The sequence below is a fragment of the Panicum hallii genome, chromosome 9, assembly GCF_002211085.1.
Source record: "Panicum hallii strain FIL2 chromosome 9, PHallii_v3.1, whole genome shotgun sequence".
NCBI classification, from domain to species: domain Eukaryota; kingdom Viridiplantae; phylum Streptophyta; class Magnoliopsida; order Poales; family Poaceae; genus Panicum; species Panicum hallii.
In genome coordinates this window covers 54,245,820-54,317,276 of record NC_038050.1, presented here as the reverse complement: position 1 = coordinate 54,317,276, position 71,457 = coordinate 54,245,820, and the positions used below count along the sequence as shown (strand labels likewise).

General features: G+C 45.8%; 4 protein-coding genes and 1 pseudogene across 26 annotated transcripts in view; 1 reads left to right on the top strand and 4 right to left on the bottom strand.

The window, feature by feature from the left end:
* Positions 1–5,778, bottom strand: part of LOC112876695 (dnaJ homolog subfamily C GRV2) — a 15,660-nt gene extending 9,882 nt beyond the window's left edge. The window contains exons 1-7 of the mRNA XM_025940863.1: positions 5,032–5,778; positions 4,236–4,466; positions 4,044–4,131; positions 3,426–3,634; positions 3,084–3,185; positions 2,952–3,014; positions 1–1,646 (exon numbers count right to left, since the gene is read on the bottom strand). The exon at positions 1–1,646 is cut by the window's left edge and continues 559 nt beyond it. Coding sequence (XP_025796648.1) covers positions 1–1,646; positions 2,952–3,014; positions 3,084–3,185; positions 3,426–3,634; positions 4,044–4,131; positions 4,236–4,466; positions 5,032–5,469 — 2,777 coding nt within the window. The 5' untranslated portion in view covers positions 5,470–5,778. The remainder of the gene's footprint in view (positions 1,647–2,951; positions 3,015–3,083; positions 3,186–3,425; positions 3,635–4,043; positions 4,132–4,235; positions 4,467–5,031) is intronic.
* A 13,061-nt stretch (positions 5,779–18,839) lies between these two features.
* LOC112873964 (protein MKS1-like) lies at positions 18,840–19,571 on the bottom strand. Its single transcript, XM_025937081.1, has one exon. The coding sequence runs from the start codon at positions 19,569–19,571 to the stop codon at positions 18,840–18,842; it is 732 nt and encodes a 243-aa protein (XP_025792866.1).
* Positions 19,572–20,919: 1,348 nt separating this feature from the next.
* On the bottom strand, positions 20,920–50,781 carry LOC112873521. Of its 23 annotated transcripts, XR_003224762.1 has the most exons (19): positions 50,425–50,778; positions 50,276–50,341; positions 49,617–49,688; positions 49,025–49,120; positions 48,777–48,814; positions 48,274–48,425; positions 39,110–39,389; positions 38,524–38,719; positions 38,333–38,398; positions 38,108–38,250; positions 37,526–37,721; positions 37,336–37,401; positions 37,111–37,253; positions 22,887–22,917; positions 22,750–22,792; positions 22,458–22,569; positions 22,269–22,358; positions 21,271–21,484; positions 20,920–21,192 (listed from the first exon to the last, which is right to left on the bottom strand). XR_003224762.1 is itself a non-coding variant. In XM_025936491.1 (18 exons), the coding sequence occupies exons 9-18, from the start codon at positions 39,374–39,376 to the stop codon at positions 36,225–36,227; spliced, it is 1,383 nt and encodes a 460-aa protein (XP_025792276.1). In that variant the 5' UTR covers positions 39,377–39,389; positions 48,274–48,428; positions 48,504–48,558; positions 48,777–48,814; positions 48,901–48,942; positions 49,025–49,120; positions 49,617–49,688; positions 50,276–50,341; positions 50,425–50,781; the 3' UTR covers positions 35,372–36,224. The 23 variants fall into 23 exon arrangements, 20 of the variants coding, with proteins under 20 accessions (XP_025792284.1, XP_025792283.1, XP_025792285.1 ...); XR_003224760.1 differs by having other exon boundaries at positions 22,750–22,917; XR_003224761.1 differs by having other exon boundaries at positions 20,920–21,186; positions 22,750–22,917.
* LOC112873523 lies at positions 29,530–35,849 on the top strand. The gene is made up of 2 exons (XM_025936503.1): positions 29,530–29,829; positions 35,569–35,849. The coding sequence occupies exons 1-2, from the start codon at positions 29,584–29,586 to the stop codon at positions 35,812–35,814; spliced, it is 492 nt and encodes a 163-aa protein (XP_025792288.1). The 5' UTR covers positions 29,530–29,583; the 3' UTR covers positions 35,815–35,849.
* Positions 50,782–57,643: 6,862 nt separating the features above from the next.
* LOC112873145 lies at positions 57,644–59,571 on the bottom strand (annotated as a pseudogene).
* Positions 59,572–71,457: the final 11,886 nt, after the last annotated feature.

Here is a 71,457-nt window from a genome sequence, read left to right as displayed (position 1 = left end):
AATTCCTGTCTGGTGCGCTCATTCCATATCAAATCTGCTCTGTTGTGATCTAGACTGAAGGCCCTCCAAAACCCATACCAATTACACAGGAGCCTGCCAGATCCTACAGGAGTGTTTTCCACCACAACTTGTGCAGGGACTGAAAAATCTGAATGCGATGAGCTGACAAGATTGCCATTGGCATTAGAGTCCACTGAATAAACATGTGAATCCAACTGTGGTGCCCCGAATTGATGATTATTTTCAGAAAGGGACTCAGGTACAGAACCATGTGGAACTGAAACTGCATGAGAAGGGTCAATATTTATACCTGCCGATGGGGAGTGGGCAGAAGAGTATTGACCAACATGCCTCTGATGGACATCTGCTCCTCCATAAGTACCCACACTGGTGTGCCTGAAGAGTTCCCCATCATCAACACCATTGGAGGGTATTCCCTGTTCTTGTGCTGCCATACTTTTACTTCCACGAGCCCTCCTCTGCTGGAGTATTCGTCTCTGCCTTCTGCTTAAAGGTGCTTCATCATACTGGCTCTGTGAATCTTCATCTGACCTTGTATGAAGATAAGCAACAAGTCCAGGAGGAAGTATTCTTGACAGCAAATCAAGTGCAGGTTGATAAGAATCAGCCCAAAGAGCAACAAGTTGCCGACTAACATCACGCCGTTCACCAGCAGGAAAGAAAAAGGCATTTAGCAAATGCCTCAGAAGAGCACCATCCTTCAAGGCAGCATCACGCATGGACTCTGCTGCTATCGCATCTTCCTCAGCAATTGTACGCATAATAACAGAAATAGTCTCTCGCACACTTTCAGCTGGATGTGCAAATAATGCAAACAAACGACGGCGCAAACCAGCAACTTGACGTAGTAGCTCAACAAATGTAGCATGTTGGGTTGTTTCACCATGGGGTTCACAAAGCATAGCTTCAAGGACTTCCACAACGGACAGAGATAATAATGGTGAAACTGATATTGGCTTCAACCTGTTAACAAGGACCGGAACATAAATTGGCTGCGAGAACAGTACAGACTTTGCATGCATGTGGGTGGCATGGGATTCTCCCCTTGTATCCACTAGCATGGATGCATCACCAGGACCACCACCAATTAGCATAGCCACAAGTCCAGAAGCTTCAGCTGCCACTCCCTCTGAACCATTCCTAAGCAAACCCATTATTCTCACAACAGCAGCAGGAAATGCCATCACATGTGATGCCACACTTCTTGATGCAAGTAGCCTGCGTAAGCAAGCAACAAAACCCATTATAGTTGCTGCTGCTTTTGGGGATGGAGGCGGAAGAGGCAAAGCATCAGTAGGAGAGCCATGTTGTGGGTTCGGAAGAAGACTGATTAAGGCCATTAAGACCACTTCAGGTACTTCAATATTGATGGGCACTCCAGTGTATGGTACACATGCATTAAACTCCCTTATTCTACGCCACAATCTGATTTTTGCTCCAGGAACAGTGTCAGATGATGCTACAGCCTCTTTAGCGACTGCAGCTAAATGTTTGATGTGCATGGTAGCAGCCTCCATGTCAAAAGTACCATGATGGGGAATCTGATGATGGGCTACCCCACAAGGTGGATCTATCCGATGCCCAGGCATCGTTAACCTTGGTAGCACTGGAATTGCACACTGTCTCTGAAAACAATGATGAGGAAGGAAAAATGAGCCACGAAGACAGGTGAGCATGACAGAAAACACATGCACCATGACTCTAAGAGTATAGATTAGGGCTCTGCACTCATCTGCATCACACCTATTCCATGCTTATGTCCAAGAAACTCAAGGGCACAAGGAAGATCAATGCAAATCCTAAAATGGGTCTGCATATAACAGTCTAATGCACCGTTTTGCGGCGCAGCAGGTCAAGATTAGATTTCACGGCTGATGTGCAATTTGAAATTACTATACAGAAGATGTGATTGTGTGAAAAATCGCAATGTTCTACAGAAGTACACACTAAAATGGGAACACATATGGTCCTTCTCCAGGTATGTTGGTCATTGTATTCATCGAGCTTAGTGAGCATATTGGTGTTCGCAAATAAAGAGTTGTTTTAGGTGTCACACATACATTTGAAACTGTACCATTCATCAACTTCTTATTCATGTGTAACTGAAAGAATCAAAAATACAGATTGTTCCTAGTGTCTGGCGAGTCTGGACCTTTTTTATATCTAGGTGTGTTTGTGTGTGTCTGGGAATAGGCTCCTACCTCTCCTTTGTTCTGGGAGCAGACCTTGCCTCTCCTTTGTATTTTTTTCTCTCTTCTTAATGAAATGACATGCAGCTCTCCTGTGTTGTTCAAGAAAAATATACAGATTGAATGCTGACACAGCAGTAAAATGCACCTTAGGTCCTAACCACGTGCAACGGTCTCACTCGAGCTCCCAAACTTAAGAATTGCATACTTTGATCCCTGAACTTAATAAGTGGGTCAACAAAATATCACAATCCTATTTTAATTGGCAATTGAAGATGGCACATACCACCTAAAGCTGAATCCTAGTCAAAGTTCACAGGCATGCTACATAAAACTGCTATGGAAAATGGCTTTGGATTTTAAGTAAGCTTTCATGGATCAGCACAACTTGTATAAGAGTTTTGTGGTTTTAATGGCAGTCAAGTATCACATGATCATTAGTCGCCAATCATGTGCGGTTTGGACCTTTGTTGACACACAATACAAGTCTTGGCGCCTACATGCGAATTCTTAAGTTTGGTTAGCTAGGTGACATGTACGCACAAGTTTAGGGCCCTATGAGGCTATGCCACACTTTACTCCTGAACAGGATGCATGCCCTTTTTTTGGTTAAAAAAAATGCATGGCTTAGTTGTGTGAAGAAAAGTACAACTGCCTGTTAATGACCTTGAATTTGGGCGTCAAATATACCAAGGCAGTAGACCTCAAGTGGGGCATAATTGAGAAAAAAACAAAAGATACCTGGGTTTGTAAAACATCAAGAACTGTTGCAAGTAGATTATCACGGGAAGTGCTGGCATAAACCTGAGAGAAAACATATAAGAATCAGATGGTATTCCTTGTAATGGGATAGAGACCTGCATGCATACTTACATGAATTGGGCAACCATCATTGAATTCAAATGCAAACATCTGTGGCTCTTCTGCAAATCGAACAAGGGCATTTACTGCTGAGAGAGGTCGGACAATGACTGCCTGGAAAGATAGTTCAGTGAAAACTAAGAACCTGACATGCTGAAGAGCTGGGGGAAATATGGCAAGCAATCTAGGAAAAAACAAATTCAAGGGAGAAAACATTATGATGCGTAAATCCTTAGCACTCAAAATTACCAGCCATTGTTTGGTTTGTCAGTGGCTACAAGGGTGTAGGATGTCCATATTATGTGATATAGAAAAGTTTAACAATTCATACAAAAGCGAGGAGAAAATGTCTACCTCGTAGTTCTCTGGACGCCTTTCAACAAGTGAAGTGTTTGTAAGAACAAGCAGACGAGAAACAGAATCACCCTGTTCTCCAAGCCCACCCCTTGGTCCAACACCCAAACCTAAGCTCTCAATACTAGCAGTGCCATGTGCAGCAGAACGTAATCTTGTTACTGACCATTCTCCATGACGAGTTTCAGCAGCTCCAACTGCTTCCATAGCTGGGAAAAAAGTCCACAGGAAAATAAAAATCAGAAGATCAGAGTCACAGGCTCACAGGTAATAGACAAACTATAACTATGAGTTTTCAATCCTTTCATTATATGAGAGAATGCAGGATCAGCAACGTAGATAAATGTGTAGCTAAACCATGAGATACATGTGGATTTTGTTGATCAACCTGATGCTTGAAGGTGGAGTTTTAGCTCATTCAGTTCATTTAGTTCTAGAGAAATTAAGATGTTGTGTAGCTACAAAAAACATATGGAAGGAAAATTGGAAAAGACACTACTGATGCTAAGAAAACATCAGATAGATATAGAAAAGTACCATCATCTCAATATCTAAATAGATTCCCCAATAAAATACAGTACATGTAAAGTCCAGTATCACCGGAGATACAGTGCCTACCTCTTTTTGCTATGAAGTCGGCTGCTTTCATTGACTGTGAATTGTCCACAGATAGTGATAATCCAATCCTTGATCTGGCTGTTTTTGTCTGAATAAGATAGCTAACATCAGGAAGTTGAAAAGCACTACAAAATCCTTATCACTAGACAATATGGGTGGAACAAAAAAAAAGATGAGGACAGAAAGGTGTACCAATTGAGATATAATTGCAGTGTTTGTAGTGCCTGAAGCAGCCATAAAAGCTTTTGACTTCCTACCATAAAGGGGGCATAGCACAAACCCTCCACCCTCAGTAGTCTTCCTTCCATAGCTATCCCCCAAGAGAATGATAGCAGGAGAATTCATATCTCTGAAGTCCAGGCACCAGCGCATATCACCAGAAGCCTCAAGGAGCTCAACACCCACCGAAGTGACCTTAAGTTTCTACAGAATGTTCACATACATCAACTAAAGTATCAGGTATCAAAATTGTAATGATTAAACAATAAATCCCTTCAATACAACATTTTGTGAGTACATCATAGAAGATGTGCTCTGCAATCAGCTACTTATCTAGAACATTGAAGTGCAAACTACAATCATCTAGTTCTTAGCACATCGTGGCACAATTGGATAGTAGCATTTGATTTTTCCAATTTTTCCTACAGTCAGAGAGATCACAAAAAAAACTGAGCAAGGATTATGATTGTGCAAATATGTGCATTATCTTCAGGAATTCTGCTTGAATTGATAGCTTCCTAAACTAGGTGTGGTGTTATGTTAGAATCTGAATGATGGACAAATTCAACAGCAATATAGGGATAAGTTACTAGTAGATGAGATTGGGCATGGGAGCATCAACTGACCAGCACAGAGTTGTACAATAAAATTATTTGCAGAAATTCAGATTTGCATTGTTAGTTCGTTGTTCACGGTAGCACAACGTAGTAGACAGTAGCGGGATGCGAAGTAGATAGTAAGGGGGGATTCAGTAAGGGGGCGGGCTTACGAAGGGGGCCCACTCATGGGTTCGTCGGCGGAGGTGTAGGACGGGGAAGTCGACGGCGGGGTGGACCGGGCGGAGGCGATGGAGCTCGGTGAGGATCCCCGGGCGGAGCGGGGACGAGAAGCGCATGGGCTTGAACTTGCCGCGGCCATCGGTGCGGACGGCGAGCGCGAACTCGTCGGTGGTGGTGTGGGCCTCGGCCTGGTCGAACTCGGTGCCGGCGTCGTAGGAGTTGGTGAGGTTGAGCGTGGTGGGGTCGAGGGTGACGACGCCGGAGGTGGCGATGCACAGGATCCGGCGGTACCTTCCCCTCCACGAGTGCTTGACGACGAGGTACCGGGCGAGGTACTCGGGCTCCTCGGCGACCACAGCGGGGGCGGCGGCGGAGGCCGCGGCCGAGGTGGCCGCCTCTGCGGCGGCGTGGCGGCTGGCGAAGTCCATGGTGGCTAGGCTCGGGCCGGCATTAGGTTTCCTCCACCAGGGTAGGGAAGGGGAGGAGTGGCGCGAGTGAGTCGCCCCCAGCGCGGCTGCCGATCTCGAAGGGACACGAGATCCCCCTACTGCTGCCGCCTCGCCGGTCGCTGGAGGAGGGCTGCTCGCCGGCGCCGCGGCCGGGACAATCGTTGCCGAGATTCTGTGTTGCGCGAGGATTCGTGGTGCCTCGATTGATTGATCGATCGATAGGTTGGTTGGCTCCTTTTCCAAGATGTTTTATTGAAATTTTCTTTGCGTTTTCCAAGCTGTTTCTCGCTTCCGATCTCGATTTTATTATCTTCTGTCTATGTGGCCTTAATAATGAAGGCACCATTCGTGGGGAGAGGGATCCTTCAGAATCAGCACTCAGCAGAAAGGACTTGGCTTCTGTGTTTGGCTTCAGCACGAGTGAGGTTGCGTTATTTTCTTTTTTTTAAAAAAAAAGGATAAAAATGGACAAGATAGAACGAATAGTAAATTAGTAATGTGGTATCGACTGTTTTCCCGTCTCACTAAAGCCGCCGTATATAATATTCCAAGGCTGCACCAAAGTGACTTCTCGATGTACTTAAGCTTGAACAAGATATTGTCTTTAACTATATTTTAGAAAAATATTAACCCCTCAAAAATTTAAAATATCGATTTTGTAAGTGTAAATTTGTATAAACTACTTCAGTCTTATGAATTTATTTGATATTTGATTTCATAAATAGTATGAATGATAATTGAGAGTACATAAACATTAGATGGATTATACGTGAGTAAGAGGTATGGTTTTTTTTTTATTTGTGAGTACAGTTGACGGTCAGATTTCGCACCTAAGGACAGTCAACAATATCCCCAAGCTACCCCTTTGCTCGTCCTGAGCAAAGTCTGGGCTTAAGTTGTTGATCAAGAGTTGCTGCAATGTTAGGTTTCCAACATATACTATAGGCGCAACAAAGTGTTGTTCTTACCATGATTTTGAATAATTTGGCCTTGATCTTACGTTTTACCTTACTCCTGTGGGATATATTGCTTCACCACATCTTTAACAGTTGAGAGTCAGAACAGTCTCGTAGAGTGCCAATTTCTTGCCCCTTTGTTCAACTATCAATCCGGAGATTTTTATAAATTTTTTCAAAAGAAATATCAAAGTTCCTTAAATGATCTCTTAGATCGCTCAATGTGTTTGATTCCTCACCAAGGTCTTTTTGCCTTTCTTTCTCAACCTATTTCTGATGGCTTATTTTTGTGGAGCTGCAGGTACAAAGAGAAAGTAGGCACACTTGTTCCTCATATTTGCTCAGTCAAAGATCGGATCCGAAGGGTAACAAGTCATAAACCATGATTAAGATATGCATGTGTGGATATTTTGGTGATGGTGTATGAACTCCTTTTCATGGACTATCTCTCTCCCTTTCTTTTTCTTAGAACATGGGCTATCTTTATTTTTCTTTTCTTCTTTTCTTCTCTTCTTCTTTTTTTTCTTGGACCTTCATGTGTCCAATTCTTTTTTTTCATCATGCTTTCTTGAGCATGTACCTTATTTCTTTTTTATAGCTCGTATCCTTTTTCTTATAATGATGTAACATCCTGAATTTTCCAGAATGTTCTAAGATGCAAAAATCGTGAATTTCAAAAACTTTTTGTGTAAGTGTTAGAACCTAAGGATAATATAAGGATATCTCTCTTGTATCCCAATTTCCAAGCAAATGAAACCTAATATAAGTGAAGGACTAATGTGTTAATGTGAGTTATTTTGGAGTTATTCGAGTTCCTCCGAATCGGCTTGTTTGAATTGGATTAAGAATATTCTTGTTAGTATGAATTTAATTGGAGTTGTTGGGATTTAATTGAAGCTATCTAGTTTTATTGAAATCATTTGAGATTTATTTTCTTAGTTTGAAATTGTGTGGAATTTAAATTTGAAGTGTGCCCTTCAAATTTAAATTCAAAAGCTAACTTACCCTGCGTGGACCCACCTAAGTCTCTAACACGCTTGGCCCTACCCGAAACCTGATCCGCTAACCCAAACCCTGATCCAGCCCAGCCCAACACCACCCCCAGCCCAGCAAGCCCAGCTCGAGCCGGCTTGCCTTACCACCTCGTGCGCCAGCCCAGCTCGCGCGGCCCAACACCACGAACGCCCCCTCTCAACCCGCTGCTCTCACCTAGCCACTGACAAGTGGGTTCTTTTCAGCTTTTCCTTCATCCTCCAGCCGCTCCCTCGCTGCCTCCACCCGCGCTAGCGCCGCTGTCCTCACTCCACGACAAGGGGGCGTAACCGCCCACGCCTCCCCTTTTCCACCTGGCCAGCTTTCCCTTCTACCTCCCGCACCGAAACCACTTCTCGCTCGCTCGCCCTGCCTCGCACCGCTCCGCCCCCGCATCACGACAGAGGAGCCCAACAGCCACGCCGCGCCCGCCTGCGTCACCCACGCGTTGCCTTGACCCCTCGCGCGTGCGCTCTGCGACTGAACCCTAGCCCGGGACCCCCTCGGATCCGCGCCACGCGTCCGCGGCACGGACGCCGAGGATCCTCGCCGTCCTCGTGCTCCCAACCGCGCAAAATCCTAGCGAGCCATCTATAAGAGCCCCAGCCGCCGGATCCGAAACCCTAGCTACCCTTGGGGTTTTCCCCTTGTCCGCCGCCGCTACCCGAGGGGGAGAAGAGGAAGAGGAGGAGAAGGAGGCAGGCCCAAGGAGGAGGAGCTGCCCGCGTAGGAGCCTGTGAGTGCCGCCGTGAGCCCGACGCCACCACCGACTGACGACATGAAAGCCGAGGGGGAGCTGTCCGAGCTGAGGACGCCACCGCCGAAACTACCTCACGCCGCCGCCGTTGGAGCTCACCGCCACGCCAGCGCCCCGATCGACGACACCAACATTGTTGCGCTTCCTGCACAGCCTCACCTCGTCACGGCCGCGCCACGTCACAGCGCCGCCCTCGTCTATGTCGACCACGCCGATAGGTGTCGTTGCCCCTTCCCGTCTTCCCTCCTGCTGTCAATGAGCTCACTGCCGTCGATGAGCCTTCTAATAGATGTTCCTAGGATCCCCTGTCCTGTCCCCTTCTCGTGTAGGAGCCCAACGCGCCGCCATGTTTCCTACAGCCGCCGTCGCCCTCTCGCTGCTGCATCGAGTCGCGGGCCCGGCGCGCCGGTGCCCCGCGCACGGCATAGCCACGCCGCGGTCTTGGGCTACTAGGACCCGCGCGCGTGCTTGCGCACCAAGCCGCCGGCCGCAAGGCCAAGCCTTGTTTTCACCTCGCCGCCCCTGACCGCCCAATCGTCCACCACCTTGGCATGCTGCACCGTCGCATCGCGGCCCTGGACCGCTAGGTGCTCGCGAGTGCGAGCTCGTTCCTAGCCAATGGCTAAAGGTCGTGCCTTTGCCCTTTTCCGAGCCAAGCCGCACCGTCCCGCCATGCCGGTCATGCTGCCGCCTCACCGTTGTCATGCATCGCCGCAGATTGGACAACCAGGTCCTGCGCGCGCAACCCTGGCTGAAAGGCCGCCGCTTTAGCCCTCCCTCGCGATGCCCTACCACGATCACCGTGCCTGCCACCGCGGCGTCGTGGCATGGCACGCACGGTTGCCTTTGCAGTATTTTGCCAAGCACCCCGTGCACGCGCTTAGACGCCATCTGTCACCTCTAGCAAAGGCACACACACACACACACACACCTCGAGCCGCGCTGGATCGGGCCTGCCACACCCGATCCGTTCAGGAGACTGACGCGCGGGCCCCTTCTGTCAGCGATGTTCTTTGGCCAACGAGCGGGACCCAGCAGCTAGCGTAAGAGAGAGGGAGAGGAGAGTGATACCGGGCTACGCCATGCTCCGGCCTGTGGAGCCGCTGCCCTACAGGCCCTTCGTGTCAAAGAGTGGAGAAGGGTAAGGAAGAGGAAGCGGATCGGGCCGTCCCTCGGCCAGATAGCCGAGCCGGCCTATTGAACCGAGCCAGCCCGCTAAGTCCCTGAGCCGGCTTGCCAAACCGAGTCGGCCTGCAAAGTTGCAGGCCAAGCCAGCCCTTCTGGTGAGCCGAGCCGAGTTGGGCCACTGAGCCGGCCCAGCGACTTTCAGCCCATGACCCCGAGCCGTTTGCCCTTTTCTTTTTTTTACGCCCAACCTGACACATGCTTCCCACTTGTCAGTGACATGGTGTGACTGACCAGCGGGACCCACTAACCACCGGACCCCATTGACCGTTGATTGGTCAGCGTTGACCAGTCAACGCTGCGTCAGTAGGGCCCACTGCTGACGTTAGCAGACCCAACCCACCTACTGATGTCATGACATCAGCATGCCACGTGGAGCACCCTGGTTCTGACACGTGGCGTTGACCGTGTGTTTTCTTTTTTCCAAAACCTTTTATTAGTTTTAAAAAATGATTTAATCTTAGAAAATTCATAATTAATTAACCGGACCTCCAAAAATTAGAAACCAGTTTCATAATTCTTCTAAAATCATGATCTACCCGTTAGAGTAGGTTTTGTTGTGATTAGGATCTTATTTGAGTACTTTTGTGAACTTTTGCACTTTGGCCATTATATTGATACGTAATTACGATTAGACCCCTGCGAGGAGGAGCTGATCGACATCCCGGACGACCAGAAGACCCAGGAGCACTACCCGGACAACCAGGACTATAAATCTCTCCAACCAAACAAAAAAGTAGGTTGGACCCATCCCTCTAACGAAATACTATGTGGTTGAATCCGGGTTGAACCCAACCCAAAAACTAGGGATGGTCCCAACCCATCTCCAAACCAAACACATGCAATGTTGTAAATAGCGGGCTATGAAGTTTAGCGGCAATCTTCTATAAAAGCTATAGAAAGCTATATCGGCTATAGCGAAACTAAATCATTTAGCGGAATAATAAAATAATCAATAATCACATATAAAATTATAAGTATTATTGGTCCAACACCAAAAAATAAAGTCTAACATATCTCATAACTATCCAACGGTGCTGATGCTACGTTGTCTAGGGTCCACACTATGTTCATTTAGTTGTATCGGTTCTTCTAACTTCGTCGTTGAGTGAATCACACCACTAAAATCTATTAGCAACTTGACATTTAGCGCTGCTAAATCTCGCAAAAGCCACTTTTGCGGATATTTAGCATTGCTAAATCTCGGAAACCCCTTTAGCGGATGTGGCGGACAAATGTTGCATAGTGTAGCGGTAGATCTCCAAAAAAGCTAATAGCAGGCTATAGCAAAGATATAGCGGGCTATTTCCAACGTTGGTATTCTGTAACCTCTTTCCTTATGATAGGCTAGCTTATGCGCATATGTTATTGATGGAATATATATGGTTGATGAATCATGGAAGTATCACCTATAGAATTATATGGTCTCGAAAGTATGGAAATGGAACCATATGTTGTCCTAATATTTTTTTTATTTGATCATATATATCACCTGAAAGAGTATGTCTGTTTGGCTCGCGAGCTGCTCGAGCCAGCTCACGAGCTGGACCGAACCAAGCCGAGCAGACTTTTGTACTCGTTAGGATAATGAGCCGAGGCGATCTAGCTCGTTATCTTAGCAAGCATACCGAGCCGAGCCGAGCTGGCTGGTTATCCATCGCTACACCCGATGACCATCCTAAATCAACGGCATATATATTAACACCATTTGCATACAGTAGTGTGTGGGAATGATTCTTCCTTTGTACCCTCTCTACTGAAAATTTACAGGAGACATGTCTTCTTTTGGAATGATCAAAATTGTTATACTTTTTGAAAAGATCAAAATTGTTATATTTTCTTGTACCTTACTGAGCGCATAGGAAATGGCGCATCCGGCTACACCAGCACCTATGACTATAACGTCCACTTTGGCGCGACCATCCTCACCACCCCAGCTGGGGTCATTGACCTCACTACCGAGCACATCATCCCTGCGGCGGTGCCGCCAGGATACCAAATTGAAGAAGGCGGCCAGGAGCGTTGCAGTTGCAGTAGCCGTGAAGCCCATCATGGATGTGGGAGCTTGGGATAAGGTTACAATTGGTATAAAGATGGACCACTACCCCTTTATATTCAATTTTGCATCACGTTTACAATAAAGATCCTCCTCGAGTAAAATTACTATGAGATATGCTTTATTACATGGTTTAGCCTTGACAAATATTCCCTCCGGTTAATAAACAAAGGGGTTTCATAGGGATGCAAATTGGTGACCTTTAGGTGCATCTCCAACCCTTTTTAGTTCAAATATTTATACTACTTCTTTGAAATGGGATCTTAATTTGGAAAATTAGCATAAATATTTGATTTAAAGATGGTTGGAGGTGCATCTAAGGTCATCAATTTACAGGGGTTTCATACGAAAAAACAACTTGCTTTGTATTTTCTTTTTTTTTCCCCCAAACGTCAAGTAGCATTGACGGGAGGTATTACCAAGTATTTGTACATGTACGTTATCTTAGCAATAGTATATATTGTTTCAGTGCCCCCAGGGACTGACCTTCCTAGAGGGCCTCGGATATTCAGTTACAACGAACTGTGGCATGCGACGTATGGATTCCCCGACAAGGTGAATCCCAGAAATTAGGGCGGATCTGGGGCTTTCTAAGGAGGGTTCTTGCACGATCAAGAGCTCCATGTGGCCATCAAAAGGGGTGTCAATTTCATACACACAGGGAGGCAGAGTGAAAAACGCAGGGGTAAGCATCCTTACCTTAATTGGCCAGCTGAGGCATCGAAACCTTGTCCAGTTGATTGGGTGGTGCACCGAGCTCGTCTAGGAGTTGCTGATGACCGGCTACCTTCAATCCCATCTCTACGAGTCAAGAACCATTCTAACATTACATTAACAACTCCATATCATACAGAACAAAGAACTCATGCTTGGTCAAACATAATAGGTATTCCATTTTAAATTATAGGATGTTTTGGTTTTTCTAAATGCTATGTATCTAGAGAAGCCAAAATGATGGAATGGAAGGAGTAGCAGATAATCTTTAGCATAGGCGACGCGGTGCTCTACTTGTACGAGCAACGCATCGTGCACGGAGACATCAGATATATTTCCTCGGATAAGAGATGGGGCATGGCTCACGCCCTATATCTGTTGTAACTACTCGTAGCTACTACTCATACAGTAGTAAAACCAGTCGGAGAAGATAGGAAACTATTCGAAAAGTAATCGGGTAGGACTCCTAAGATTGTATCTGACTAGGACTTCCATCTAACCCTGTCCTCCCAGATTATATAAGGGCGGACAGGGACCCCCTTCAAATAGGAGATCACCCGATCACCATCTAAGTCAATACAAACCGCAAAGGACGTAGCCTATTACGCTCTCAGCGTCCTGAACCTGTCTAAACTTTGTGTTCCTTACAACTTCGAGTTTCTGATCTCGGCGACACCTTACCTACAAATTCACCACCTCGGGGGTATCCCTCGGTGGGCGTGGCGGTAAAATACCGACAGATCGTAGATCGTTTAAGCTCTCATACTTTGAGGCTGGATGCTGCAAAACTATTCGGAAAATCCCGATTCAAAAGGCTTTTAAGGATTTATGTTGGGAAAATAATTGTTTAACTATTATTTCAGGTATTTTATTTTGAAATAAGGGGTTTTTTGATAATTTTAACCCAGAGGTCTTATCTAGCCATTGACTCAGTAAACAAGGTTTGATTTGAGCGATAACATAGAGCGCTTTTTGGGGAAGTTATTTGTTTAACCATTTTTCAGGGACTTCATCCAAAAAGCGGTTTTCGAATTTCTGAACCAATTTGCCCATTTTAACCATCAAATTCTTACCGTCGTATATTGCATGCCACGATTTATTGGATCTTTTTTTCCAAACCACTCAGGATTTGGATTCACGGTTGGGGGGCTGGAGGGACACGTGTCATCAGCGACTTATTATTTTTCAAATCTTTTGGAAGATAAGGATAAAAAACTCAAGACTAAATTGACCCTCAGCCTAATTCTACAAGTCAATCTAAGGCTCTGGGGCTACTCCATATGGAGTGCGAGTTCAATCGCAACCCATATAAAAGAAGACTTGGCAACTACTCGGGGCATGAGCACCTCACAGCCTCGATGCAGCCAAGAAAGTATTCGGAAGACACCTTCAAGATGGAGTCCAGGAGAACTCGAAGATGCCTTCAGAAGTACTCGGAAGGCTGCAGTACTCGACTACGAAAAGCTCGGGAGCTTGTCAGACCCGGGCTCATGGGACAACGCACATAGCCTACAACTTACAGGATAAAGGGTGGGACATGTCCTATGTCCTATACCATTTGTAACTACTTGTAGCATAGTAGAACTAATTATACATGTAGTAAAACTAGTTGGAACGGAAGGAAATTATCCGAAAACTACTCGGGCAGAACTCCTGAGCTCGTATCTGACTAGGACTCCCATGCAACCCTGTCCTCCTTAGAATATATAAGGGCGGGCAGGACCTTCCTCGAATAGGAGCATGAGGGACAACTCGTACCTCATGCAGGAGATCACCCCGACCACCACATAAGACAATACAAACCACACACAGGACATAGGGTATTACGCTCTCGGCGGTCCAAACCTATCTAAATTTTATATTCCTTACACCTTCGAGTTCGTGGTCTCCGCGACACCCTACCTAGCGTGGCGATAAGACACCAATATGTACCATCATATAAAGTTTGAGGTTGAAAAAAACTCATGATAATATATGCGCTAATGTTTGGATCTCTTGTTTTATTGTTCGTAATTTCTTAAAGCATGATATATGCATCTATGTGTTGTTTCTTCCATTCGTGAAACAATAAGGGGGTTTTCTTTTATTTCCTTTACTTCTCAAAGTGGAACTAAATGGCCGCAATGATAGCACCTGAAATTGACTTTTGGAGAAGATTAGTTGTATAAATATAATTGAATGTTTCAATAAAAAGATTTACACTACTACAATGAAACGATTTTTAGCAACCCACACCAGTAGAGAATGGACATTCCATCCAGGGGCACAACGAACCGATATCCTTGCATAGAACATCTGGCCTAACCATATATGGAGCATAACTTATGAAAAAACAAAGCATGGCATGGTAAACTATCAAGATAACATAGCAACCATGAATCAGCTCTGCATTATGAATAGAATACTAACAAGTCGAATACAAAGCCATATCGGAGGCTGAGGATTGCTCAACGGCCCTGAGGACGACTGGATTTGCTAAGAGAAGTTCTAGCCTAGCTCTATTACCCTAAGGATTACAAGTCACAAGTGAGAGAGGGAGAGAGCCTCTTGATGTGTGGCGTGTGTGAATGAGGGGGGAGGTCCCCTTTTATAGTCTCCAAGGTCCGTTCCCACCATTCCTCTATAAGGAAACCTTAGCCGCCGCGATCAGGAGGATAAGATCAAGCTTCCCGCCAAATCTCAAGCTGCCGGGACCCGTCTAGGTTCGGCCGAACCTGGGGGTCGGCTGAACCCAGATGGTTCTCCCCCGGCTGCACCTTCCTCTGGTTGGCTAACACGTGGGCCCAGGTGATGATCTTCAGTGATTGGTTCCTTGGTGCGTCCGTTTGGTCTGCCAGGTGGGCCTTCTTTATAAGTGTGATGCAAGATAGGATCTTCTATATTTTTTTGTTGCGTCTTCTGTATGTTTTGTTCTTATTCCGGACTTGCATCCTTGAAATGGTTCGATAGCCAAAAATAACTGTGAAACTAGATTAGGGATACAAATATAAAGTAACGCAGCGGCAGTGGCTGAACGTGAGCTAAATTAAAGGAGGGGGCAATTTGAAATAATGGTGTGAAATAGCTAAAAATAAAGAGCATTTGCATGTGTACATGCATGCATGGAGGCATGTAAGAGGGCCTAGCTTGGGCTCCAATGTGTTCGGCACAGTGGCACATTTATTTAAAGTTAACTTAAAGCCTTATTACGAGGATCGGCCAGAGATCATGTGAATCCTGGTCATTTTAAAAAAAACCTCGATCTTCTGCGAAATCAACCCGCAGTCCGGCCTCCTCTCCTAGGTAATTTTGTGATAAAACCCTCAACTTTTCTTAAAATCAACCCACGGTCCAACATTCCCGAATCAGGGAAATTTGCAAATAAAACCTTAAGTTTTCGTTGAATCAACCCGCCATCCTAGTCCTCGCTCAGCAAATTTTTTAGAAAAACCCTCGCATTTCAATTTAATCAAACCACGACCAGTTCCATTTGTTATTTGTATAAGAGCAACATTATACGTACAATTTGAACACCAAAACGCGTTGGAATCAAAAGTTGTTCAATATGAAACTTGATCTAACATTAAAAAATGACAACTTTATTATAGAGCAAATTTTAAAATTCAAAACTCTTTCGCAATTCGTTTGCACAAATACTTCCATACGACCCGTTGTACCTAAAATTTGGACACCAAAGTGTTTTTACATCAAAAAATGATCAATACAAAAGTTGCTTAGAATTTCAAAATCTACATCTTTGCTATATAGTAAAATTTCAAATTTGAAATGCTTCTAAAAATATTTCTAATACAAAAATTGCGCAAAATTTTAAAACCTAAAGTTTTGCTACATAAAAAATTGTAAATTCAAAATTTTTTCGCAATTCATTCAACACAACATCTTATTTTGCTAAAAATATAATATTATACTACCGTTCCTCTATGCTTCTCATACGACCTCCACAATGACGCGGCATATTTTAATATAACCACTACTTTCCTAAAAAACATCACATCTATTAATTACCTCTTGATTTCGTAAATACATTAAGTATCCGACTAATTGTGCTACGTCCTCCCTAATAAATTATTTTACCACTTCATTCACCACAATAAATCAGTGTTAGCTTAAACGGTAAACGCTAAACAGTCGGTCACTTACCATTTAGCTATTTATTCGGACTAAATGACCATTTAAACGGGTTAAACGGTCAGTAAAAGGGGTAAACGGCTGATTAGACAGACACGGCTAGTCACTATGTAGCGTGTACACAGCGTGTTTACGGGCTAAACGGTTGTGTAGGTGAACAGTGCAATAAATACAGCAATAAATGTCATACCTCCATTTCGATACCCAAAATAATATACTATTTAAATAATAGCGTCATGATAATAGAATGCCCAATAAATATACCAAGTGCAAGAGCGAGCTGCAGACCATGACACTTATGCGAAAATAACGAAACGATGGCTTCATATTAACTACGTTGCTTTAAAAAATTATATATTTATCTATAATAACTACTACACGCATAAACTAAAGTCCGCATCAACTACAGTACTACGACGCGGGATGCGTGCCCCACGTGGCAAAGCGCGGGCCTTTCTAGTATGGGCGATGGCCATCTACTTTCTATTTTGCAACAAGTGGTTATCCGACTATTTTAATATATTTTCCTCCTGACACCAACTTCAAACTATTTTTGATATCCTAAAATATTTGTATCCATATAATATTCAATCCGCTCTGCACTCGATAAAAGAATGTGGTTGAGGATACGGAAAATGTATTATCCGATTTCATTCGATCTTATCTATGGATATGAATGAGTTGAGAGGACATGTTCCATTTAGGCTATTTTAGTGGTGACTTCGATCTAGCAGGTTAGAAAAGAAATGTTAGGTAATCTTTTTTTTTGGCATAATGTTAGAAAAGAAATGTTAGGTAACCTTTGACAAGCCTAGACAATAAACCAAATGTAATATGAAGCCTGGAGGCTTTCGTTTTCCGCGCTCCAAGAGGGAATGAGATTAATTCTTTGATTGTACAAGGCTAAGGATTAATACTCCTATTTCTCTGGGCCTAGTTTACGAATTTTGGTTTATCATTTTTTGGCTTGGATTTTTTGGTTAGCCTTTATATAAATCTTTCACGTGCGGGGCCTTTCATCAGCAGCTGAGATGGCACATTTGTGTTGCTATCGGGGTGCTATTGGTAATTTGCGAGGACCTACCCGGGTCTGTGTGGACAAAGTAGGGCAGGAGATGGAGAGGCAGGCTCGGTCTGTTTTCTGTCAGAGTCAGCCAACAAACAAAAGAACATCAACATCAACATGAACATCAACAGTGGGCCCCCTACTGTAGGGGTTGTACGCCATTATCGTCATGTCATGTCCAATAATTCTGTCTCATGCGATCTAAATACGAGATTGGTTACCATGCAGCAGCTGTTGTAGCCAGGCGGGCGCCCCTGACCCCCAATCTCCAGCCTTCTTTGCTGCTCTGTACTTGCTTGCCTTGGCTGACATTTGGATCGCCTCTAGTTCGGACGTGCTGGCATCTCTTTTCACGTGGTATGTTATGTTAATAAAGAACATCGCAATCGATCCTGTAACTGTAATCAGATCATGGGCCCTGGAACTAGACCATCTTACGTCTGCAGCAATCTGAACCGTAGTGTGTAATCTGAGCATGATAATACTACTGTTCCTAATCTGAGGATTGAAAGGCAAAAGGTCTAGATCTCTGAATCATACAAGCAAGATCTAGCAGTTGCGTCTGACGATTAGTGTAGTTGTAGTACCATGAGTCCATGACCACATGAACAATCTTATTCTAAAATATGGTATGGTGATATGTTCAACTCATTCTTTGAGAGGTTGGAATAGCCAAGTGCCTTTTGCAGAGTGGGAATGAGCTTCACCTTAGAAAAGAGTGGGAATGATGTTTTCAGCAATATATATATATATATATATATATCAATCAAAAGAAATAAAGAGGGAGGTGAAGTACGTATCAAACGGAAAATCTCGTTCTTAAGGGCCGAATTTTTTAAGATGGGACTGTGCATTTGAAATGCTCCCGAATCTCAACATGGGCCGCTGTCCTTGCTATACGGCCAAAGGCCCAGCTCAGTTTTTGTTACACCGTACTTTTCAAGACAAAAAGAAAACCTGTCCAAGTAAAAATTCCTCGCAAAAAAAGTAAAGAAAATTGATATATACACATGTAGTGCAACGCAAAATTCTCCAACTTATTTATTTACAACTGCAAAATTCATCACCGTGAAGTGACAAGGGGTAGAACTAAAATAGTAAGTAGAAAAAAAGAATTACAAGATTTTCATGCAATAGAATCAAGTGATCACTAACTACATTTCCTAGCAGAAAAAGGAATGAAGAACAAGGAGATGTATATCTCATCTAGTTTCATATCCATCGCATCATCGATCGATGTGGCATGCCGCATGCGCCACCATGATTCCTCCTCCTCCTCCTCTCTTGGTTTCTCTACTACACGTTCACGCCCGAGTAATTATCAACCATGACGAGAAAAAGATCAAGCAAAAAATCAACCTCCGGTTATTGCACATGCCATGGCAACGGCTCATGCATCGCTGCATCATCGCCTGATTGAGTGATCCATGCACGCACTAGCTAGATCGAGCCTGCCTAATTATAGTCCGGAAACGTCCGCATCGCCTCCACCATGGACGGGGAGAACACGGCCCCACCGTTGCCGGCGGCGCTGTTCACGCCCGCCGCCATCACCGGGCCGAGCGCCGCGGCGTCGACCGGCGGGAACTGGCCGTAGAACCCCCTCGGCGCGCAGAGCTGGTGCAGGCCCGACGCGTCGGGCGCGAACAGCGGGATGTCGGGCGCCATGAAGTGCGCGTCCAGCGGCGGGGCCGGCTGGGGCATCAGCTGCGAGTCCGCGTAGGGAGGCGGCGGCGGCCCCGCGGCGTGGGCGTTGGCGCAGCTCTCGGACGAGGAGGACGACGACTCGTCCTGCGCGGCGGCGGCGGCCGGGCCCGCGTTGGCGCCCGCCGCCAGGGGCGCGCCGCGGGCGGGGCCGGGGCTGTCGAGGCCGGTGAGCTTCTGCACGATGGACATGAAGTCGCGCGGGTTGGTGCGGATGACCTTGGGCGAGTGCGTGTAGATGATCACCGGCTGCTGCGGCTGCGGCGGCCTCTGCCTGGGCGCCTGGGCCGGGGCCGGCCGGTGGCTGCTGCTGGTGATGGCGACGGCGTTGGAGGACGACGACACGGAGGAGTTGGTGGAGGACGAGGAGGGCGGCGAGGTGGCCTTGTGTATGCTGTGGGAGTCCCTGTGGACCTTGAACGCGGCGGCGTGCCGCGCCCCGCCGGCGCCGGCGCCGGGCTGCCGCGGCGATGTGGGGCTCATGGGCAGTCGGCCAGTGGGTGGCTGGAGATGGGTGTGCGGTGTGCCTGTGCCTGGACGGGAGAGGGGGAGGGATCGTGGGGGCGCGCGTATAAATAGCAGAGGCCGGATGGGGACGCGGAGGCGCAGCGCATGCCGGGATATTTCTCGTTGGGGGTTGGCGGGTGGTTAGCGGCCGGGGGCGCGCGAGAGGATGGTGGCGGGAAGGAAGGCCGCGCTGCGAGCTAGCAGCCCGATCGAGAGGGTGGCAGTTACGGCGACTGCTAAGCCTTGAGCTTACCCGTTCCGGGCATGCAGCAACAGCCACTCCTGTGCTATTGACCGGTGGGCCCACCGTTGATCCCCGATGCCACACTCCTCCCCTAGTCCCAGCCCCAGGGCCAGGGGAGCGTCTCCCTCCCGTCGTGTGCCGCGCCACCGGCAACGTCCCTGCGCGCTGACGTCGCACGCGCACAGGATCCGAGTCTCCGCCGTGAGGCCGATGACACAACCGATCAAGCTCCGGAACGTGCAGCGCACAGCACTCAACTCGAACGGAAAGATTCCGATCATATTTTTTTTTGAAAGGAAGGATTCCGACCATTATTGTTTTGTTGCTTATCACCATGCGAGATTCCTCTTCAATCCCGGGTTGTCTCTAGAGATCGGGTTTTAGTCTAGGCCTTTCAATTTTTCTTTTTGAAGAACTAAGGCCTTTCAATTCCGATTCGTGAACCAATAGCTTGAATTCGACCATGCAGATAACACCAGCGGCGGGTGGCTCGCGGCAGCGCATCAGGACGGACACCATCCTCCCAGTCGACCCACGCCAAGTCCGCTGCGGCGGCAAGACGGAGGGGACCTCGAGGGCAGCAACACACACGACGACGCGCGCAGACGCGAGGGATGAGCTCGGCACCCACGGTCATAGACGGCATCGGCGCATCGCTGCCGCCTGCTGCTGGGGCATCCTTGGACGCAGCAGGTCCGTAGCCACCGCAGTGGTGACGGACTGACGGTGCTGAGGCAGTAACGGTGTAACGTGACGGAATGGCATGTAAGGGACGAAAAATCAAAATACTATGGCATGAAGGGATGACTAGAATATCAATAGCATATAAGGGATGGTTATAATTTTGGATAGCATATAGGGAATCTTCTCATGATCGTAGAGTAGAAGAAAGGGAGAGCCGCAGCGATTCATCTGAAGCTATCGCAGAAGCCGATTCGAAGTGGGCCGACCGCAAGGAGGCTCCCTTTCTATGCGGGCGGTTTTCAATTCCGCGAAATCCGAGCGTACGACGGTTATTAAACTTTTCTTTTTGTTCCGTTTCACTGATTCCATAGTTTCCTGACGGTGATTAAACAATTCTTGAATCGAAGAACAATTAATAATAGAATAGATTATTCCTTTCGACTCATACGGTTTTCCTTGAATCCAAGAACAATTAAGCCGATTACAAAACACTAATGAATATGCATGACAAAATCTAAACTAGAACATTTATAAAAGCATCCTTTCGAACCATTCATTTTTTCTTTTGAACCTTGTTCCTTTCTTTGAACCTCTAGCACAAGATATTATCCGCATGAAGTTAACCAGAACTGGTTTTCTCATGATCTAAAACATCCCAACATTCTGCAACTAAATAAAAATACAATAATTAGAAACTGGAATTCCAAAAAAAAGTGAATTGAAATTACATCAAATTCATGTACTCACGTTTTGTCTTTTGAAGTTTGTAACTATTTCAGGTTTTGCTTTGTTTTCCTTACTGAAAATTAACTGAAATAATTTCTTCTCCCTTAGAGCTTGAATTAATCACTCTCATTGTTTTATCAGCTCCGTATTCTGAAGATAAAATATCAAATCTTCTGTGGTCAAAATTGACAACAACGAGCACCCATTGCTTGTCAATGAAGCATGGAATATGAACCTGTTCCAAAAAGAAAATTTGATCAACAAAAAGTTTTGGAGCTTTTTGATTTGTTTTAATTCAGAACAGTGTTGTTCTGGAACTAATTTTTATGCTTCTAACATTACTGATTGTTAAGATCTTCTAAAAATGTTCTTTAATGAAACAAATAGTTTGGGAACATTTTTAAAAGTTTGGAACTTTCTCTGTTGTTTTGGAACAATTTTTCTTGCTTGTAACAATACTGAATGTTAACATATTTTTAAAAAGTTCTTTGAAAGAAAGAATGTTCTGGAACACTCATACTTGTTTCTAAAAAATGTTCTGGACTCTAAAAAGTTTTGGAACATTGTGATATGTTTTTACTCAGAACAGTGTTGAAAAAAGTTTTTGGGAACATTCAATCTTGAAACAATACTGAATGTTCTAAAGGTTAACAACTTTTTGAAAAGTTCAGAGAAAGAAAAAATGTTCTGGAACACTCATTCTTATTTTAAAAGATGTTCTGGACTCAAAAAAGGTTTGGAACATTATGATATGTTTTTACTCAAAACAGTGTTAAAAAAGTTTTTGGGAACATTCAATCTTGAAACAGTACTGAATATTCTGAATGTTAACAACTTTTTATAAGTTCAGTAAAAGAAAGAATGTTCTGGAACACATACTCATTTTAGAAAATATTCTGGGATCAAAGAAGTTTTGGAACATAGTGATATGTTTTTTTAATCAAAACATGGTTGACATGTTCTCTGAATGTGAAAAAACCAAAAAAAATCTAATAAAACAATTAGTTTTTTAGACTTACCAGACCACCGCTTTCAGGATGAACACCAATGATTTTTAGAAAATCAGCCTTGAACTTTTTTGGATCCAGGGAATTGTCCATTAGTATAGTCTGCAAAAATTGAACACAACAAAAAAGATTGATTCTATATTGAAGACTTTAGATAACATCAACTTTGAAATAACAAATCTAAAAGATTAGAAATCATACAGAGGTAGCATTGTCTAGGAAGAGCTTGAACATTTGATTGTTACTTCATATTTGTGCTGGTAAGAGAACAACTTGCAGAAACAGTCCATTACACGGAAATGAAACCAGCCTCCTGCCATCATTGAAAATGAAAGAGTTCTATGATCTATCCAAGTTCCATCCCTTTCAAATATCCTAGGACTATAGAATTTCAACAATTTAGTACAAGAAAACATTACAGGAATAACAAGAAAAATAAGTTGAGGGGCGCCCAGGAGATGAGAAGATAAATAATTGTACTAAATTAAATTACCTCAACAATTCCATAAGAGGAGCGCGCAGGATTTGATACATTTCTATCAACATTGGCCACAAAAGAAAAATCATCTGATGTAACATTGCAGATTCTTGGAATATCATAGGAAATTTTATGATGATTTGCATAGTCACCAGACAAGTCAAGGAAGTCGATGTATGCAATCTAGACCAAATAAAATAAAATATATATGAATACATGATCAGGCACAAAAAGAAGAAATAAAGAAAAAAAAACACTTGCTGCAATAAGAGGGAGACAAGAACCAACATATATTTTTCCATCATCTTTTGAAGAAATAAATCCCTGATACTTCTTAACCATAGATAAGATATAGCTCAGGATGTGATAGGACCAATCATAAGAGTGAATTTGAGAAACATCCAGCACATATGGTAGATAACTGAGGTTCACAAAATTCTGCGTGGATGGGCATATAATAGTGGAAAGAGCAACCAGCATGAACAGCCTAATAAAAGACTCCTCACCGTGTTCACCAAGTAGTTTAGAAACAGCATCAGGAATTGAATGTTTAGCACCATGCATAAAGGTGGAATTATGCTGAACACGTTGATCAAAAGACTTGGTGGCAGAATTATGAAGAACAATTGGAATGTCTCCAGAAGGAACTCCAAGAATTTGTTGAACCATAAATCTTGTGACCTTGAAAGACTTTCCTCTATGCTTAAACTCAGAAAGATCTATGACAACCTGACCCATAACCCATTCTAGAAAAGGAATAGGGACAGTGAACTTCCGACAGCCAAAAGATTTTGAAAACCATACTTAACAATGAAGCCTTTTTGATCTTCAGAAATAGAATCAATTACTTTTTGAAAACACTTAGTGGAAAAGCGATTCTTCATGCGATCCATATTAGTTCCCATAGTTGATAGAAAACTAAAACACAAAAGATGCAAATGAATCAAAACGTAATGTAACAAAGCACCATGGTTGTTTTGAGCTAACTAAGAAAGCATACAAACAAAATCTCAAATATAGTACTGTGAAAAGACAACCTAAAAATACAAAACTGTTAAGAGTAATTTAAGATTGCAATGAAACTTGAGATATAAAACATGTAGTTAAAAACTAGTACTGTAAGCACAGAGGGAAAGAAGGACAGGGACAAGCCACAATGATGAAACTACAAAAAAAGGAGAAAAATGATAACTGAAAAGGAAATATATACACTGAGGGGATGGAAACAATAACTAAAAATGTAACACTAATTGTTTCCTGAATAACATAACCAGAACACTGTAATAAAATGGTGATGTAGCACTGACGCACAAACAGAACCACATGAAGGTAAGAACTAGATTGGGGATCCGATGAAGATGATGAGGAACAAAATGTTTCACAAAAACAAAGCAACAGGCTAAACGATCATGAGGGGGCTAGTCACTAATTGTTCTGCAATCTACATTTTGAACGAATGGAACCTAATCGTTCGCGGCGAAATGGAAGCAGGAAGAACACGAGTAAAAAGCTAAAAAGGTAAAAAATGAGAAGAAACGAATGGAACCTTAGAAGCCGCGACGTAATCAGCAAACAGCATCACTCTCCGATAACCAAACAGAAATCTGAAAATCGCCAAAAAGCCTTGGGGAAACCCTAATCTGTGAAAGGAGGAATGCAATAGAAGCCGGCGGAAGAAAGGAAAGAATAGGAAGGGGCGCGTCCTGGAAAAGATGGGCCGTAACACCTAAATGGGCCTCCGGGGGGCGAAACGGACCAAAAAGAGAGGAGGAGCGCCAGGGGAATCGGCTTCTGCGATAGGTCGCACGCAAGTAATGCGCGCGAGAAATAGATTCTCCGCCGCAGCTCCCATTGTTTCGGTTCTCCAGGCACCGTACCCACCCGTCTGTCCACAGCTAGCACCAATGGCGATCACGCCGCCGTACTGTGTCGACGAGGTGGAGCTGATATCACTCAAGTCGCTGCTGGAGGAAGACGACTACGACCCGCCGCCGATTGAGACGTAGAGGAGATGACGAGGAGCTGCCTGTCCATGGCGGCAAAGCTGCAGGACGTGGAGGTCCTCCTTCCCGAGGCGGTGGCGTGGGCGGCGGGTGTGGAGGGCACCGCCGCGCAGATGGCGCAGACCATGGGGCGCTTGCGGAGGACATCCGGCGGGTGTGGCGGTGCTGGTGTACCACAGAACTAATAAATAGAACTAAATTTGAGTTCACGTTGAAACCTTAATGAGCATTGGAGGAATCTATTATTACTTTATAGATTGCTTCAAGCATGTGATCCAACTAACTATTATAATTTCTAATATTATGTTTGATAATTTACTAATTGTATTTGGCACAAATCCTTTAGTTTAATCTAAACCATATAAAAATTGTAAAAAACATTTGTCATTATTTTTCATTCAAAATTTAGTTATTATTATTTTCATTTAATATGGACTCTTTATTTAGATTTTTTCTTAACTTTTATAGAAATCAAAGTTTCATTTTTTTTGTTTTTAAATTTCAAATATAGCTATATTTGTTAGTCAAATTTGACATTAATTCTTTAGATTAATCTAGCTCATATTTTTATTTTTTCATTAAAATCCTCATGGTCATTATATTGCAAATAAAAAATACAACAGTGATGCATCAATCAGATCTCTATGTTTTTATTTTTTACAAATATATCAATTATTTGACTTTTTATTTTTTGCGAATGAGCTTTACGTTATTTTAAATAAGGATTCTTCTTAGAGCTGCTCAAATATCTCTAGCGTCCATCCGCATTCCTAGCTCATATGTATACAACAAAAATAGTCGTTGGACACGCATCGCTTCTTCTCTCTCAAAATGTTACTGTGTGCATAAACAAACACACCACTTGCTTCACCACCGGTGACGATACTATCTCCTTGATGTCTACACGTGCACGGAGGCTGGGAGTTACTTCCTTCGCTAGTCTCCAGATAACACTTTCTTGCCTCCGATGTTAGAAGAACTATCTAGAATTATCATGGCTCCATGGTCGTGATAATCTCTAGGCTTTCCCTACTAATTCCTCTATTTCTACATATACATAGGGCTCTATGGAATTTCAATGCTTGAGGACAGAGATAACAACTAAATAGATGATAACTTAATAGATAATATTTTTCTTCTCCTGTGCATGTAGGAGGGGGGCTGAATTTAGTTATTCGGTCTGTCATTGGATCTAAGGGTAGATCATTTGGGTACTAAATAAGGCGGTATATTACACACATCTAATTAGTAGTTGTACGGAAATAGCTGGTGATATTTTAATTTATATCTATTGGCTTTATAACATCAGACTATGAATAACTACTTTTGACCTCATTCGAGAAGTTGAGACTGAAATAATTGAAGCATCGGCATCATTAGCCTGGTTGTTGTATGCCTAGATAGAGCTAGCGGCTTAACTGGATCTTGTAGGCACACCGCCGTTGTGGATTTCTGAGTGTGCAATGCGCGCCATGTAGCATGATCGTACCATGCGTCTATGTAGCAGAGCAAGGGTCAGAAAGGATCAAACAAAGCTACTGAAAGCCAAGACAAAAGTCAATTAACATCACTTCACCAGCCAATTAACTGTCCTGCTGATTGGCTTTTTGGCAGCAGTGTAACAAAGCAGCATACAGAATTACATAAGCTGTGGTCTAAAAAATTAAAAAAAATATCGAATTACATAAGCTGTTGACCTGCTGATTGGCTTCACGGAAAGATAAGAGTAAGTAAGTTCTATGTTAATTTAGTGACTCATCCAGGGTACGCCCCCTCTGAAAAATTCTGAGTATTGTATCTTACTCTTATCTTATCTGGTTGGTTGTCCTTGGATACTAGAGTTGTAGGTTTACACACACGTTCCCTTGGATTCAATACCCTTGGAATACTCTTCTCTGAGGGGAAAGTTACAACGATATCCGTGCACTTGCGGATTCACTTTCGCAGTCGTTAAAATACCCAACAGACGCCAGAGAAGGTGGCCGCGACGGCCGTACCGGAGAGCACGGTCGTGGGCATGCACGAGAGGATGGTCGGCCTGGCAGGACGGTTCAGGCGCGGCGTGGCGACGTTAGCAGCGAGGCTAGGGGAGGAGGCGCCCGTCGGCATGCTGCAGAGGCAGGCCGCCAAAAGCGGACGCGGTGCGCGCCATGGTCGAGGGGCGGGGGAGAATGAATGCCAAGATATGATCATGTGATCCATCCATTATCGATCTCGCTCGCCCGTATTTTGTGCATCATCAGTTAGCAATTTGGTTATTGTGCTAGCTAGCTTAGCTAGATTAGACTCTTTATATCTTATCTTAGGAATAGAGATTTTGGTTAAAAAAATTACCCTCCAACAGCCTCTTCAATTGGATATCTAAATATAGACCTCCTTCTATTCTGGATTTATCGCTAGCAAAAGATGGAGAGCGAGAATTGCTCTCTACACTACGCACAAGATACAGAAAAGCTGCTGGAGAATACAAAGATATAGAAATCCATTTATACTGAAACTCTATGTTAATTTATATTCATGGGAAGATAAGAGTAAGTTCTATGTTAATTTAGTGACGCGTCCAGGGTATGTCCCCCTCTGAAAAATTCTGAGCATTGTATGTTAACTTTTAGCACCAATTTGTAGGTGGAAAAAAGATTCCCACATAGCGATACCCTCTATTCTCTTAATGCTGCATTCAAACTTGCCCAGAACTAAAAGAAACAACACATGTTCAGTGCTGAAAAAAAAACTGCCATGCTCAGCACTGAAGCACATTTGCTGTCAGGAGAAATTTTGTTCAAGTTACATTACATAAACATAAACAAGTAGTATATCAGACTACGGGCACACAAGTAGTATATCAGTGATACTATATAACGAGCAATCAGATCACAAAGGACTGCAACAATTAGAACTCCACCAAATCAGTAAGAGAACAGCCTACATACTAGTCCATTTGATTGGCTTGACCGAGGAAGGAAGCAGGCAACAGATCCTGCAGCATCTGATGGGGAAGAACAAATCCTAGGACAAAACCTAGGACAACCAACGGAAGGGAAAGAACAGAGAGACGGGAGAAGCGTACCTGACGGGACAGCCGCCGGAGGGGAGCGCGGCTTGCGGAGTTGTCGCCGCCGGAGGGTAGGGTGACGCGCCGAGACACCTCCGCCGCCGCGACTAGCTCGCTCGACTCCATGCCTCTCTCTTCCGTGCGTCATGTTTTGGGTCGACTAGGCTCCGGCTTCTATGCCTTCTTTGATTTGAGGCCGGCCCATGTGACCGATTAGCGCCCGCACGCTCAACGCCCAATGGGTCGGCCCGGCCAGCTCCCAACTTGAGCAGCCATTTCCTGCTGGAGCGCCCGCACGCTTATAACGCCTAAATTCAAACACCCCCGCCCTCCCCACCGTCTCACGCATTTCCATCCCCCTCTTGTCCTCCTCGCCCCGAGCCCCAAAACACCATTTCCCTCGAAGCCTCGACCTCGCGCCCGCCACCTCACGTTCCGCGTCCATGGCGTCCGCGGCAGTTCGCGGCGGTCGGGCGTAAGTACATTCGCTTCCTCTCCCACTCCCTCCAGTTCGTCACTCATAGTCGATTGCTCAGCTAACCAATTTGGTTGGTCTCGCTCTTGTCTCGATTCAATTCTTCGCCGCCCGCGCTGTGTTTGTCGCGATTCAGTTCGTCGAGGAAACTGATTTCCCTAGTCGCGGGAACTAACAGTTTGGGGTTTTGCTTTCGATCCCTTCTCGCGGGTATTCTCCCGGAATTATTTCCGCAATTGATAAGCAGCGTGCGTTTGAGTTGGTCGCTCGATTTGGTACATTCTATGCAGCGGAGCGGATGGTTCGCGAGTTCGCGGTAACCCATGAATTCGCACGCTTATAACGCCTAAATTCAAACACCCCCGCCCTCCCCACCGTCTCACGCATTTCCATCCCCCTCTCGTCCTCCTCGCCCCGAGCCCCCCGAACACCATTTCCCTCGAAGCCTCGACCTCGCGCCCGCCACCTCACGTTCCGCGTCCATGGCGTCTGCGGCAGTTCACGGCGGTCGGGCGTAAGTTCATTCGCTTCCTCTCCCACTCCCTCCAGTTCGTCGCTCATAGTCGATTGCTCAGCAAACCAATTTGGTTGGTCTCGCTCTTGTCTCGATTCAATTCTTCGCCGCCCGCACTGTGTTTGTCGCGATTCAGTTCGTCGAGGAAACTAATTTCCCTAGTCGCAGGAACTAACAGTTTGGGGTTTTGCTTTCGATCCCTTCTCGCGGGTATTCTCCCGGAATTATTTCCGCAATTGATAAGCAACGTGCGTTTGAGTTGGTCGCTCGGTTTGGTACATTCTATGCAGCGGAGCTGATGGTTCGCGAGTTCGCGGTAACCAATGAATTCGGACGAGCAATTTCTGCTTAGTTCTTCACCAGTTGTATGAATTTCAGTTTCGTCAGAGTATTTAAGTGTTTTGGTGTTTGTCTGCAGAGCAAACCAATTTGGTTGGTCTCGCTCTTCTCGCGATTCAATTCTTCGCCGCCTACGCTGTGTTTGTCGCGATTCAGTTCGTCGAGGAAACTGATTTCCCTAGTCGCGGGAACTAACAGTTTGGGGTTTTGCTTTCGATCCCTTCTCGCGGGTATTCTCCCGGAATTATTTCCGCAATTGATAAGCAGCGTGCATTTGAGTTGGTCTTTCGATTTGGTACATTCTATGCAGCGGAGCGGATGGTTCGCGAGTTCGCGGTAACCAATGAATTCGGACGAGCAATTTCTGCTTAGTTCTTCACCAGTTGTATGAATTTCAGTTTCGTCGGAGTATTTAAGTGTTTTGGTGTTTGTCTGCAGAGTCTGGAGGACTATTAAGGATGCAGTAATGATTTCCATGCCAGACAACCCAGAGGATGTAAAGGATGTTATCCAGAAGGTTATCAGGTCGCTTCTGAAGATGGACAAAGGCCCCGCCGACCAACCCTCTGATGTGCCGGTCATTATCGGTTATGGCAAGCTGGCTAGCCAAACTACCTCAGGCATCGCTGCGCTCCACTTCAAGAACCTGAACATGATGAAGCTTCTCAAGGCATTTTTGGCCGCCAGAGTCATCTACGGGGTGCACCAATTGGTGAGTTTGCAGTTAAACAATGAAATACTTAGGGCTGTGTGGGGGGGGGGGGGGGGTGGGGGGGGATGGTGACGGTGAAACTCCGGCGACTTGCACCGGCGGGATGCTGCAGGAACACGATCTCGAGCCGGATCGCCGGGAACACACACACGAACTAGAATGCGACGTGAACTCGGTAGTTTTTGTGCAGCGAACGAAGTGCTGCATTTTCTGTTTTTATTCAGCATGTATAGGAAATGACCTGCATGTACAGAGCGCGTCTCGTGCTGGAACGTTGGCCACGTCCATCCCCATGACCTCCCGTTCGAGTTACAACCCATTCATGCCTAAAGACCCGGTCGCGATGAGCTATTCTCGCCACCACCTGCAGAACGTGCACGGGATCCACACAAGTCATGGCCTCGTGCACCTGCATGCTATATACCTGAACTTAATGAAAACAACCAACTGAAACTGTAAAGACAACATGTAAGCTACGAGCACAAGGTTATTTCTAACAATTCTCCCCCTAAGCTTGTGCTCTTACATTTCCTACTCCAAAACGAGCTTGCAGCATCTGAAACCGAACACCTGGAAGTGGTTTGGTAAAGATGTCAGCAAGTTGATCTCCAGTGCATATGTAGTCTGGCTTGATCTCCCCATTCTCTGCTGCTTCTCTGATGAAGTGAAACCTGGTCTGGATATGTTTACTTCTGTCATGGAAAACAGGGTTCTTGATCTGTGCCAAAGCAGATTTGTTATCCACCATCAGACTTACAGCTTCAGCCTGTGTGTTTCTGATATCTCCAAGCAACCTGCTCAGCCACAAACCCTGACAGGTTGTAGTAGCAGCTGCAATATACTCAGCTTCACAAGAAGAAGAAGAGAGGGCCACCACTTTTTGCTTCTGTGATTGCCAACTAACTGGATTGTCACCCAAGAAGAACACTGCACCAGTTGTACTCTTCCTATCATCAACATCATTTGCAAGGTCACTGTCACTGTAACCATGTAATTTCCGGTTATCATTCCTCACATATTTGCACCCATGATGAATGGTCCCAGCTACAAAACGAATGATTCTCCTGACAGCCAGTAAATGTTCCTCTGTTGGCCTCTCTAGGAACCTGCTCACATAGCCTACTGAAAATGCCAAATCAGGTCTTGTATTAACCAAGTACCTCAAACTTCCTACAAGACTTCTGTAAGCTGTTTCATCCACCAATGGTGCTGTACTCTTCTTTCTTAATTTCAGCTTGGGCTCCATGGGTGTAGCACTTGGATTACAATCCATGAGACCAGCTTTTTCAACAATGTGGGCTGCAAAAGCTGCTTGGCTGAGAGTGATGCATCCCTCAGCTTGATGAACTTCAATTCCCAGGTAGAAACTTAGAAGTCCAAGATCACTCATCTTGAACTGAGCTTTCATTTGCCTTTTGAACCCATTGATTTCTTCATCATTTCCACCAATGATCACAAGATCATCAACATATACTCCCACAAGTATTCTTGAGTTACCTGTTCCTCTGGAGTACAATCCATGCTCTAAAGGGCTTTGCCTGAAACCCAACTTCTTGAGGGTGGAATCAATTTTGTATTCCAATCTCTTGGAGCTTGTCTTAGCCCATACAATGCTTTCTTCAGTTTATACACTCTGTGCTCCTGCCCATCAACAATAAATCCTGGAGGTTGCACCACATACACTTCTTCTTCTAAAATCCCATTCAGAAATGCAGATTTGACATCCATATGGTGTGCTGACCATCCTTGTTGTGCTGCAAGTGCCAAGAGCAATCTGACTGAATCAAGCCTCGCTACAGGAGCAAACACCTCATCAAAATCTACTCCAACCCTCTACACATAACCTTTTGCAACAAGCCTTGCTTTATGCTTCACCACCTTCCCTGCTGCATCCTTTTTCAACTTAAACACCCATTTGAGACCAATGGGTCTTTGATCAGTTGGAGGATCAACCAGGCTCCAAGTTTCATTCTCTTCAATTGAAGATATTTCTTCTAGCATAGCACGTCTCCAGGGTTCTTCTTTTTTAGCTTGTGAAAATGATGCCGGCTCCTCTCCTTCAGTCAGAAGAAGGTCTTCCTATAACTCTCGAAGGGCCATCCCTGGAGTTTCTCCTGAACCAAGGACATTTGACATGCTACGATATCGAATTGGTGCTTCTTCATTGTGATCTGCATCCAGATCATCACCAGCTTGTGTTGGTGGAGATGCAAACTGCACTGGTGCTTCTGTCTGCTGTTGGTGTTGTAGGTGAACCATTCAGGGGTGTGGACTTGGATCCTTCAACTGACCGAGAGCTAGATGTTGTTGCAGCAACTTCTGAAGAGACTGCATTACCCGGACTTGCCGAATACTATGGCATTTCTAAAATATCTGCACTTGGATGTTCACCTGGTTCAGCATCTGCACACCACTCCTTTTGCATCTGTGTGTATGGGAAATCTGCAATAGTGAACTCCATTTCAGTGTTCCTTTCAGACCCTACATCCCACTTCCACTGAGCACTCTCATCGAAGATCACATCTCTACTTATGTGTACTCATCGGCTTCTTGGCTCATACACTCGGTAGGCCATTGAACCTGGTTCATATCCGACAAAAATCTTCGGTCAGCTCCTATCATCAAGTTTCTTCAGATGTGGTGCTGTAACCTTCACATGTGCCAAACACCCAAAAATCCGAAGATGATGAACCGCTAGCAGACTTCCTGTCCAAAGCTCATAAGGGGTCCTGCCCCCAGCTCCCTTTGATGTCGACCGGTTCAGAAGGTATACTGCAGCATTAACAGCTTCCCCCCAAAACAAACCAGGTAAGCCTCTTGCCTTGAGCATGCACCGTGCCCACAACTGACTGATTTCTACGTTCCACAACCCCATTTTGCTGAGGGCTGTAGGGTGCAGTGATCTGACACCTTACACCAAGTTCTGCACAGTATTCAGAAAACTGTGTTGCAGTAAACTCACCTCCTCTATCTGTACGTAAGGCTCCAAGTTGCTTGCCACTTTTTCTTTCTGCTGCTGCTTGAATCCTTTTAATCGCAGTGGCTGCCCCATCCTTGCTAGGAAGCAGTGCTATCCACATATAGCGACTGAAATCATCCACCAGGAGAAGAAAATACCTATTCCCATTTGGGGTTGCTAGGGTGATCGGTCCACAAAGATCACCATGAAGGAGCTCCAACGGTCTCTCTGCACGACCTCTTGCTTGTTGGGGAAATGGAGCTCGCCGTTGTTTTCCTGCCAAGCAAGCTTCACACAACTTCTCAGTTTGATTCAGCATCGGCAGTCCACGCACAAGACCTTCCTTTCCCATCTTTCTCAACGAGCCAAAGTTTAAGTGCCCAAAACGAGCATGCCATCTCCAGGCGTCCTCCTCAGCATGTGCTGCTAAACATACTGGCCTTGCAATGTTCAGCTCAAGAACATACAGTCGTGAAGTACTTCTGTGGATCTTGGCAAGCAATCTTCCATCTTCCTCACGAATTCTCATTACACCATTGTCAATGTGAACAGGGTGCCCACTCTCATCAAGCTGACCAATGCTGATAATGTTGGTTGTGAGGCGTGGAATGAGATATACATTCTGCAGACTTCGGTGCTCACCATTCTTACATGAGTAAAGAATTGTGCCACGTCCCTCAATGCGAACCACTGATCCATCTCCAAACCTAACTGTGCCTGTGATGCTTGAATCAATACTGGAGAATGCTGACCTTGACCCTGTCATATGGTTGGTTGCTCCAGTATCCAATACCCACCGGCGAGAGTCTCGATCCCCTTCTTCTCCAAGTGCTGCAAACACCTTTCCTTCGGCAAGATGCACCATCCTACTATTCTTTGCTCTTGATGTAGGCATGGCTTCCTTCTCATTAACAGTTGCATCTCCCAACTGCTTTCTTGCCACAAGGTTCTCCCCCGGCTCTGATAATGCCGGGACAGGCTCTGAAGCTACTTCAAGGAACAACAGACTTTGCTCATTGTCCTGGGTTACATGAGCTTGCTCCTCCTTCCTGGGCTTGCTCTTGCACTCATATGCCCAGTGTCCCATCTTTCCACAACTTCTACACTTGTCATTGTTTCTGGAGGATCCTCCCCCAGAACCCTCAGTGCTCCTGCCGCCTCTACCGCGCCATCTTCCACGGCCACGCTTACTGCGGCCACCAGAATTGCTTCCACCTCGCCCTCCTCCTTGCTCCTTCTTCTTGTACCTCTCTATCCATTCTTCTTCAGTGAGGTACAGCTTCCCGGAGGATTGGCCTGATGGTGTTTCTGGATCATCTTCGGCTGACTTGAGCCGACCAGTGATCTCTTCCACTGACAAGGTTGATGTATCAAGAAGAGTTTCAATTGAAATAATGAGTTGTTTGAACCTGGGGCGCGCCATGCGAAGATACTTCTGGACGACCTTCTCCTCCAGTTCCGGATCTCCCAGGATTGCCAACTAGCTCACCACGCCACTCAGGTGCAGAGCAAAATCTTCAACGGATTCGCCATCCCGGAACGCGAGTGTCTCGTAATCGCGTCTCACTTTCTGAGCACTCGCCTTCCGGATGCGTTCATCTCCGATCCTCATCGTCTTGATACTCTCCCAAGCTTCTCTTGCTGAGCCCCTGTTCCCAACCGTCGACAGCATCTCTGAAGGAAGTGCACTGCACAACGCATCTAGCGCCATGCGGTCGACCGGGATCAATGGCGTTCCAGAGACCCCTCGCCTCCAGCTTGATCTTCATCAACAATGACCAATCATTGTAGTTGGTCTTGGTGAGAACAGGAAAGTTCGCCGGCCCCGAGGCCGCGATCCTCTCCACAACTCGCTCGACGACGACTTCACGTACTACACCTCGCTGACGACGCCCGTTCCAGCGCGTGGGCGATCGCCTAGCACACACGTGCAGCGGCGACTGGGATCCACCCGGCGGCGACCTCCCCGATACGGAAGACATGCTTCTGCGCCACTTGTTGGCCCTGATACCACTTGACGGCGAAACTCCAGCGACTTGCATCGGCGGGATGCCGCAGGAACACGATCTCGAGCCGGATCGCCGAGAACACACACACGAACTAGAACGCGACGTGAACTCGGTAGTTTTTGTGCAGCGAACGAAGTGCTGCGTTTTCTGTTTTTATTCAGCATATATAGGAAACGACCTACATGTACAGAGCGTGTCTCGTGCTGGAACGTTGGCCACGTCCATCCCCATGACCTCCAATTCAAGTTACAACCCATTCATGCCTAAAGACCCGGTCGCAATGAGCTATTCTCGCCACCACCTGCAGAACGTGCACGGGATCCACACAAGTCATGGCCTCGTGCACCTGCATGCTATATACCTGAACTTAATGAAAACAACCAACTGAAACTGTAAAGACAACATGTAAGCTACGAGCACAAGGTTATTTCTAACAGGGGGCATCAATTAGATACCGGAGATTCTTTTGTTTTCTGATTGAATTGCAGAACTTGAATTTTATTAGAGGTTTTTGTGCATGCATTATGTATATTTGGTTTGGATTGATTTCAGTCTTGAGGGGTATGGAATTCCATGGCAAAAGTAGTATGTAGCTTGAGCTTTGTTATAGCTGTCTAAGCCAAGAGTTGTCACACTCCTCAGCAGGCTGATCGCAAGAAAATTGTATGGCACAAATGCTCCTAACTTGGTCCTCTGTATTTGATTATTGCAACTGTGTTCTATCAATGTGTTTTAGTGGTGTGATCTTTGGTAACAATCTGTGTTGTGCAGGATGTGGTGGCATGCCATCGCATGGCCACAGATAGCGGTGTAGGACTGGTTCTCGCCATCTCTGCCCTGGCAGCCGTGCCGACAGCCCCCTTTATCATGACCAAAACCAGAGGCATGGTACCATCCGAAGTTGCCAAAGTCTCTGTACTTCTAGCAGGGACGGTATGCCCCGGACTACTTACCCACGGTACAGTTAAATTTGGCTTCTACTCCCTGCATTTGATCACTGAATTTGTTGATGTTTAACTTGGCTTCTATTGCTTGCTCGCTGTTCATGTGATCACTGAATTTGTTGATATCATTATTTTGCAGTGACTAACATGCTCCCCCACGTCATGTGTGAAGCTAATTCATCTGCTCCCAGATTTGGTCCGGCAGATTAGTTTATTAGTGAACATGTTTTATTTGCAACCACATTTTTATCAGCAGATTATTTATGTATGCTTAATCTATATTTCAGGTTTTGTGTCCGTAGTCTTGGCCCCTTCCTATGCTCTTTTTTCGAAGAATAAAGGAACCAGGTGTGTCTCCATCCTTAAGTATGTTGAATTGCGGTACATATATATAGTGAATCGGGTGCTCCTGAATTGCGGTACATATATATAGTCTTGTACCGCAATTCAACATACTTAAGGATGGAGACACACCTGGTTCCTTTATTCTTCGAAAAAAGAGCATAGGAAGGGGGCCAAGACTACGGACACAAAACCTGAAATATAGATTAAGCATACATAAATAATCTGCTGATAAAAATGTGGTTGCAAATAAAACATGTTCACTAATAAACTAACCTGCAGGACCAAATCTGGGAGCAGATGAATTAGCTCCACACATGGCGTGGGGGAGCATGTTAGTCACTGCAAAATAATGATATCAACAAATTCAGTGATCACATGAACAGCGAGCAAGCAATAGAAGCCAAGTTAAACATCAACAAATTCAGTGATCAAATGCAGGGAGTAGAAGCCAAATTTAACTGTACCGTGGGTAAGTAGTCCGGGGCATACTGGCCCTGCTAGAAGTATAGAGACTTTGGCAACTTCGGATGGTACCATGCCTCTGGTTTTGGTCATGACAAAGGGGGCTGTCGGCACGGCTGCCAGGGCAGAGATGGCGAGAACCAGTCCTACACCGCTATCTGTGGCCATGCGATGGCATGCCACCACATCCTGCACAACACAGATTGTTACCAAAGATCACACCACTAAAACACATTGATAGAACACAGTTGCAATAATCAAATACAGAGGACCAAGTTAGGAGCATTTGTGCCATACAATTTTCATGCGATCAGCCTGTTGAGGAGTGTGACAACTCTTGGCTTGAGACAGCTATAACAAAGCTCAAGCTACATACTACTTTTGCCATGGAATTCCATACCCCTCAAGACTGAAATCAATCCAAACCAAATGTACATAATGCATGCGCAAAAACCTCTTATAAAATTCAAGTTCTGCAATTCAATCAGAAAATAAAAGAATTTCCGGTATCTAATTGATGCGCCCCTACACCAAGTATTTCATTGTTTAACTGCAAACTCACCAAGTGGTGCACCCCGCAGATGACTCCAGCAGCCAAAAATGACTTGAAGAGCTTCACCATGTTCACGTCCTTGAAGTGGAGCGCATCGATGGCTGGGGTAGTTTGGGAAGACAGGAACGGGGCTAGGACTACAGACACAAAACCTGAAATATAGATTAAGCATACATAAATAACCCGCTGGTAAAAATATGGTTGCAAATAAAACATGTTCACTAATAAACTAACCTGCAGGACCAAATCTGGGAGCAGATGAGTTTGCTCCAGACATGGCATGGGGGAGCATGTTAGTCACTGCAAAATAATGATATAAACAAATTAAGTGATCACATGAACAGTGAGCAGGCAATAGGAGCCAAGTTAAAATCAACAAATTCAGTGATCAAATGCAGAGAGTAGAAGCCAAATTTAACTGTACCGTGGATGGGATGTCCAAATAGTCCGGGGCACACTAGCACTGCTAGAAGTGCAGCGGCTTTGGCAACTTCGGATGGTACCTTGCCACTGGTTTTGGTCACGACAAAGGGGGCTGTGGGCACGGCTGCCGGGGCAGAGATGGCAAGAAACAGTGCTACACCGCTCTCCTTGGCCATGCGATGGCACGCCACCACATCCTGCACAACCCAGATTGTTACCAAAGATCACACCACTAAAACACATTGATAGAATATAGTTGCAATAATCAAATACATAGGACCAAGTTAGGAGCATTTGTGCCATACAATTTCTTAAACAGCTATCATGCAATCAGCCTGCTGAGGAGTGTGACAACTCTTGGCTTGAGACAGCTATAACAAAGCTCAAGCTACATACTACTTTTGCTATGGAATTCCATACCCCTCAAGACTGAAATCAATCCAAACCAAATGTACATAATGCATGCACAAAAACCTCTAATAAAATTCAAGTTCTGCAATTTAATTAGAAAACAAAAGAATTTCCAGTATCTAATTGATGCGCCCCCCACACCAAGTATTTCATTGTTTAACTGCAAACTCACCAAGTGGTGCACCCCGCAGATGACTCTAGCGGCGAAAAATGACTTGAAGAGCTTCACCATGTTCACGTCCTTGAAGTCGAGCGCACCGATGACTAGGGTAGTTTGGCAAGACAGGAAGGGGACCACGACTACAGAGACGAAACCTGAAATATAGATTAAGCATACATAAATAACCTGCTGGTAAAAATGTGGTTGCAAATAAAACATGTTCACTAATAAACTAACCTGCAGGACCAAATCTAGGAGCAGATGAGTTAGCTCCAGACATGGCGTGGGGGAGCATATTAGTTACTGCAAAATAATGATATCAACAAATTCAATGATCACATGAACAGCGAGCAGGCAATAGAAGCCAAGTTAAACATCAATAAATTCAGTGATCAAATGTAGGGAGTAGAAGCCAAATTTAACTGTACCGTGGATGGGATGTCCAAGTAGTCCGGGGCATACGAACCCTGCTAGAAGTGCAGCGGCTTTGGCAACGTCGGATGGTACCATGCCACCGGTTTTGGTCACGACAAAGGGGGCTATGGGCACGGCTGCCGAGGCAGAAATGGCAAGAAACAGTGCTACACCGCTCTCCTTGGCCATGCGATGGCGCGCCACCACATCCTGCACAACACAGATTGTTACCAAAGATCACACCACTAAAACACATTGATAGAACACAGTTGAAATAATCAAATACAAAGGACCAAGTTAGGAGCATTTGTGCCATACAATTTTCTTAAACAGCTATCTTGCAATCAGCCTGCTGAGGAGTGTGACAACTCTTGGCTTGAGACAGCTATAACAAAGCTCAAGCTACATACTACTTTTGCCATGGAATTTCATACCCCTCAAGTCTGAAATCAATCCAAACCAAATGTACATAATGCATGCACAAAAACCTCTAATAAAATTCAAGTTCGGCAATTCAATCAGAAAACAAAAGAATTTCCAGTATCTAATTGATGCCCCCCCCCCCAACCCAAGTATTTCATTATTTAAGCGCAAACTCACCAAGTGGTGCACCCCGCAGATGACTCCAGCAGCCAAAAATGCCTTGAAGAGCTTCACCATGTTCACGTCCTTGAAGTGGAGCGCATTGATGCCTGGGGTAGTTTCGCCAGGCAGCTTGCCATCATCGATAATGACCGGCACATCAGAGGGTTGGTCGGCGGGGCCTTTGTCCATTCTCATCTTGAGAAACAACTTGAGAGCCTTCTCGAGAACATCCTTTAAGTCCTTTGGGTTGTCTAGCTTGGCAATCCTTACTACATCCTTCATAGTCCTCTAGACTCTGCAGACAAACACCAAAACACTTAAATTGTTTGATGAAACTGAAATTCATACAACTGGTGAAGAACTAAGCAGAAATTGCTCATCCGAATTCATTGGTTGCCGCGAACTCGCAAACCATCCGCTCCGCTGCATAGAATGTACCTAATCGAGCGACCAACTCAAACGCCCGCTGCTTATCAATCGCGGAAATAATTCTGAGAGAATACCCGCGAGAAGGGATCCAAAGCAAAACCCCAAACTGTTAGTTCCCATGACTAGGGAAATCAGTTTCCTCGATGAACTGAATCGCGACAAACACAGGGCGGGCGGCGATGAATTGAATCGCGACAAGAGCGAGACCAACCAAATTAGTTTGCTGAGCAATCGACCACCAAACTATGAGCGACCAACTGGAGGGAGTGGGAGAGGAAGCGAATGAACTTACGCTCGACCAGCAAGAACTGCCGGGGACGCCATGGACGCGGAACGTGAGGTGGCGGGCGCGAGGTCGAGGCTTCGAGGGAAATGGTGTTGGGGGCACGTGGGCGAGGAGGACGAGAGCGGGTTGGAAATGCGTGAGACGGTGGGGGGGTGTTGAATTTGGGCGTTCAGCGTGCAGGCGCTCCAGGAAATGGCTGCTCAAGTTGGGAGCTGGCTGGGTCGTCCCATTGGGCGTTGAGCGTGCGGGCGCTCCAGGTGCAAATCAAGTTGGGAGCTGGCTGGGTCGACCCATTGGGTAGTTAGCCCGACCCACGGAAGCAAGGCTAATGGGTCACATGGGTCGGCCTCAAATCAGAGAAGGCATAGAAGCCGGAGCCTAGTCGACCCAAAACATGACGCACGGAAGAGAGACAGGCATGGAGTCGAGCGAGCTACCCGCGGCGGCGGCGGCGGCGTCTCGGCGCGTCACCCTACCCTCCGGCGGCGACGACTCCACGTGCCGCGCTCCCCTCCGGCGGCTGTCCCGTCAGGTAAGCTTCCCCCGTCTCTCTATTCTTTCCCTTCCGTTGGTTGTCCTAGGTTTTGTCCTAGGATTTGTTCTTCCCCATCAGATGCAGCAGGATCTGTTGCCTGCTTCCTTCCTCGGTCAAGCCAATCAAATGGACTAGTATGTAGGCTGTTCTTTTACTGATTTGGTGGAGTTCTAACTGTTGCAGTCCTTTGTGATCTGATTGCTCGTTATATAGTATCACTGATATACTACTTGTGTGCCCGTAGTCTGATATACTACTTGTTTATGTAATGTAACTTGAACAAAATTTCTCCTGACAGCAAATGTGCTTCAGTGCTGAGCATGGCAGTTTTTTTTTCAGCACTGAACATGTGCTGTTTCTTTTAGTTCTAGGCAAGTTTGAATGCAGCAGTAAGAGAATAGAGGGTATCGCTATGTGGGAATCTTTCTTCCACCTACAAATTGGTGCTAAAAGTTAAGATACAATGCTCAGAATTTTTCAAAGGGGGCATACCCTGGACGCATCACTAAATTAACATAGAACTTACTCTTATCTTCCCATGAATATAAATTAACATAGAGTTTGAGTATAAATCGTTTTCTATATCTTTGTACTCTCCAACAGCTTTTCTATACCTCGTGCGTAGTTTAGAGAGCAATTCTCGCTCTCCATCTTTTGCTAGCGATAAATCCAGAATAGAGGAGGTCTATATTTAGATATCCAATTGAAGAGGCTGTTGGAGGGTAATTTTTTTTATCCAAAATTTCTATTCCTAAGATAAGATATAAAGAGTCTAATCTAGCTAAGCTAGCTAGCACAATAACCAAATTGCTAACTGATGATGCACAAAATACGGGCGAGCGAGATCGATAATGGATGGATCACATGATCGTATCTTGGCATTCATTCTCCGCCACCCCTCGACCATGGCGCGCACCGCGTCCGTTTTAGTGGCCTGCCTCTGCAGCATGCCGACGAGCGCCTCCTCCCCTAGCATCGCCGCTAACGCCGCCGCGCCGCGCCTGAACCGTCCTGCCAGGCCGACCATCCTCTCGTGCATGCCCACGACCATGCTCTCCAGTACGGCCGTGTCGGCCACCTTCTTTGGCGTCTGTTGGGTATTTTAACGACTGCGAAAGTGAATCCGCAAGCGCACAGATATCGTTGTAGCTTTCCCCTCAGAGAAGAGTATTCCAAGGGTATCGAATCCAAGGGAACGTGTGTGTAAACCTACGACTCTAGTATCCAAGGACAACCAACCAGATAAGATAAGAGTAAGATACAATACTCAGAATTTTTCAGAGGAGGCGTACCCTGGATGAGTCACTAAATTAACATAGAACTTACTTACTCTTATCTTCCCATGAAGCCAATCAGCAGGTCAACAGCTTATGTAATTCAATATTTTTTTAATTTTTTTAGACCACAGCTTATGTAATTCTGTATGCTGCTTTGTTACACTGCTGCCAAAAAGCCAATCAGCAGGACAGTTAATTGGCTGGTGAGGTGGTGTAGTAGCTTTTTTTATATATATAACAAACCTGGAGGTAGACCTGCATTCTGGTTCTATTGCAGTAAAACATGGAAAAGAATAGAATTGCTTTAGTCAATTTGTTGGTAACCAAACTTAGTAAAATCAAACAACTTGTCTGTGCTTAATCCTATTATTATGTGTCTAATGTATTGTGATGCCGACTAATTCATATTTCTGTACTCGCTGAGCTAATAAACTGTATCCCAACTATTAATCTTTTTAAGAGTTTGAAAACATGGAAGAGGAAGAAGGGGCTCATGAAGTGTACCAAGGGGGTAGCTCATTGTTCATGCTTGACGAACTAAGGATAAGGGTTCGACCACCATTGTTGTCTCCTACAATTGTAAACATTTGCAGAACTTTTAGCAGTGGTGAGCATTTTTTACTTTAGTTGCCTGCTATTGCTGCTGTTCTGATCATTTGTGTTTTTTTTTCATGTTGCACCCTATGGAAGAACAAACTGTTGAATGCACAATTGAGCTATCACATTAACTCCTTATGCCCTTTTCTCATTAGGACTTCCCCATAACACTGAAATGCTTGATGATGATGATGACGATGAAGAAGACGCCGACTATAAACTAGAAGAAGAGGAAGAGGAACAAGAAGTAGAAGCACTTGAAGAGATGCAATGAAAGGAAGAAGGCTCTTAGAGTTGCTGGTCAGCTGAATGCCTATCATGACCTGTCATGTGGGGCCGCTCCTACACGAGGCGGCGTCGTGCGCGCGACATGCGCAGGGCCGCGGAGCGCGCCGAGCGCATGGCTCAGGAAGGAGTCAGTATTAGTGGCTAGAATACAAAGATAGGATTTGATTTGTTAGTTTCTAAATTAAGTCCTTAAGTCTAGGACTGATTGGTTGGCCAAGGGCCATATATTCCTTGTACCGCACACCGTTTGGTTAAGCAAGGTTAAACCCATCTAATCTCCCCCTTCTCTCTTAAGCCGGCGGCAAGGGGTGCATAACCCTACCGACGATGAACGGCGGCGTGGGGGCATAACCCTGCCGGCCACCACGGACCGCGACTACGAGCTTCGTAGTCGTGGACCGGCTACCCTGAGCACCAACGCTCTTGACAACCTGGTATCAGGAATCAGGCGATCTTCCTCCTCACATTCCCAAGCCACCGAGCCCTCCACAGCCGCCGCACCCCACCACCACAGCTCACCTCCTTCACCGCCCTCTCCCCCGTCGTCCCCCGCCATGGGCGACCAACCCACCCTCGCTGATATCATGAAGCAGTTGGAGTCCCTCACCACAGAGATGACGGCTATGAAGGCCGACATGGAGGGCCTGAAGGATAAGGCCGCCACGACGGCGGAGGGCGGCGGTAGCCGTTCCGAGGTGCCCCGAGACCTCGACCGTCCCCCCAAGTTCCACAAGCTTGACTTCCCCCGCTACCACGGCAAGACAGACCTCATGCTCTTCATCAACAAGTGCAAGTCGTATTTCAGGCAGCAGCGCACCATGGCCGAGGAGCGCGTCTGGATGGCGTCGTACAATCTCGAGGACGTCGCCCAGCTCTGGTTCATCCAGCTCCAGGAAGACGAGGGCACGCCGCCGTGGGGGCGTTTCAAGGACCTCCTCAGTCTGCGCTTCGGGCCGCCTTTGCGTTCGGCGCCCCTGTTCGAGCTGACGGAGTGTCGGCGCACGGGCTCCATGGAGTACTCCAATCGCTTCCAGGCCCTCCTACCCCACGCCGGCCGACTCGAGGAGTCTCAGCGCGTCCAGCTCTTCACCGGGGGCCTACTGCCGCCGTTAAGCCATGCCGTTCGGATCCACAACCCGGCGACGCTCGCGGCGGCTATGAGTCTGGCCCGCCAGGTGGAATTGGTGGAGCTCGACAGGCTGCAGCAGGCGCCGGCCAAGCCCGCGCCTCGCGCGCTGCTGTCAGCCTCGGCACCGCGCCTCGCGCTGCCCGCGGTTCCGGCGCCGCTCGCCCTGCCTGTACCAGCACTACAGGCGCTCCCGGCACCACCACCGGCGCTGCCAGCCCCCCAGATCCGGGGCGGGGCCAACCAGGCAAAACGCCTTTCGCCTGAGGAGCAGGCGAAACGGCGACGCCTCGGCCTCTGCTACAACTGCAACGAACCCTATTCCCGAGGCCACAACCGAGTTTGCCGCCGGATTTTCTACATGGACGGCGTCGAACTCGGTGCCGCCGCGCCAGCCGACGGCGAGGCCAATCAGGATGCGCCGGTGTTCTCCCTCCAGGCCGTTGCTGGTATGCCGATTTGTGACACGATGCAGGTGCGCGTGACCGTGGGCGCGGTGACCTTCACGGCCCTCTTAGACACCGAGTCCACCCACAACTTCATCGCGGAGGCAGCGGCAAGTCGCACGGGTCTCCAGGCTCACTCCGACCCGCGCCTCACTGCCACGGTGGCCAACGGCGAGCGGATCTCCTGCCCCGACATGTTCCGTCAGGCACCCATTGCCATCGCCGGTGAGGAGTTCTGCGTCGACCTCTACATCATGCCACTCGCCGGCTACGATCTGGTCCTCGGCACCCAGTGGATGGTGACCTTGGGCCCGATCGTCTGGGACTTCACCAAGCGCACCATGGCGTTCACTCGCCAAGGCCGGTCGGTTTTCTGGGCGGACGTGTCCGCGCGCCGGACACCACTCCTCGCTGCCACCGCTTCCCCGACGGCCCTCCTCGACGAGCTGCTGTCCGGCTTTGCGGGTCTCTTCGCCGAGCCGACCGGCTTCCCCCACAGCGCGCGAGCGACCACAGCATCGTCCTCAAGCCGGGCACGCTGCCGGTGGCGGTCAGGCCGTACCGGTACCCTGCCGCCCACAAAGATGAGCTGGAGCGGCAGTGTGCCGCCATGATCGCGCAGGGCATCGTCCGGCGCAGCGACTCCGCATTCTCGTCCCCGGTCCTCCTCGTCAAGAAACCGGACGGATCGTGGCGGTTCTGTGTCGACTACAGGGCGCTAAACGTGCTCACGGTGAAGGACGCTTTCCCCATCCCCGTCGTCGATGAGCTCCTGGACGAGCTCCATGGGGCGTGCTTCTTCACCAAGCTCGACCTGCGCTCTGGCTAGCACCAGGTCCGCATGCGACCAAGTGACATTCACAAGACGGCGTTCAGGACGCACGACGGCCTCTACGAGTTCCTGGTCATGGCTTTTGGGCTGGGCAACGCCCCGGCCACGTTCCAGGCCTTGATGAACGACGTCCTCCGGCCGTTCCTCCGCCGCTTTGTGCTTGTGTTCTTTGACGATATTTTGATTTACAGTCGCACATGGGCGGACCACTTGCACCACATCCGCGCAGTCTTCGGAGAGCTCCAGCGGCACCAGCTCTTCCTCAAGCGCTCCAAGTGCGCGTTCGCGGCGTCGTCCGTCGCGTACCTGGGGCACGTCGTCTCTGCCGCGGGCGTCGCCATGGACCCGGCCAAGCTCCAGGCTGTGCGGGATTGACCGCCGCCACGGTCGACGCAGGCGGTACGCGGCTTCCTCGGCCTCGCCGGCTACTACAGGAAATTTGTGCACAACTACGGGACCATCGCTGCGCCACTCACCGCACTTCTTCGGAAGGATGGGTTCTCGTGGTCCAGGAGGCCGCTGCTGCGTTTGCCGCCCTCAAGGACGCGGTGACCTCGGCCCCGGTGCTAGCCATGCCGGACTTCGCCAAGACGTTCGTGGTAGAGTGCGACGCGTCACCTCAGGGGTTCGGGGCCGTGCTGGTCCAGGACAGCCACCCGATCGCGTTCTTCAGCCGGCCGGTGGCGCCCCGGCACCGTGCTCTTGCCGCCTACGAGCGCGAGCTGATCGGCCTTGTGCACGCTATCCGACACTGCGGCCATACTTGTGGGGGCGCCGCTTCGTCGTCAAGACCGATCACTACAGCCTCAAGTACCTGCTCGATCAGAGGCTGTCGACCATCCCGCAGCATCACTGGGTTGGCAAGCTCCTGGGCTTCGACTTCGCCGTGGAGTTTAAGCCGGGGCATTCTAATGCCGTGGCTGATGCCCTCTCACGCCAGGACACTCCGGAGGGTGGCGCGGTGATGGTGCTCTCCGCCCCGCGCTTCGACTTCATCGATCGGCTTCGCCAAGCACAAGCCACCGATTTGGCCCTCATCGCCCTGCAAGACGAGATCCGGGCGGGCTCCAGATCGCTGCCATGGGCGCTGGCGGATGGTTTGGTCCAGTACGGCGGGCGGCTGTACCTTCCACCGGCGTCGCCTCTGTTGCAGGAGGTTCTGGCGGCCGTCCACGAGGAAGGGCACGAGGGTGTCCAGCGCACGCTGCACCGTCTCCGCCGCGATTTCCACTTCCCCAACATGAAGCGCGCGGTGCAGGATCTGGTCCGAGCGTGTGCCGTCTGTCAACGCAACAAGTCCGAGCATCTCCTTCCGGCCGGCCTGCTGCTCCCACTGCCTGTGCCACAAGGAGTGTGGACCGACATCGCCCTAGACTTCGTTGAGGCGCTGCCGCGCGTCCGAGGCAAGTCTGTCATCCTGACCATGGTCGACCAGTTCAGCAAGTATTGCCACTTCATCCCCCTCGCACACCCATACTCGGCGGAGAGTGTGGCTCAGGCGTTCTTTCGCTGACGTCGTCCGGCTACACGGCATTCCGCAATCCATCATCTCTGATCGCGACACGGTGTTCACCTCCAGTTTCTGGCGCGAGCTGATGCGCTTGAGTGGCACCAAGCTCCAGATGACGACGGCCTTCCACCCCCAGTCGGATGGGCAGTCCGACTCGGCTAATCGGGTCATCATTATGTACTTGCGATGTTTGACAGGTGACCGGCCCCGCGACTGGCTGCGCTGGCTGCCTTGGGCAGAGTACATCTTCAACACCGCCTTCCAATCGTCGCTGCGTGAGACGCCGTTCCGCGTCGTGTACGGTCGCGACCCCCCGTCCATTCGGTCCTATCAGCAGGGCGAGACGCGGGTCGCTGCCATGGCCAGAACCATGGAGGAACGCGCGGAGTTCCTGGAGGACATCCGTCTACGGCTGGAGCAGGCCTAGGCGGTGCAGAAGCGCCACTATGATCGGGCTCATCGCTCGGTCACCTATCAGGTGGGCGACTGGGTTCTTCTCCGCCTCCGGCAGCGCGCGGCTACGTCTCTTCCCCAGGCTTCGTCCGGCAAGCTCAAGCCCAGGTTCTACGGCCCCTACCGCGTCGTCGAGATCATCAACGCCGTCGCTGTTCGTCTCGCCCTACCACCGCAAGCCCGGCTCCACGACGTCTTCCACGTCGGGCTCCTGAAGAAGTTCCATGGCAACCCTCCGCAAGCGCCTCCACCCCTCCCCCCAGTCCGCCATGGGGCGGTCACACCTGAGCCGGAACAAGCTGTCAAGGCGCGCCTAGCACGCGGCGTGCGTCAGGTTCTCATATGGTGGAAGGGCACCTCACCGGCAACGGCGACCTGGGAGGACGTCGACACGCTCCGCGACAAGTTCCCACAGTTCCAGCTCGAGGACGAGCTGCCTCTCGAGGAGGGGAGAGATGTCATGTGGGGCCGCTCCTACACGAGGCGGCGTCGTGCGCGCGACGTGTGCAGGGCCGCGGAGCGCGCCGAGCGCATGGCTCAGGAAGGAGTCGGTATTAGTGGCTAGAATACAAAGATAGGATTTGATTTGTTAGTTTCTAAATTAAGTCCTTAAGTCTAGGACTGATTGGTTGGCCAAGGGCCATATATTCCTCGTATCGCACACTGTTTGGTTAAGCAAGGTTAAACCTATCTAATCTCCCCCTTCTCTCTTAAGCCGGCGGCAAGGGGTGCATAACCCTACCGACGATGAACGGTGGCGTGGGGGCATAACCCTGCCGGCCACCACGGACCACGACTACGAGCTTCGTAATCGTGGACCGGCTACCCTGAGCACCAACGCTCTTGACATGACCCTTGATGGAGTTGCATTAGGGCCTTGGACATTTAATCAGGCAGTGTCACGCAAAGAGCCACTGCATGAAAATAGTATAATTTCATCAGCCAGAAAACGACGAAAATAGGCCTAAAGCCGACAAAAATAGCTATTTTTGTCGGTCGGCCGACGAAATTAGACCGACGGAATAAAGTAGACGAAAATAAGCGCTTTTTCGTCGGTTGCCGACGAAAATAAGCGCTTTTTCGTCGGTTGCCGACGAAAATAACGATATTTTCGTCGGCCTATGTGGCCGACGAAAATACGTGACGTATTTTCGTCACGTATTGGCCGACGAAAATAATAGGATCCTGCTAAAAAAACAGCTGCATATAATATGGCACACATTTCTGTTCTGATGCTACATTTTCAGCTGATCTGCATGAGTCCTTCGCAGAAGAAGCACGTTCTGTGCCAGCATCTCTGTATGTCTTTTTTCTATCACAGTAATGCAAGCTACAGAAAAAAATTACGAAAAAGGTGAGAAAAGCTAAACTTAAGATTGGAGTTTGGACAAACTTTGTACCTGTTCATCACTCAATGGAGCAGCCAAATCAGATGCCCACAGTTCAGAGCACTTTCTCACTTCTTAGGAACTATCTTCAGAAAACTTTGCAGAATCATGTTTGCTATCAGTTGGTAAGACCAGTTCTTCTTTCTTTGAACAATCACTGTTACCTGCTGATGACTGATCTTTAGATGCCAAATTGTGTGACAACTCACGTGATACAGAGATAGAACAAGAAAAGGATGTACCAACTTTTGCAGAACCCAAAGTTGAGCTAGGATGCTCAACAACTATGTGCACCAGCTAAGAGTATAAGCAGATGCATCAGCTATTTTTTTTCTAAATTGAGATCTCCAATTTTTTCAACAAAACAGGAAAGTCAATATAGCTGTTACTGGGTACACATGATGACACATGAACTAAAGGACTGTGCAAGAACATGATGACAAATCTTCACTTGAAAATAAATGAGTATGCAGGAAAACTAAATTGAGCATTAAGATAATAGCACAAAGGCATACCATCCCCGGTCTGTTGACGGTAAGCCCACAAAATTCCCCTGTAAAAACAAATAGAGAAAGGCAACGACATTCAATTACTGCTTTGTCAACATATGAATGATGAGTAAAAAATAAATCTTCTAACCAATTTCAGGACAAAACAGTGATCATGCACCAGAGAGATGGTCTGAAAATTACAGAGAGTAGGTAGATGGCACCAGAACAGCACAACTTAAGTCGAGAGTTCAAAAAAAAAAAGAGGTACATACTTTGATGCTTGCTCGTAGCTGAGGTACCTTCTACCAGCTCACCGAAAGGCTGAAAGGCTGCCCGTAAAGTTTTCTCAGATGTATAAAATGAAAGCCCTGTCACAGTACACAAAAGTTAGGGACATCAAGATCAAAACAGATCTAATTTTCTACCATAGTGTATACATGTTAATGCTGTTGGCCTCATGAACTGGTCCAATATAAGCTTGCATATCAACCATTTTCTCATGGCCTGTAATTGGATGAAGACTCTTTCCATCCTATTTTCTGATGGCCTGTGTATGATAAAGACTACATGGTTCCTTTCTACTCCCAAGTTGCATCTAACCAGTAGTAGATCTGATCAAGGCTACTCATTCTCAAGGATGCTTAAATTGTCCAATTTATGTGACACGGCTGTCCACAAGACTTTCTTATTTTTTTAAAGAAAAATCAGGGCATGGAATTTATGGATTGAATTCACATCCTCCGTTCAACATAAAAGACACAGGAATATTACTTCATGCAAAGAAGGGAAGACCCACCCAGGCGTTAGTGATACATGAATAAACAAATTAGCTGAAATACATGCAAAGTATATGTTGTACTTTACCTGTGACAAAGAGCCTTTTAGTTTTGATATCGGCTGCTCCAGTCCCTTCAGATGATTTGAAGCCATCGTTACCTGAAACGTCAATTGCATTTACCATCTGGGTGCTTTATCCAAGCTTTCTTAGAATTATGAAATTCAACTCGTAAGATGTACAGAGTGTAGGAGAATCAGATATACTGAATTAAGACCCAAGGATTGATAACAAAAACTGAATATAGATGGCATCCTTCTTATTATTGATCAGATCAGAGGAATGAGCCTAAAAAGGTACTGTAAAAGGAATACAATGAGGCAAAGTAGGGTAAGGAACAGGATTTCAGTTCAGGGTGAAAAATCAGAATCTTCCACCATTCTATAAACGGTCTGATTTTCAATTTAATTCATAAAGATTGCTTATGGGACTAATCCAATCTTTCAATCATTAACTCTAAATATCATTTTAGAATGGCAAACTAGTCAAACGGTCAAACCACGGCACAAGATTTGTCTACCAGCATTCACGATCTCCTGTATTGAAATGAAATGCACCATAAAAAGTCTTCAGCGAGAAAGGAATTTTGGTTCCCAATGACGGACATATAATTAATAGGTGGGTCTTTCGATATCAGTGTTGAGAAACTAGTAGATATTCATCAGAATCAGAAGAAATGAGAATGAACCTTTATAATCTTTGTTGTCTGATCCAAAGTTTGTATCTGGTCGAACAGATAACACCCCAGGAACATCTGGTATGCAAAGTTAGTGTGTCAGTGCATCCGAAGACAGGAAAGTAATCAAAACTGTAATGTAAATAACCCAAGTTGCTCACCAGCCAACTCCTTTGCACATTCTTCATCAATGTGACAGCAGAAACCATAATCCCTTTCCCATGAAATGTGATATATGCTAACTTGGGAGCGACAATGGGGGGGGCGCCGCGGAGCTGCGCGGCCGCGGAGGGGGCGACAGGCTTCACCATGTTCATATGAATGCAAAAACGATCTTGGAGGCACTCCACGGCACCAAATGCCCAACAGGAGCCACAATGACCCTATCATCATTCACCAAATGCTCCTTCTTCCCCGCGAATCCTGCTCATCCCCGGGGGGCGCGTGGGCGCGGGTGGGCGGCGGGGGCAGCCGGCGCGCGGGGGCCGCAGGGGGGCGGCGGCGCGGCGCGGGCGGCGGGGGCGGCCGGGCGCGGGGGCGGCGAGGCGCGGGGCGCGGGGCCGGCCGGGGCGCAGGGGGGCGCGCGGCGCGGCGGGGGCGGCGGGGGCAGCCAGGGCGCGGGGGCGGCGGGCGGCGGGGCGCACGGGCGGGGGCGTGCGGGAGCGGCGGGGGCGGCGGGCGGCTGGGCGAGGGGGGCCGGGGGCGGGCGGGAGTGATAAGTGTGGCGGCTGGCTTGCGTGGCGACCTAGCGCACACGTACTTTCGTCGGTGTATGCCCCGATGAAAATAAACAGCTTAACTTCGTGGGTCTCACTGGTCCGATGAAAATAAAGAGTTTAAAGTCGTTTGTTTCGTCGATCTTTTTCAGGCCGATGAAAATAAGATAATTTTATCGGCTTTGTCAAACCGACGAAATAATTTACGTATTTTCGTCGACTTAGCTCAGGCCGACGAAAATAAATCTGGCCGACGAAATTGACCTGATTTGGTGTAGTGAGCTCATCAGAATGATTGTGTTGCACGAGTTGCCTTTCTCACTTGTGGAATCTGATGGCTTCAGAAGTTTTGTCTCTAGTCTAAACCCAATATTTAAGATGATTTGTAGAAAAATAGTGCATAGTGACTGTTTGAAAGTATTTATGGAAGAGAAGCAATGTCTGCAAGGATTGTTCAAAAACTCTACAACCAAAATTTCTTTGACTATGGACCTGTGAACTTCTAACCGAATGGTTGGATACATCTGTATTACAGCTTATTTTATTGATGAGGAGTGGCAGCCACAAAAGAGAATAGTGAAATTCACGGCTACAGAGTCTCCCCACACGGGTGTTGTAATGTTCAACACCATGGTCTATTCAAAGAATACCTCATATTGAATGATAACAGTTCAGATCCCACGTCACAAGGAGGTGATGTTGAAAAGGGTGCAAACGACCATGATTCTTTGGCAAGTTGGGACCAGCAAGTTACCCTTAGTGCTCGATCTACAAATGAGACTTTCATAAAGCTTGAGGCGTATTTATCAAAGGTACCAATCTATCGAAGTGAACAGTTTAATATTCTCGCGTGGTGGCAGATGAGCTCAGCTGAATACCCTACATTGAGTCGTATGGTGAGAGATATATTGACTGTTCCGGCTTCTACTATTGCGTCAGAATCTGCATTTAGTGCTGGATCAAGAGTACTATCAGATTTTTGAAGTCGAATTTGACCGCAGATATTGTTAAAGCTCTAGTGTACCTACAAGACTGGATAGGGGCCACTGGTATAGTCATAAGACATATGTTATTTGTCTTTCTCACTAATGCTTTAAGTTAACAAAGTCATGAAATCTGCTCTTGTTTTGTGCAGCTAATACTTAGCGTCATGGATTCGATTCATGACATTATCTCAGCTTTGGAAGGTATTGTTGTTTGTAGAGCTTTCAGCTTGCACTAGATGCCATGTCATACCTGGTTTTAAAACAAAACTAAGTGCTACTTTTATATATATATATATATATATATGCCAGGATCAAAGTTTCATACATATAGTGACATTATTAGTGAATAACAGCAGTAGTATCACGTAAAGAAATATAAAAGAGACTATTAGAGATTTACGCTAAACCTGGAAACGGAGGCTCCAAACTTCACAGGCAAACGATAAGGGGTTGCATACGCCTAGAACTCAGCATCATTTTCAGCAGACTTCACACCTTCTTATTCTGAGCAGCGGTTAGCAAGGATAGGTACACTTATGGTTGGTACTCAGCAAGGCCACGAGAAATAACCAGAATAACGATTTAAATCCATCTTTGAGTTTATTAATCATGTGAGGGTCCAGACCGCTCTTGACCGTGAGCACGACTGATACATCAGTTTTAGACACTTTGCAGAGGTTGTACACTTTCATCACAAGTTGCGTAAAGTTCAGAAGAACTTTGGACCAAACCATGATGTGCTGATCAAGCACAGTACCACACTTCCGAGGTGTGATTGTATAGGGACGCTACGAGGCTTTTACAAAAAAATTTTAATAAGAAGTAGTCAGCTAAGGTTTCCGGAGCACTAGCAAAACATAAGCCTCCCTAATGGGCATAGTGTCTTAGCAAAGCCCACTTCCCAAGAGGACTCGGTTATACCCTATCCACCGCTGCCCTCTTGCCCTTTCGGTATTTTTCTAGGTGGTTCTCCATATTTCAATTAATTCAATATATTCTTATAAATAAAGCATAGTAGAAGGATGGTTAGGGACACTTGCCTTTCTCCAACGAAAAGCTACTCTTACTGCTCTTCAGCTCTCGCTCACTTGGAAATCTTCATCTTCAAGCTTCGAACAACGATCCTTCTACTCGAAGCAACCATCGAGCACAACCAAACAAGCAAAATAAACAAGTATAGCTAAGAACAATACACCAATCACACAAAAGCTTTAAAAGAGCGTACTGAAGGATAGGGCTCGATCCTATGAATGACACATGAAATGCTGAGAACGAAACTAAGGTTGAAAAGCCACAGCTATCGAAAGATTTGAGTTATAGAAGAAAACAAAAGAACTATAAGCTTCATTTATTTTAATTAGAAAACAAATATTAAGGATATTTAAAATAAATATCCTGAATTATAATTAACTCATATTATATTTGTATTTATAAAAATAAAGTAGAACTTAGTCAAATTTTATATTTGGTTGTCTATATACAAATTATACTAATTAAACAATTAATTAGAAAAGAACATGTGACAGCATCTAAACACATAACTTTATAACTCACATTGAACTAAACAATTTATTTTTAAAAATATATTTAAGTTGGTATTAAGCATATTAACATCAATTATGAAAATCGAGGTAAACAACTTTTAATTAGAAAAACTAGATGAGAGAATATTAATTAAATTAAATCTATATTTAATTTTAAAATAGGAACTACGGCACAACAACGCTACTAAAGTATAGCTTAGGATTTTAAAAGACTAACGCAAGAGGAATGGGTCGAAACGGATCTAAAATGACGAAAATGTGGAAGAAACAAAGGCTGCAGGGACCTATACATGATTAACCCTATACTTGAAGGCCTAGCATGGAAGATTTGCAGGACACATGAAATGCTCGCGAAAAAGGTAAAGGTTAGCATTAGATATTGTTAAAGCTCTAGTGTACCTACAAGACTGGATAGGGGCCACTGGTATAGTCATAAGACATATGTTATTTGTCTTTCTCACTAATGCTTTAAGTTAACAAAGTCATGAAATCTGCTCTTGTTTTGTGCAGCTAATACTTAGCGTCATGGATTCGATTCATGACATTATCTCAGCTTTGGAAGGTATTGTTGTTTGTAGAGCTTTCAGCTTGCACTAGATGCCATGACATACCTGGTTTTAAAACAAAACTAAGTGCTACTTTTATATATATATATATATATATATGCCAGGATCAAAGTTTCATACATATAGTGACATTATTAGTGAATAACAGCAGTAGTATCACGTAAAGAAATATAAAAGAGACTATTAGAGATTTACGCTAAACCTGGAAACGGAGGCTCCAAACTTCACAGGCAAACGATAAGGGGTTGCATACGCCTAGAACTCAGCATCATTTTCAGCAGACTTCACACCTTCTTATTCTGAGCAGCGGTTAGCAAGGGTGGGTACACTTATGGTTGGTACTCAGCAAGGCCACGAGAAATAACCAGAATAACGATTTAAATCCATCTTTGAGTTTATTAATCATGTGAGGGTCCAGACCGCTCTTGACCGTGAGCACGACTGATACATCAGTTTTAGACACTTTGCAGAGGTTGTACACTTTCATCACAAGTTGCGTAAAGTTCAGAAGAACTTTGGACCAAACCATGATGTGCTGATCAAGCACAGTACCACACTTCCGAGGTGTGATTGTATAGGGACGCTACGAGGCTTTTACAAAAAAATTTTAATAAGAAGTAGTCAGCTAAGGTTTCCGGAGCACTAGCAAAACATAAGCCTCCCTAATGGGCATAGTGTCTTAGCAAAGCCCACTTCCCAAGAGGACTCGGTTATACCCTATCCACCGCTGCCCTCTTGCCCTTTCGGTATTTTTCTAGGTGGTTCTCCATATTTCAATTAATTCAATATATTCTTATAAATAAAGCATAGTAGAAGGATGGTTAGGGACACTTGCCTTTCTCCAACGAAAAGCTACTCTTACTGCTCTTCAGCTCTCGCTCACTTGGAAATCTTCATCTTCAAGCTTCGAACAACGATCCTTCTACTCGAAGCAACCATCGAGCACAACCAAACAAGCAAAATAAACAAGTATAGCTAAGAACAATACACCAATCACACAAAAGCTTTAAAAGAGCGTACTGAAGGATAGGGCTCGATCCTATGAATGACACATGAAATGCTGAGAACGAAACTAAGGTTGAAAAGCCACAGCTATCGAAAGATTTGAGTTATAGAAGAAAACAAAAGAACTATAAGCTTCATTTATTTTAATTAGAAAACAAATATTAAGGATATTTAAAATAAATATCCTGAATTATAATTAACTCATATTATATTTGTATTTATAAAAATAAAGTAGAACTTAGTCAAATTTTATATTTGGTTGTCTATATACAAATTATACTAATTAAACAATTAATTAGAAAAGAACATGTGACAGCATCTAAACACATAACTTTATAACTCACATTAAACTAAACAATTTATTTTTAAAAATATATTTAAGTTGGTATTAAGCATATTAACATCAATTATGAAAATCGAGGTAAACAACTTTTAATTAGAAAAACTAGTTGAGAGAATATTAATTAAATTAAATCTATATTTAATTTTAAAATAGGAACTACGGTACAACAACGCTACTAAAGTATAGCTTAGGATTTTAAAAGACTAACGCAAGAGGAATGGGTCGAAACGGATCTAAAATGACGAAAATGTGGAAGAAACAAAGGCTGCAGGGACCTATACATGATTAACCCTATACTTGAAGGCCTAGCATGGAAGATTTGCAGGACACATGAAATGCTCGCGAAAAAGGTAAAGGTTAGCATTAGATCTGCAAAAGGTCTCGTGTTGGACTTGTGCAAAGGTGGAATCTAGGTAGGAGGTTTTCTAGAAAAGGCACAAGACACAGGTTTAGGTTCTGGATTTGGAAGTTATCGGGGGCGTGGCTGCAAAACTGCCTTGCCTTCTTGGACAACACAGGCGGCGGCGGCGGCTGTGCTATGCTGGTGGCCGGCGAAGTGCAGGCCGTTGCCGTTCTGCTCCGGCCGGGCTTGGCCGCGGTTTGAGCGGTGGCGGTGGCGGCGCCTAGCCACAGAGTCGCCGGGCTGCAGGAGATTTGGACAGAGGCGCCGGTGGCTGGCTTGGCCCAAGGTCGGCGCAGGGAGGAGAGCTCATGGCGCACAGGCGGCGAGGTCTGCGGCAGGTTGCTTAACGGATAGAGGAGGTGGAGGGGAGCACGGAGAGGTTCTCACCGGCGGCGGAGGACGACGACAACAGTCGGAAACAGTGGCGGACGGAGGACGGCGGCCGGGTCGGGCTTCATGCGCCGGCTACGCTCCGACGATGAGCGGACGACGACGAGTAGCGGCGGACCTGCGGCATGGCCTCGCGGAGCCTGTGGTGGTGGCCGTATGCTCCGGCGGTGTTCCCGGGCGGCGAAGAGGCGTCGAGGACCGGCGGCGGGGCTTCGGCTCGGCGAGGGCGTTCTTGTGGAGGTGGCCACTTGGCGAGCGGGCGCGGAAGGCGGCGGCGCAGCGTGGAGGCAGAGGAGGGAGCAGCCGGCTGGGGTAGATGGCGGCGATCAAGACAGAAGCTGCGCTGTGTTCTCAATCAGTTTCGAGAGCTGTGGTAATGTTGGTCGTGAGACGATGGCGAGCTGCTTCCTTGCCGAGCTCCACGAATACAACTTCAGTTGTTTTAGAGGCAAGAGGGAGAGGGAGGAAGCTCTGATGAGTTGTGCGTGAGCAAGAAGGATGGGGTGCCTTTTACAGTTGCGGCAAGGAAACTGAAAGGTGAGATAATGGTAAGATGAATGGCCATTGATATAGACTTATGGCCACAGCAGTTTACGGTTGGGTTCCTAGATGGTGGAGATTAAAACAAGCAGTAGCTGAAGGTTTATTTTGCTGAAACGTAAGCACTTAGACCACCATGCATGTTCATGCGGGACGCTGGCGGCCAGGATACGAACGGACAATGCCGGGTCCTAGATATGTAGGTTCACGTTGGCGGCTTTGTTTAGCTGTGAAGCGTAGATCAAGGGCTAGTTCACTACCGGATTCAGGGGCTTTGCCGAGTGTCCCAGACACTCGGCAAAGCCCTGATTATACTCGGCAAAGCCTTTGCCGAGTGTAACACTCGGCAAAGAGCACTCGGCAAAGATTTCATCGGCAAAGAGCTTCTTTGCCGAGTGTCATAAAAAAGGCACTCGGCAAAGAGCTTCTTTGCCGAGTGTTTTAAAAAAGGCACTTGGCAAAGACCGGCACTCGGCAAAGAAGCTCTTTGCCGAGTGCCCGAAAAAAACGCTCGGCAAAGATCTTTTTTCCGGTAGTGGTTAGTGTAGCCTCTGTTGTTTGCTTGTTGAAGTCACGTACATGTATATAGCATAAGGGCCCAAGGAAAAGAATGGCAAGAAAAGGAAAAGACACGGAAAAAAGGAGGACATATATGAGTTTGAACACTTGCAAGGAAATAAGGTCTAGAGAAACAAAGATCAAAGAAATAGAAGGACAAAAAAATTGATTGGGATCTTGGAATGAGACTTAATTAGCCGCATCGACAAGCTTTTTGAAACAGTTTAAAATTAATTTTGCACACAAAAATACTATGCACTCGGCATGAATGCAACATAGATAGAACCATTTTATTTAATTCAGAAAGACAATCATTTGTTTTTCCTATACTAAATTTCCTGTAAAGAAAATTTAAAGTTATGAGAAAATCGTTGCTTTACTTTTTTTCTAATCACATCCTGAAATTCAAGGGTGTGACAACAGTTGGACCGATAAGGACGTCGGGTCTTTTGAGGGGGTGTATATGCTAACATTTTTTGTTTAAATCTTGATCGTGAGCTTTATGCTTGTTATCTTCTCTTCGGTCACTACAAGAAAATAGCTTATTTTCGTTAGCCAGAAATCATCGAAAATAGCCAGAAAGCCGTCGAAAATATATATATTTGTCGGTCGGCCGACGAAAATAGACCGACGTAATAAAATTGATGAAAATAAACGCATTTTCGTCGGCAACCGACAAAAATACATATATTTTCGTCGGCCAGCGAAGCCGACGAAATAGAAGCAATATTTTCGTCGGCTGGCCGATGAAAATATTGGATATGCTCCAGTATTTTCATCGGCCACCTGGCCGACAAGGACGCCTGCTAAAAAAAACTGAAGGAATCCCGAGAAGCTTTCGATTTGCAAGTGCAACGGCCTGTATTGAGAAAAGGCTTCATTAATCCCATAAAAATCAACATGAGATGGCTCTAATCCAGCATTTGCGATAGCCTTTGGTATGGCAAGTGCTAGAGTGGTTGTAAAAAGCTCTGGAGCCTGTATAAACAACATTCATAGTTGAAAAGTTACTATTTTAGAATACGAATGATAGGAACTGATAAAATTTGATATCTAAAATAGTAGCATAAACATAAATCAAATATGAAAACAACAAAAAAGAACCGAGAAGAAATTATACAGGTAGGCTAATTTTCCTTGATTTAATGGGAATGAGGCATTACAAAGATATTTTTACTTTCTTATGTGATATAAATCATTTACACCAACTTATGTTACAATCGTAAAGAAATTAGTTACAATTTAGAGCATAACAAGCAGTCAAACATAAATAGGCGAAGCAATTTGTAAGTACAAACAGAAGTCAAATATGAAAACAACAAAAAAGAACAGAATGCATGCATGATATAATAAAAGAATTAATTGTTAACAATGAAATATTTTGTTTCTCAGACCTTTCAAAAAAAAGCATATTGCAGGAAAACTTAAACATTTCACAAAATAAAATAAATGTCAAGCAGTTATACCTTATACTTGAAGCATTTCCAGCTGTAACAGTACCACCATTCTCGAAACTTGGGCGGAGTTTCTTCAGTTTTACGGGGTCAAACTAAGAGACATAGAAATAACACAAGATAAGTAAAACTGTCATGTGCATTGATCTTACAATAAATGTTTGGAAAGCTCTTTATGTAAGGAGGCCCATTGTACTCCTGCGAAGCAAGAATTATGATAAAAGTGCATGCCAGTAATTACCTTGTTCATAACCAACTACAAATTTTATTTCATTCATAACAACTTTGATAGATGAGAAAATTACTTTGTCCAGGCTTTCATCTTTTTCGATAAGTACTGGTGGGTTTTCCCTTCCAACAGGAACTTCAATCTGGTTCACAAAACATTGAGCATAAGAAAAAACCAAACAAAACATATAATATCTAGATCCAAGAAAGAGAGAAAATCACCGGAACAATCTCCCATTCTAAACCACTGTCACGAGCAGCAATTCCACGCTCGTTGCTTTGGATAGCAAAAGCATCCTATGCACAGAAAAAATGTAAAATCAAATTTGCCAGTAATGGCAAATATATTTATTGCGCTATAGAAGAAAATAAATTGCATCAGATACAGGAAGACTCCTAGGCAACTGATACAGGAAAATAATCGATAACAAAAATGAAAACGGCTACAAGAAAATATTTGATGTATAGACGGGTAATGTTGTGTACTGAAGAGCAGCTCTTAAGAGATTAAATCTATATTTGCTTCAACAAGGATACAAATAGTACTCATTTTAGTATGGCACATCTACTTTCATCTTTGGAAGCAAGCAAATGAATGGTTCATCTACAGATCTAGAGCATCACATAAGCCCACCCTAGCAATCATACGAAAATCCTAATAGAAACACCTTGAGCGGCTTGCCTTGCAGGAGCTTGTCCCAAATTAGCACTCAAGACGTTTCCAAAGTAGACCTCCTGCACAAGGGACGGATCCACGTTTGCTCTTTTCAGAGCGGCTAACAGCCCCAACCAGTGGTCATGTCAGTGCTAGTGGGGGGCAAAACAAATATTTACATCTTATTCCGTGACGATGTACATGCAGAGAAAATGTGTGTATCACCTTGAATTGCTATAGAGCCAAGTTTTGTTGCAGGCAAGGAAGACAAGGCACCAAGGAAACCACCCATAGGTGTGCGTGCAACCCCAACAACACATACATCTGTGAGCAAGGAAGAAAAAGTTAGTGATAGCAGAATATAGCAAAACCATCTAAAATACACCTCTCTCCCATTATATCTACAATATATTGTAAACCATGCCTCCCGTCATCAATTGGTACAAACAAACGTGGAAAGCAAATACCACACTACAGAACTACTTGTGCTAACATGTACGAATTTTGCAGTGAAATCAGAAGTTTCTACTATCAACAAACTTTGGAAAGCTATGGACGCCATCAAGCGAACAGATTATGGGGAACACAAGGATAACCGGATAAGAGCAGGAGCATGGAGCACCCAGAACTCCACATGGCCGCAGACAGGCACTAGAATTACACGGAAAGCAACCAATCCTGCCTTGCAAGCAAGCTACATAATAAACCCAAAAATTCGGCCCAACAGAGCGAAGCCCGCCACCCCCCCACCCCCCCCCCCGCGCATGTCGGATCGCTAGAACTATAATGGCATGCTCATCGAGTCATTGCCCAAGATCTCCCAGGCGGCTTTGAAGTCTGCTTGAACAGATGGGAGAACAAACAATACCTCTGAGGGCGATGCCGTCAGAAGCCATGGCCGCGCCGCCGGTCCGAACTGCCTAACCAACCGACCTGCAATTGGATCGGATCCAAAAACAAACAGCCGACCATTAGGGCACCCGCAATAGTTATAGTAAAGTGCTCTCTGTAATGGCGGTGGGCCGCGGGGGCGGCGGGGGCGCTGGGGCCAAGGGGCGGCGGCGGCGGGCCGCGGGGCGTCGGCATGACCGGCGGCGGGGGACCGTGGGGGCGGCGGTGGGGGACCGCGGGGCTGGCGGCGTTTGCGGCGGCGGGGCGCAGGCAAACAAAATGTGGGGAGGCAGTTATATATTTAGGGCACCGCTATTTTCGTCGGCCTGATTTGAGCCGACGAAATTAGAAGTATTTTTGTCGGCTGGTCCGGACCGACGAAACAAAGTATTTGAGCCGACGAAATTAGAAGTATTTTCGTCGGCCAAGGGGGCGGCGGGGCCGACGAAAATACATCTAATTTCGTCGGCTTATACAAGCCGACGAACTAATTTGATAATTTTCGTTGGCTTACCTTAAGCCGACGAAATTAGAAGTGGCTCACGAAATTAAGCTGCTTTGGTGTAGTGGGTGAAATAATTAACTCCGCATTCTTCCGTTCCAATCAGAGATGCCAAATGGCTCCACCAAACATCAACATCAACAGATGGCACAATAGGCGGGAGGACAAAGCAGCAGCTAAACGCGATGTGGGCTGCGGATTCCAGATCTTGATCACAGAAGAGAAGATGCAGGCCTTAATGTTTATCGCCTCGCAGCAGGTGGCGGTGACGCTGATGAGGCAGATGGATCCGCTGGCCATAGCCTCCCATGCATGAGCTGCCACATGAAGAGTTTCACCTCTGGTGGAGCATGAGCACCAGGTTGATCCCATAGCAGTCTGGCGCAAGGGGAACCGGTGTTTCCTTGGACGTAAGCCGAATAATCAGCACGATACGCATGATTATTCTGCATTTGCCAGCCGGATGCATAGCCTGTGCCATATCGAAATGAGATGGCTTTCTGAACAGATAAGGAACCAGCAGCAATGCCTTTGTTGCACCTCCAGTTTGACGGCACCACCTGCACCTGATGAGGTGCACGGTTCCGGTGATCAGGTGGTCGAGAGCAAAACGAATTCCTGACGCGGTTCCAGAGATTCGGAACTCCTTGCAACCATTCTTGTGCCCAGAATCGAGCCCAAGAGAGCCCGAATGCGAAGGTAGATGACCAGGAATCTAGAGCTTGAGTGTGTTTTCCTTTACCGGATCTAAGAGCTTGTCTGTACAAGTCCAGCGCTTGGTCCATGACCTTGGCTTGCGATAAACGCCGTATTCTTTTTGTACATGCAGGATGGGTTGACCAATGGTCATCGTCTGATACTGAATGTCGTTCCATCAACTCTCTGAGCTTCTCGTACATCTTCGGGGCACTGCGTGGATCGTAACTAGAGGCCGCAAGGAGGAGGAGGCCAAGATGATCCGCCTCAAATTCCGTCCTGTTGTTGGTGTAGGATAGGAAAGAAACACGTACGTGTATCAATATATATCAAAATCAATATATGTGCGGAAAATAATAAACATGCATATATACTAGGAGTACTGCTCCTACCTGAAGTAACACGGGCGTATGAAGATGAACTCCCAATTGTCCTCCGTGAATCTGTCCCGCGGCACGTTGAGCAGCTCTGCAGCGAAGTTGACGAGGAAGCCCACCCAAAAGCTGTTCCGCCGCCTCTGGAGGCCGTGCCTCGCGATCACATGCGCAACCTCGTGCCCGAGCACCACAGCGAGCTCAGCGTCGGTGCGCATGTATCCGAGGAACCCAGTGGACACCCTGACGAAGCCCTTGTGATAGCTATACACATTGACTTCGTCATCCACAACCACGTCGACTCTCCGGTTAACGCCGCCGCCGCCGTTCACAGGAAACCACCGAATCCTCTCCAAAAGGCTCCGCCGTCCACCAAAGCCAAAACAAGATTTGTCGTCGCACTCGCACGCCGTGGCGATGAGTTGAGCGGCGATGCGGCGCACCCGGATGGTCTGGGGGTGGTTCGGCGGGAGCATATGGCGGGCCGCGCTCTTGTTGACGGTGGCATCGCGAGCGTGCGATGATGAGACAGCAGGGGCGTGGCTGTGATTGCTGCCCAAACGGTCGAGTGCGTTGACAATGGACGACGCAGCGGCCGCACCAGCGCATGGAAACGCTTTCCTGATGCTGTGCCAGCAAATAGGTCGCCGGGAAGGGAATATGTCCATGTTTCCACGATGAAACAGTCGATGACGTGCTGCTCAACTCAAGAGAAGCCTCGCCCCAGCCCCCATATATATATATTATGTATATACTCTGTATAAACTGGAGTGTCCGAATTTAATTCACACCCGGCGGTAACCTTTCTCTCTCTTTCCTGAGCAAATTCCTCTTGGATTCGGAGTCGGCACAAAATCAGTTCGGACTCGATTGCACATAAAGAAAATTCCACTTGGATTCTGATGAGGACATCGCATGCCACCTCACGTGTCGATCCTTCACCATCTCTAACATAAAAGTTACAATTGTATTTAGTGCGCATGTAGTTAACTAAGTCATAATCATTAAAATCCAGCATCAGATTCATCCTAGATGTCATAAACAATCAATCTGGAACCTTGATAACAAATGTAAGAAATAAAGGATGCATGTCAGCTATGGTCCATATGGCAGGGGTACTTTCCTAAAGCCTCTTTTATTTGTACAAAATGATGTTATGTAATAACAACCTTTTCGCTTTTTCAACTCCGTGTAGCTTAGGCTGCAGGGAGTAGCGCCTCTCGCGCATCTAACGACTGTTGCTATCCTCTACTTATTATAAATCAAAGCTGGGCAACCAGATCTTTCAAAAAAAATAATTTTATTTTTGCATGTTTAATTAACTCTCTGTACTACGAACATTGTTTTCAATGACCTTTTAGGAGCACGAACATTGTCACATGTTGTATCATTGTATATTCACTAATGGGACCCTAGTGTGGCAGAACCAATCCGCTCGCATTATTGCAGCTCAAGTGCGCTAGTTAACATTATAAATACAAATCTAACTCAACGCACTTCAAACAGAACAACCCATTGGTCCGTCGGGTTAAATCGGGATCGAAATAGGTTTACCTCGCACGAAGTCGAGTTTACAATCGTACACCAGCTCACAAACTTTTAATTTACAGACACATTAAATATTATTACAAACCATTTCCAAGCTTAAGTAAATTTATACATGCCATTGTTTGAAACAACAAGCTAAACAGCTTGTTCAAAGTTGCAGCGGAAGGAAATATTAAAAATAACGCGACTACACGTCGCAAAGTTGACACCATGCTCAGCCCGAAGCATGAAGTCATTCCGGAGGGTCATTGCTAGCCGGGGACGGATCTCACTCCGCGAACCAGCCAAGCGGTACAGAAAATGGCCAAGCAGGATCAACCATTTGGGGCTCACAGGCCAAACCTGAAAGTCAAACTAACAAGACTGAGTATGCTAATACTCAGCAAGGCTTATCCGGAAATTGGGTATACTTAGCCCATAACTAAACCATGATAGGTTGGGTAGTTCTGGTTTCTTTTGCTGAAAAGTAACAAAGAGTATGATCTAGCTTTCATGTTTTAGCTTTCAGATTCTAGTTTTATTAACCATTATAGGTAAGCACCTAAACTAATCAAACATGGTAGAGACTATCATCCATCAAGATTATTCCAACATTAGTCACTGCTCTTACTCTATGTGGCAGAAGGAGCAAGCAGTCTCAATCTCCGCGAGAAATGGACGATTTTGAATCGAATTTCATAATCTTGCAATGGGAACCTAACTCACATGCTCGGAAAGCTTCACTTTCCGAACAACCATTCCCCTCTTACTTCGGGTTATGGATCAGGGCCACCACAAAGCGACTGTGGACAATACGCACATCCTGTGCGGGACGTACCTCTGCAGCGTGACTGCATGATCGTACTTCCGTCCGCCATGCGGAACGTATCTCCACACATCGGTGCGTGTGTGCAATAAAACCAAATAAATCGAGTGGTGGAGACAAGTCCATTTGCCGGGCCAATCAGGTACTAGGCTTACCGCGTACCTTATTTACGGTATGTGGCTAGTACTTTCAAACACTTGACTGCAGCTACCACACACTGCGATCTTATCAACTTTTATCAACACAGACGGGGTAACCTTTCAAGACATGATGTCACACATGACCCGTCCATGATCGTTACAGTGATTGCAGAATTGTAAACAATCAATTCCTATATCGCGCGAGTGATAGGAAATCACTCGACTTCTTCTGTTCCTATTAGCATAGCATCTAATCGTAAGGACTCAGGCATAATACATGGGTTCCTAGGATTCATGCATCTAAGGTTTCATTTCAACTCCTAGACTTAATGCATAATATAGATACATAAGTATAAAACTGTATGAGTGTAGTAATTTAAAATAGTACTAGGTTACGCACCAGGGCTTGCCTTCTTGGGCGGGGCTGGAGTCAAGTGCGTTAAAGATTTCCGAACTTTGGTTCGGGGCTTCAGTTAGAACCTCGGCAACGTTCGCTGGGTCTTCAGAAAACTTGGGTTCGGGTTCCGGGATCAACTCGTAAACTCCGTCGTCATGCTGACTCTACATGATATGCAGTGATTGGAGTGAGTTGGTACTTGAGTTAAGAATTTTACTTCACAATAAAGTTGCAATCCAACAAATTAGTAAGCACAAATTCATAAAACAAGAAGGTTGAATTCAAATCTACTATCTGTACTTTAATTTATTTATCAGAAGTAATTAAGTTAATTGAAGTTGGGGACCCTAGAGCCCCTGATCACATTGTCTCTCTGTACTATGAAGTTGGTCAAACATGAGTTTGCTTACAGGCACGGTTCCCTCAATTGCATTCTTTTGTGGACACAGGTAGTGCTTACATACTTTTATTTATGAGTGATTTGTTTGTATTTCAGTTTGAGTTCATTCAAGAAATAAGCTAGGTGATAGTGTTTTGTATGATTGTTAGTTACATTCATTGAGCGGCATATTTGCTTCCAAGGGGATAAAGATGATATAATCGAGATATCATTCAAAAAGCGACGGGTAAACAAGTTGGAAAGTAATTGTAAGTCTCTTTTTTATGACTATATTTTGAACTATTTGTACTATTTATATCGTCTTGTTGCCATTTCTATCTTAATCTTTTAATTTAACGCTTATCATGTTATTTAATGTATGTGGTTTTAATGAATCAACCCCTCTTAATGAAACACAACTCAACGAAGTTGTTCTCGAAAAAATGGTTTTACCGAAGTAGGATATGGTTTTAGTGAGTTCCATACAAAATTTTTGTTCCGGCATACCCTGCGGTAAAATCCTAGGTCCGACACTGCTGAGAGATTGCGTTTTTAGAAATAAAAGTGATTGCAGACTCTCAAACATTTGAAAGAATCACCTGTTCAACTAAACGGAACTGTTGGCTGGTCAGGTGCTACTCAGATTTGCATCTTTGGTATATGAATGTTATCTTGGATATGATTAGCATTTCATTACTATAGAAATCAACAACAATGTGGAAAATAATAGGAAACTTTTTACTAAAATAACTGGCTACTGACTACGACATGCGTGCAAGAATAGACCATAATATATCTCGGGGAATTCATTAGTGATCAGGGGCTCTAGGTGTGACATTTAGGTACTTGGGAATAAAACATACTAGATTTTAGTATGAAGATGTATGCTTGATTTTGTGTTTGTGTGTTTAAAAATTTAAATGCAAAAGAAAAAGGGTATTTATATAATTTTAAATAAATTTAGGTCCTTTTGTGCAAAATATGTGACAAAGTTAAGTTTTCAAGAATTAATAACTCTGTTTGCTTAAGGTTTGAATTTAAACTTGAAATTTGAACTTAATTCAAATGCTTTAATTTCTATTTTCAGAAAATTATAAAAAATACACAGTAAGCTTATTTGTTAGAAGTAAGCTTATCCACGAAAATTCAAGATCAGAACCTTTATGGTTTTCAAAATAAAAATCAAACTTGTTAAGCCAATTCAATTAACTTAATTACTTCTGATAAATAAATTAAAGCACAAATAGTAGATTTGAATTCAACCTTCTTGTTTTATGAATTTGTGCTTACTAATTTGTTGGATTGCAACTTTATTGTGAAGTAAAATTCTTAACTCAATAACCAACTCACTCAAATCACTGCATATCATGTAGAGTAAGCAATACTCGACGACCGAGTTTACGAGTTGATCCCGGAACCTGAACCCAAGTTTTTTGAAGACCCAGCGAACGTCGCCGAGGTTCTAACTGAAGCCCCGAACTAAAGTTCGGAAATCTTTAACGCCCTTGACTCCAGCCCCACCCAAGAAGGCAAGCCCCGGTGCATAACCCAGTATTTTAAATTACTACACTCATACAGTTTTATACTTATGTCTCTATATTATGCATTAAGTCTAGAAGTTGAAATGAAACTCTAGATGCATGAATCCTAGGAACCCATGTATTGTGCCTGAGTCCTTATGATTAGATGCTATGCTAATAGGACCGGCAGAAATCGAGTGCTTTCCTATCACTCGCGCGATATAGAATTGATTGTTTACAATTCTGCAATCACTATAAGGATCATGGGCGGGTCATGTGTGACATCATGGCTTGAAAGGTTACCCCGTCTGTGTTGATAAAAGTTAATAAGGTCGCAGTATGTGGTAGCTGCGGTCAAGTGTTTAAAAGTACTAGCCACATGCCGTAAATATGGTACGTGGTAAGCCTAGTACCTGATTGGTCCGGCAAATGGACTTGTCTCCACCACTCGATTTATTTGGTTTTTATTGCACACACGCACTGATGTATGGAGATACGTTCTGCATGGTGGACGGGAGTACGGTCATGCAGTCGCGCTGCAGAGGTACATCCCGCACAGGATGTGCGTATGGTCCACAGTCGCTTGTGGTGGTCCTGATCCATAACCCGGAGTAAGAGGGGAATGGTTGTTCGGAAAGTGAAGCTTTCCGAGCGTGTGGGTTAGGTTCCCCTTGCAAGGTTATGAAATTCGATTCAGAATCGTCCGTTTCTCGCGGAGATTGAGACTGCTTGCTTCTTCTGCCACATAGAGTAAGAGCAGTGAGTAATGTTGGAATAATCTTGATGGATGATAATCTCTACCATGTTTGATTAGTTTAGGTGCTTACCTAGAATGGTTAATAAAACTAGAATCTGAAAGCTAAAACATAAAAGCTAGATCATACTCTTTGTTTCTTTTCAGCAAAAGAAACAGAACTACCCAACCTATCATGGTTTAGTTATGGGCTAAGTATACCCAATTCCCGGGTAAGCCTTGCTGAGTTTTAGCATACTCAGTCTTGCTAGTTTGACTTTTAGGTTTGGCCTGTGAGCCCCAAATGATTGATCCTGCTTGGCCATTTTCTATACCGCTTGGCTGGTCCGTGGAGTGAGATCCGTCCCCGGTTGGCAATGACCCTCCGGAATGACTTCATGCTTCGGGCTGAGCATGGTGTCAACTTTGCGATGTGTAGTCGCGTTGTTTTTAATATTTCCTTCCGCTGCAACTTTGAACAAGTTGTTTAGCTTGTTGTTTCAAACAATGGCATGTATAAATTTACTTAAGCTTGGAAATAGTTTGTAATAATATTTAATATGTCTGTAAATTAAAAGTTTGTGAGCTGGTGTACGATTGTAAACTCGACTTCGTGCTAGGTAAACCTATTTCGATCCCGATTCAACCCGACAGACCAATGGGTTGTTCCGTTTGAAGTGCGTTGAGTTAGATTTGTATTTATAATGTTAACTAGCGCACTTGAGCCGGAATAATTCAAGCGGATTGGTTCTGCCACAGACTGGTATCAGAGCTTAGGTTTACATTTACAATCGATTCTAGAACTGCAGGAGCTCTTAAAAATATTTTCAGGATAAAATTTTTTTAACAAAAGAGTTGCAAATCACGTTGGAATCGTTAAGTTTGGTGCTTAGATCATAAAAGCTCTAAGGGTTTATATGAGAATTATCAGGTGGCTACTAATTTATAATTGTGTATAGTTTAGCTCTAACTTGCAGCACTATTTTTTATCAAAAGTTACTTTCGAGCACAACCAACCTTAGAAGTATATTACATGTCTTGTTCATCAACGTGGAGACAAGGAGGTAAGAAGGTAAGGATCCTCAGCCAACTGAAGGAGATTGGCCTTCCCGTCTGTGATGCGAACCGAACGCTGTTTCTCAAGCAGTGGCTTACTTGAGATGCTGCCAATATATCAACAATTAGTTGATTATATTGGGAGTATATGGTTCGGCACAGGGTATGGTGATCGCTGTTCATACCCCCGTTTTAAACGGTACCCCCGTGAATACGTTGCAGATGTAACGTATGTTAACGTCGTCCGTACGGCGGAAATTGTACGGATACTGTTTCTATAGTGAACATTAATATTTGGGGACGCTTTCGTGTCGTGGTGCCATGAAAGGTTCATGTTATATAAGTGTGGTTTTCTGCAGGTACACTAACCACAATTAAGAGGTTATGACAGATAGGATTTATTGACTAGCTATTAAGGAGAGACGTAAATATTGTGCCACCGAAACTAACCACGTAAGTCCAAAAATATTTGGCAATTATTTTTGGTTGTGAGGTCGAGTAGTACGTGCATGCATGATTCCTAAACAAAATAAGCGAATAAATTGAATGGTTAATGTCCTTAATGGTTGTTAAGAACATCTGGAGTGTTGTCTATCCCAAGTACAGTCTTGATCCGTGAGACAGCCTTAGAGTTGAGTTCTTGAACCTCCATTGATCATTTTCAAGATTCATAATATCCATCTGATTTCTAGCCTTTGCTGTTACCAGAATCAGTTGTCTCGTTCCATTTATCTTGTGAGTTCTCAGTAGGGTAATTGTAATCTCACCATCTAAATTCTTGCTTCAGATGGCAGCCCCTCCAAACGTTTTTTGGGACCACGCAGGGCATCTCTATACCAATACCTTGCATTGGGAGGGTTTTCCACATCTTCTGTGGGAGTCACTTAGGCTATTCTTCTACACCGAGCCCCCACAGTATGATGGAGTAGAGTATAGGGAGGAAGGTGTTCCTCGGTGCAAGGTTACGATGACCATTCCTCAGCACCCTTTCCGTTCTTAGTGGCAGCCCATCAAGATTGAGGTAGTTGGCTATCGTCTCGTCGACACCATCGAAACCGCAGCTCTTGAGGCCATCCACACTTTCTGCGACCAACATCCCGCAGATGTTGCCGGGCATCCTATTGGCCTTTTTCCTGCAATGGATTCCAGTGATTCGAAGTGGAATTTCCGGGTAGCTCATTACGGCCACATGCTAGGAGATTTGGTTGAAGAGACACTCCATACTACCATCAAGTTCATGAATGCCCAGCACCACTATCAGATCTTGCAGCGCCGCGGTATGAGCCAACTGACCGGTATAGCTCAAGGTCACTATAAAAATGCTGACCGGCAGGTCACTCAGATTGAGGAGCTCCAACCAATGGTCACTGCCAAGGAGGAGGTTATCGCGCAGCGAGATGAAACCATTACCCACCGGGAGGATCAGATCATTGAGAGTGATGCAATGATCACCTAGAGTAACACTATTATCGAGTTCCTCCAGGAGCAAGTCCACGACCTCATCCTTGAGGTTGACGATGCCTTCGCCCATATCAACGTACTCCAGCAGCAGCCAGCGCCTCCTGCTGTACCTGAAGAGCCTGAGGACGAAGAAGAAGAACCGGAAGAAATTGAAGGAGTTTCCGATCTCGACTCCGAGCATGGAAACCCAGAACCTAACCCTCAACAAGATCATTCCTCTTTCGGCAGCCAGTTCTCTGTCGGCGACCTCGACGATTTTTAGTTCTTCCGAATCATCGATACCTCAGATGTAATTAAGTGTAGAATATTGTGACATAGGGAGTGAGTAGTCTACTTGGACCAAGGGCCACTTGTTGCTTTATATGTGGCCTACGTATGTATGGCTTGAATTGTATCAAATAGGCCACCCTGATGTGAGATACTAAGGACCACCAGTTTCTACTTTGTAATATAAGCCTTGTGTTCCGTTGTCTCATCCTTGCACCTTGAATGTGTTAGTTTAACAGAATATGTGATTTGCATATCTGTTCAGCAGCGGTTTATCTTCTGAAAATGGGAGCAAGAATATGTTGTTAATAATGGACCTCTCCCTGTTTCAGATGGTTGGCGCTACGCGTGGGACCCCTGAAGGTTTCAGGCCGGACCAGGCTAGCAGTTCCCAACAACCGCCACCAGCACCGCCAAATCTAGCGGAATTTATGGCACGACAAACGGAACTCATCAACCAGCTAGTACAGGCTCAGATGAGCCAGTTTCATCGCCAGCCTCGAAGCCGTGATGAACATCAATCGACTGGTTACCAAGATTTCCTCAGCACTCAGCCCCCATTGTTCCATAAGGCAGACAAGCCCCTTGACGCTGACGCATGGCTCCGCACTATAGAGTCCAAGTTCGCATTGTTATCTGCACCATGCTCAGATGTGAACAAGGCACTCTTCGCGGCCCAGTAGCTTCGCGGCACCGCCCGCATATGGTGGGACCATTACTGCGCCATGCAGACGGCAGGACATGTTGTCACCTGGGATGAATTCCGGACCGCTTTCAGAGCGCACCACATTCCAGAGGGACTCATTGAGCGAAAGCTCAATGAATTCTTGACTTTGACCAGGGAACCTGCACTGTCATGCAGTATGCACGGGCCTTCAATCACCTGTGCCAGTACGCGGGCTATCATGCGAACACTGACGCTCGAAAACGGGATCATTTCCATCGAGGCCTAAATACCAAGCTTAAGGAAAGGCTGAATCTTGTAAGGGCTGACAATTTCAATGAACTGGTCAATATGGCCATTACTCAAGAGGATT

Excerpts from the sequence above, each read along its gene's own strand:
- LOC112873523 (XM_025936503.1), top strand. The coding sequence starts at position 29,584 with ATGATTTCCATGCCAGACAACCCAGAGGATGTAAAGGATGTTATCCAG. Across the intron at positions 29,830-35,568 it reads TCTACGGGGTGCACCAATTG|GATGTGGTGGCATGCCATCG; the intron begins GTGAGTTTGCAG and ends TGTGTTGTGCAG.
- LOC112873521 (XM_025936491.1), bottom strand. The coding sequence starts at position 39,376 with ATGAAGGATGTAGTAAGGATTGCCAAGCTAGACAACCCAAAGGACTTA. Across the intron at positions 37,254-37,335 it reads TCCCAGATTTGGTCCTGCAG|GTTTTGTGTCTGTAGTCCTA; the intron begins GTTAGTTTATTA and ends TCTATATTTCAG. Across the intron at positions 36,738-37,110 it reads TCTGCGGGGTGCACCACTTG|GATGTGGTGGCATGCCATCG; the intron begins GTGAGTTTGCAG and ends TGTGTTGTGCAG.
- LOC112873964 (XM_025937081.1), bottom strand. The coding sequence starts at position 19,571 with ATGAGCCCCACATCGCCGCGGCAGCCCGGCGCCGGCGCCGGCGGGGCG.